The following is a 72,089-nucleotide window of genomic DNA, read 5'->3' as shown; positions in this document are numbered from 1 at the left end:
AGAATGCCCTTTGTCCCTTACATCACTCTTATTGTTCATTGTCTTCTCACCATAAAATAAAATTTGTTTATGTGCTTGAATATATAATTTCGTGGGCCAATCAGTGATAATGACGAGGCTTGTGTCTTGCTAGAATTTTTTACGACTTGTTAACCGATGTGAAGTTTTTCCTGACTATATGTTTAATTGGGGATATATGTCCTCCTCTCTTTTTTCTTATTGACTTTAATGTCGTATGTTTAAAGTTGCAGAATGTTGTTAGGTTAATCAATTTGGTATTGGATCTAACTGAGTAATTGTTTTATGTGGAGATGTTAGTTGGGTGAGTTTTGATTTTGAACTGAATTTTAACTAAAATTTTATGTCAAATTGATATAGGGTACAAACAGAGTCTACAATACAACGATTCTCGAGCACAGGAAGTCGTTGAATCGGTTGGTCGTTGATGAAGCCACCAATGATGACAAATTGACAATGCAATTGCAATTGTTTCTATGCTCCTGGTGCAACAGAAACGTTTCATAAAATACTTTTCTAATCAAGGTATAACTTTTATCATTGTTGTGTTTTTATTTAGTTATGTTGTTACAATTTCTGTTGTTTCTATTCTTACATTTTCTATTTGAGGTTCCAAGTTTGTTAGGGTTATAGGAATTTATGTCTATTGAAGAACATCATCTGTAACTTGTATTGTTATTTAATACTTCCTCCGCCTTTTAATACTCGCAACGTTTGGACTTTTGCCACTATTCATATAATCTACTTTGACTATTCGTAGTGTTTTTTATATAAGATAAAACATATTCATGTGGGATCTTGTTAGATTCGTCTCAATGTGTATTTTCAAAATATCTAACTTTTTATAATTTTTGCATAAAGAGAATTTAAGATATAAATAATCAAAGTTGTGCATTGGCATGCGTGAAACTAACAAACGTTGCGAGTATTAAAAGACGGAGGAAGTATTTCTTTGTAGTATATGTCCTGTACTGATTGCTTTTGTGTGCAGAAGTTTCATTCTTATGCAATATCCATGACTCCTTTGTTTTGTCTGTATGCATATTCCTGTTGAAGCATCCATAATGCATTATGGAAGAAGTCACTATGTCCCTGTTTTCATTTCAAATTCCAAAGCCTCTGCAAGAGAACTATGTCAGAAAGCGCCCTGCTCGTTTACCTATGCCGGATGGCTCTAAGTTTGGGATGTCACCAACCGATCAGACCATCATTTAATAATTTGGATGTTGTTTAATAATTTGGATGCCTATATTCAGATTCAGACCGTAATACCATATTTTCTAATCAAATGGAACTGAAAAAACTGCCTTAGCAAGCCTTCCAAAGATAATTTCTGAACATATTTGCTTTATGTATTTGAAAGGGGGAAAATGATAAATTGATACATGGAGAACAAATAATCTGATAATGATGCTTGATGCCTGTAAAATTTCTAGCAACAATCATAGTTAACATATTTGTCCATGATTACATTTATCAATATCGAATTGGATATTATGCTTCTGTAGTGTAGTAAATGTATATCTCTAATGAAAATTCCATGGATCCATTACCAACTTTAACCATTAAAGATAACGTTGGTATGCTAAGGAACTGCAAAGAAGATTACGTTATCTAAATGATAATATTGGGGCAAGCTGGAATATATTGCTTCTTATCTATTTGGGTTGCATTGTGTTTGTGGCAGTATTAACTGGAAGCTGTAAACTTTATTTACCCCCTTTTTTTAATCAAGGACTTTAAGCTCGTAGGTAATAGTCAAGAAATGGTTGATGAGGTCTAACTTGTCGTTATTATTACTCCAAACTAACATATACACATGTTGGTAACTGTTCCTAATTCCTATTTGAAACGTGTAAGAAACATCATTTTTTGCTTGTTGATATTGTTATGTTGGTATTCTGTATGTAGTCTTGTTTTATATGTTTCAACTGCTTCCTTGTAAATGACTTCCCAGAAAATAGTTGTTTTAATTAGACTAAAATAGTTGTTTTAATTAGGATCAATCCTATGGATATCACTGTCATGACTATGGATCAATCTTTGTATTTTGTAGATTGTATTTTATATTATTACGCCTTCCTCTAACTTTTTCCATTAGAATGCGACTCTTCTCTGTTGCAATCCATGTACATTGTCTGCTTATGTCTAGCTTTGTAGTGTGCTAAGAAGTTTAACATTGTTCGCCTATGAATTCTATTATGTCAAGATCAATTTTAGACTGATGTTAGCCTTTCTGTTTTGTTCGTTTTGATTATCAAACAAATATGCCTTCTGTCTCAAGTTACTTGCCCCATCTCACTTATTGATGTCTCAAAATATTTGCCCAACTTCCCTGTAATATATAACATTTTTCCAGCTTGGTCATTAACTTCTCAAGGACTATGCTAGGAATGTACATGTAGAATATTTGAGTGCTTAGCTTTAGTCGCTGATTTGATAAAAGAAGCAGTCATGATAAACTAATTATTCATTTGTTCAATTCAGCACAAACTAGATTGACTTTTGGTCTATATGCTAAACCGTAGAGTGTTTGGACTGAACAATACACCCAATATTCAGTTAATCTACAAAACTCTTTATCCAATTAGTCTATCAAATAACAACAGTTAGCTGTCAAAAAAAAAAAAAAAATTAGCAATAGTTATGGTATGCCATTGTGGGCTTTAGATCTGATAACAATATATATGCTCTAAAACATCTAAACATACCACATTTAAAGAATAGTTAAGATAAATAATTTAAACTTGTCTTATTTTATTTACATATGATCTGTTAATAATTGGTAAATATATCAAGTTTTTGAAATTATTGTGCCATTTAATGTTTCTTAGCTTTGATGGCTTCGATTTCTTCTTTAGGAGGAGAATTGCGCCATGACTCCAATCCTCCATAGTTGCGGGGTGAGGGAAACACTAGGGAAACTGTGCGAGCTTGAGGTTGAGAGTTCCATCCATGACTCTAATTCTCTCTATGCTCCAGATTACATAAATTTATAGTGAATATGTGCTCTTCTCTTTTGTCCCAATATTTCTATCCTCTATTTCCTTAATCATTTTGCCTCTTCTTTTAATTATTATTTTTGGGTGGTTTAATGATTTTTTATTCGATTGTGTTGATTGCAGTTCATAATTTAGTAGCTTTTGATGATCGGAGTTGTTGAGAACTTAAAAGGTTAGCTCGCTTCTCTTATATGTTAGGTCGATTGTTTGGCTACTTTTAGCTTCAAATTAAAGAGCAAAAAATAGTACTGTGTAATCAGTATGATATTATAACCACTTCATTAACGATTCAAATTAGTTATTTCTTTATGGAGGGGTCGGGGGTAAGAGAGATTGTTGGTTGGGGGTGGGGGGGGGGGGGGGGGGGGAGGAACTACCGGGTTTTGGATGGTAAGAGAGATAGAAGGGTGGGTTGTGGGAGGAGAAATTAATCACTTGCATATCATATCAATCTCCTTGGAGAGATTGCACTACTGCAACTATATATATCGAGGATGGATACACGTTCATAATTAGTCACTTGAATTGCAATATATATATATATATATATATATATATATATATATATATATATATATATATATATATATATATATTCCTGGATGAGTTGAATTGCCACTAATCTCACAACAAATGTGTTTTTAGTAGTTTAGTATGACTCCAATTCCATTTGATAGTTTGTCAGTTGTGAGTGTGACGTATTTCTTCAAGACTTGGCCTTTTACTTTCTGTTTTTGGCATTGGAGCATTTCTCCAGACTGGAGAAAAGATAGGGAAGAATGCAATTGTTGCAACATAACTCATTTATGCTCCTTTTAACTCAAAGGGAGATACAAAAATAACAGTTGTGAAGGGCAGTTGAGAAAAGTATGCTCCAATCGGCACGTACGTTGGAAAATAATTGAAATGTCTATTTCTGCTGGAAGGTTATCTTGGCAGCTATGGTTTTCTATACGTGAATCATCAAACAGAAAACAACCAGACATTTTTTTTTAATAATTTGTAATCTTTATTAATTCATAAGATTATAGAGGTCCAAGGGACAAAAGCCTCCAGAAAAAAACCAGACATTGACAGGAAATTCTAAATCTCATACTTCTCATTGTTGTATTATTTGGAAATTTTCTATAAGCAATGGAAGTATGAAACATAAGGAGTAAATCAGAAGCTTTGGAATTCCTCATAGACAGTAAAATTAATTAGCGATGGTCCCTTTTGCTTAATGACTTCCGATGATTGATTTTCTAGGTAAGAGCCTCCTTAGAGATACTGGTATTGTATTAGAGTTGTTAGTCCTTGTTACTTTCTATGATTGATTTTTTGCTACATGTATCAAATTTTGGATTACATGATCTGATTGTTGGATTATACAAATCTGTCATGAAGATTGATTCCATAAATGAGGGTTCATTTTGGATATATACAGGTTACCTGTACTAGCAAGTGCAGGAGGTGTTTTGGGAGCCTCATATTGTTCACCTTCTATTTCTGTTGACGGCTCTTATAATTCTCGGCTAACCGGAAAACCATCGGCCTTGCCTTCTCCGAGGTCTGTATTTTAATTCAAAACCTTATTGTTTATTTATAAAATTTACAATGTACTTTTGGGGGAAGGTATTGAATATAACATTAGATAACTATAGAAGCCAATTAGCCAAAGCAACTATGTTCAAGATGTCTGCACTTTTATACAGTTAAGGCTACTAGGACCGCGTTCAATTTTGTACACCTACTTTGCTACTTCACTGTAGGAAGAGTAGCTTGACTTGCAATATATTTTATATGTATTTATTTTTTAAAATGTTGATGCCTTTTGTTTGCCATTATTGTGGTGTTGTATTCTCTCTGTCTGTGCCAAGTGAAGAGTCATACTTTAGGAAAATTTAATTGCATTTTTTAAAGTGATTCTACTGAGTGTGCCGAATCCCAAAAAGTTGTATCAAGGATGTTAGATTAGAGTAAATCCTGCCATTTGTATATGTTCTGATCATAAGAAGTATATGCACAACTTTGACGATCATTTGTTGATAAGAAATTCAGTACTCCCAAGTCTGTTAGAAACTTAGTTTTGTATGAATAGCATTCATGCTCCAAGAATAGCTCATTTTGGCTGACTGTAGCGTTGTTGCCTTTCATAATAGTTATTGAACTATTTACACTCAACTATTTCCTACTATGGTGAAAAATGTTGATTTATCCCGGTGGGAGGAGGGGGGTAGATCATGTTAAAACCTATCTTCAAAGAATATTATGTGTTTCTAACTCAGCTTTGAAAATTATGTATACATGTAATGTTTGTGCGACAAATGATTTTTTGTTAATAAAAGTAGTTGAAATTGCAAGGAATGATTTGTAATATAAGCCTATGCTTCTTTGCTTGTTCTTTAGCATTAACTGGCCGCCTCAATTCAGAAGCTCAAATGTTAATGTTTGTCATATGGCATTGGCTTAGTGCTTAAGATTCTTCTTTGTTATGTACCAAAGATAATAATAATAATCTCAGTAAACCTGATAATGAACTAAAAGCTCCACCAAGATCTGGTAAAAATAAAACTATTATGGCCTTTAGATGGTTATTTCATCTTTATTTGATCTAATTCTGCTTGTCGATCTGCAAATTTAGCAAATGGGTTTAGTTAGAGACAAAATAAATCTTGCACTTGGATATAACTCTCTTTCTCCTGAAAAAAATTCTTGATATCTATTGTTTTTTCCTGTTATTTTCTTATTTATAGCTGTCACTTTTTCTGCATTGCAGATACACAAAGATGAATTTTATTCAGTGGGGTACATATTGAAGTTTCCTCCTGTTCAAATAAGAAATGGAAGTTTTTTCCTCAAAAGTGAAGATAGGTCATGATTGGCTTAAGAACTCGGGTTTATTCTCATCACGTGGCTCCCTTTTCTGACACCCTTCGTGTTCTCATGCTCTTGTGCTAGACCACATTCGACCTTCTATGTCTCAGATATATCTTAGGTAAGCAATTTTCCCAGTGATTGCCATAAAATTCTTGAAGTTTCATTTTACATACCTTGTTTACTTTCAAGGTTCAGCTGTGGCTATGGGAATTTTTGAGGCTCTCATTTGTCTTTAGTTGGCTTGCAGTTCATATGGTGTACATCTACTCAAGCTGTTTTCAGTTTAGAGAGATTATTGTCGTCAAACGGGTTGGTTTGGCGCTTTCTGACAGATAATGTGGTATGGATCATGGACCAAATTAATCTTTCATTGATTGGACTTGTTGCCTTGGCTGAAAGCAAAAATAAACGTGTTGGTGTTCTGTGCTTCTGTGGTTTTAGGTTTTCTGGTGGCTTGGTTTTCATGAAGCTCGTTCAATATGTATGGCTTTTTGGAGGAAGTGTATGCAGAAGACGTTCAAAAAGCCAGACCTGATGTGCAATATTATGCACGTATATAAGCGTGTAGATTTTTTTATTTTTGGTTTACTTGTGAATTGTCCTTCAGGTTGATCTTTATCCTCTAAAGACGAGGATTCCCGATTGTGAATTGGCACTCACGTGTAGATAATCAATGTTTTTTGAAGGACTTGCTTGGGTAAATGAGTGCTTCTATATCTTTATTTTATTCATGTATGGATGAACATTTGCCTAATTACGAGACCAGATCAAGCTTTCATTAATGTGAATGACCAAAGGGAAAATATGCTTTTTTGTCTAACATTACAATGGAAGTTGCATTTGAATTAACATTCAACCTAGCCTAGCCTTGCCTCCGACTATAATGTGTAATCTCAGTGAGGTCTTATGCTATATTACGACGACAATGTAAGGGCATTAGCCGTTTGTTTAGATTATGCAAGAATATGCTGACACTCATTTTCTACGTAATATTTTGCAAAATATGATTTTTATACCTTGGGGGACCGTGCGCGCTAGCGCACGGTCCAACAACTAGTATAGATAAAGCAACGAGTATTCGACAATAGAGGGTTATCGCGGTTGAGTAATAAATTATATTATAGATGCAAGTTATGTAGGAGAAGATCTAGGAGTTATTAGTGGTAAAATTTACTCGTACACACGGTAATTTTCATTTTCTATCAATTTAATTATCCGTTAGGAAATTTTTTTGGACTTGTTTACTCCCTCCGTCCCTTAATACTCGCATCGCTTTCCTTTTCGGGCCGTCCCTTAATACTTGCACCGCTTCTATAAATGGAATTTTTTACTATATCTACTACATTTTCGAGCAAATGCAACGGTATAAAAAGTCATTATGCAACGGTATCCTCAGTGTCGTTGCATTAGGTTGGGCTAATGCGACGGCTCTTACCCTAATATAACAGTTTCTTACCTAATGCAACGGTCTCACTTGTGTCTCGCGTTAGCGTATTATAGCGTTGCATTAGGTGAGCTAGTGCAACGGAAGATGAAATTATAAAGCACACGAAATACGTACCACTTCCCTTTTATTATTCCCCAAATTTTTAAAACCCTTTTCACTCGATTGCTCCCAAATTAAAACACCTTCTCATTTCATTTCAATTTGAAGAACAACAATGGAGACACTTCCAATCTCCCATCGATCTGGAAAAAGATGCAAATTACTCTTGGGATATAGTAATTAAAGCCCCCAATTTTATTAAAATGCATATCTGTTAAACCTTAATTTCTATTTCCAATCATCATCTCCTCCTTTCCTACCCATCTCTACACTAGATGATCCTACCTCCAGCCAACGTCGGGGACCCGACCACTATATCAGATCTAGTTCGTCAAAGACACTACAGGTATTTATTTTTTCTTATCTTACTTTTAAGAAAAATTTCAAAATCAATTGGTGTTGGGGGAAACGATCTACAATTGAATAGAACAAGATCTTCTAATGATCCTATTCTCTCACTATTTTTGTTATTGTTTTTGGCAAATTTTTATAGAATGGCATTAATTTGACTAGATTTCGAGGGAAACCAATTACCCTAACCTTCAATGCAGTGTCTGAAAATCTACGAAGGGGTCGCATCCAAGAGTCGGATTTGACATAAAAAGTTAAAATGTTAGTATCTAGAATCTTGTGATTAATTAGTTGAATTTTCCTAATCTTGCAAGTGTTTGACCCTTCTATTATAGGAGGTGATTATTTCTACATTTTGATTTTGGGATTAATTTATGATTAATGTTAAATATGCTTGGAATGTGGTTTTAGAGTGACAATACTATTGTTATATGTGTGGTGATGGTGTGACTATATCTTTGTGACATTTGTGGTGATATATTTGTTCGAAATATGGAATGGTTGTTTTAGACATCATACTTTTTTCTTGTTCATTGAGGTGATTATGTAGCTTGTTTGTATTCAAAGAAAGTGTTGAAGGTGAAAAACAATAAATTGTGCTCCATTTCTTACTGTGAAATACTCGGTGACGAAATTCCCTTGCATTTTAAGATAAAGGATCAAGTCCTCCATAATTGTAGGGATATTCGGCAAAGGGAAGTGGAATCAGTTAATCAAGGGCTTACGTTCAGCTTGATTCAAGCTTTGACTAATTTTGACAGTTAATTAAAAATTAAAAGCAGCTAAATTTGTCCAGTCTCATTAGGATCGAGTTAGCATGGCTTAGCCATATGCAAATATTGGTTTTATTCATGATATGTTATAATGATTTTGAAAGCATTATGTTAAATATACTAGAATGTAATGGTGAAACCAATGGAAGCTAAGGTAGAAGTCCGAGAAATAGTGTGATGGAATGAATAAATCGCGTAAATTAGGTACTCCTACGAAATAGTACGTTCTTGGTTTCGGTATAGTAATGTATATAGTGTGTAGTTACAGTGATTATGTCGATCTTTTTACTTGTTGTTAGATAGCTCATATGTGATACCTTCCTTTTCGTATTAGTGTTTGATAGAATATAAATAATGATCATGTGTGGCTCTCTTATTTGTTAGACTGGAAAAAACAATCTCTGCAACCCTTATAGGAAGAGTGTAAGACGTAATTCGAGATGGTTTTATAAGTTGCAGAATAAATTTTGAAGTATTTTGTGTTTGGTGGGTGCTGCAGTCAGTCTATGTCAGTCTATAAATTTCTCTGTGTCCGTAGGAAGTTTGTAGCTTCGTGTTTTTTTTTATTATTGCAGTAGGCCTCCAGGTGGTGTTTTTGCTGCGGAAGTAGTGGAACTGCTTTCTACTATAACTCAGTTGGATGGTGGGTGTAGTTTGATGGCTTCTTGCTGTGAAAGCAGTGTTCATTTGCATACTTGTTGTTGCACCGGGTTTATGGAGTGCTGTTGAGTAATATAGAATTTGTTATATTATTCTTTGAGGTCATTTTGATGTTGCAAGAACTTTTCTAATGTTAGAAGAAAGAAAGAGTTTGTTGAATTGACTAGTATAGTAGTAAGCTAGTAGTTGCTAGAAACAGAGAATAATGATAGCGGTTTATACAGAAGAACCGCTAACATTAGTAGAGGATAAACATATAGAAACGCTACTGTTGTTGATAACAAAGTGAGAATATTTTATGAGGGCTAAAAGAATTCATGTACTTCCTTCCAAATCTTATGAAACCATTAGATGTATCAAAATCTAGGAATCAGAAAGTTTGATGTGAAGGAAATAATGCCCTTGGTCCAAGTATGCATTCAATGCTAAGTCTAATAAATGCGGTTCAGTATTAATTAAAAATGCAAGTTAATAATTCAGTAAGATCAAGTGAACTGTATGCCTAATAAGAGGCCGCTTCGGTTCAAGTGGAATTAATAATAATCATCCACAGCTTACTCTTGACTGAACCCGTAGGGTCACACAAATAGTACGTGAACGGATCAAGTATTTAAGTGAATTAAATACTCCATTTGTGGATATTAGGAATCGACGGATCTCGGTTCCAGTGGGAGCTGAAATCGTCAAAAGGCAAATTATGAATACTCCGGAAACGATGATATTGCCGGAAACGGAAATATGGATCGTATCGGAAATATAAATATTATCCAAGTCGTAGATGTTGCCGGAAACGGAAACATGGTATGTATCGGAAAATATTAATGGAAATGGAAATATTGCCGGAATCGGAAATATTGCCGGAAACGGAAGTATTGTCGGAATCGAAAATATTATCGGAAATAAATATCGGAATCGGAAATACTAAAAATTTGTTCGAAACGGAAATTAATTCCGGAATCGGAAATATTAACGCGATATACTCTGCAAAATGTCAAACCGAATCTTTTTTACTCCGTTTCTCTTCCCCCTTCTTCTTACCTCAGCTTTCCCTCTGCCTCTCTACCGCTCTACCCTGCGTCGCCGCTGGTTCTATTGAGGCAAACACCGTCAATCTTCCTCGTCACCGGTGGTTTTATTGAGGCAAACACCGCACTCGCCTCCTCGGCCCTATCTTCCTTGCCACCGCACTCGCTCAATCTTCCTCGCCGCACTCGCTCAATCTCCCCTGACCTGCGTCGCCACCGCATTCGCATCTTGTTATCCATCATCCTCCTTGCTGCGGTCGGTCATCTTACCTGTCCCCTCTAATATGCTTGCCACATCCAGAGGGGAAAATTCGTGCGGGTCGTACACTATTTATAAGAGGCTCCCCGTTGTGTTTTTCGACCCCCTCACACAATGTTTATTATTTTGAAGTATCAAAACGTTTCTAAATATTGTATGTCCCTTGTGAAAAACATTAAACCAGAAGTAAGAAACTAAAAAAGTATCCAAAATTAAGTTATAGATTCATGAGAGTCTAAAATAGTGTGAACATATTGTCTACCTTCTCTAGCCCAAATAATCATAATCCGCGAATCTCGATATTCACATTGGCCACACAACATGGTTTGAGCATTCTGAAACATCGCAGCATAAGGATTTACAATGTCAAACATTTTTATAGTTCTTCTATTCAGGATTATGGGGTTTATCATATAAGATTCAGAACCATCTATCACATGCATGCGATTTTGTATTTCATTATCAATTTCATAAATGTATAATTACGCAAACTTTAGCAAGTTCCTTGACTATGGGATTAAAGACCCAATTTTATGATGATTACTACCACTTATGTGGAAGACATGGGGGCCTCTACCGTCATTAACAGTGTTGTGAATTATTCCGCCCATAGACGTGAATGCCAACTAAGAATTGAATGTTCAAGCTTCATCTCTTAAATGACGATCTGACAAAAGGGACTTGAATACCTTCATTTTATTTCTCATTACCTTTTACATTATTTGAATACCTTAATATCCTCACTTACCCACTTGTATTTTTATTTTAATAATCTTTAAACTATGTGCCGGTCAAGTGCACCATTTATTATATATGGATGGAGTATGTTATTTTTTCTAATCATATCAACCACACGTTATAATCATCCAAAGTAATGCAGATTTACTAATGTTTAGTTGGCTATGATATTAATGGTCATGTTTTAGTTAGGCTTAAATGTTTCTTCGAGAATAATGTAGCCATTTAACAAAATTAAAATTTGAAAAGGAAGTAGAGGCAAGAGATGTACGATAGTTAGGAGGCCATCCAGGTTTCAAAGGACTCAAGTGTGGTAGAAGTCTCTTCTTCGAAGGAAAATGACTTTACTCCTTTTATTGTTAGCGGTTCAACAGTAGATAGTCCGATTACCATTGTTGAAAAGGTGGAGAAATCACCAACAATTAATTCTCCCAAGTGCCTTAGTAGTGTTTCATCTTTTGGCTTGTATGACTAACCAGAATATTTCATGGCCTCAAGGTTTATGGGATATTTTATATAAGGGAGGTATGATCTTATCGTTATTTGCTTCGCCAGAAGAGAAGTTGGTTTTGTACCGAACCTACCTTAATGTTTTGTTAATATAATCGTCTTTTCACGTGTTAAAAAATCTATGGGGGATAGTGGTATACCAAGCTTAGTCAAAGGACAACTAACTCAAATTATTAAGCATAAGCTTCATTATTTCTCCTTTTTCTAAAATTTCTCTTTCAATCTTCAACAATCTATACACAATTAACCGTCCTTACGCCAACAAAATTAATAGGTTCGCTGACTTGTGTAATTGCGCATACTTTTATACTTGGTAAACTAAGAGTATTCCCTTGAAAAAAAAAAACTCTAAGGGTTTGTTTCAATTCTGCTTAGATGGTTGAAAAGGCGATTTGCTCTCGAAAAACGTTCTTTCTCTAGATTTAATGACTTCTCATATCTAGTTCCTCTTATTCTGTTTTCTTTAGTTGTAAATTTAATTTTAATTGATCTAATCCTCGGTTGATATATTTTTTTCTTTGTATTCTTCTGTGTTATTTTTTTCCTCTTTTTGTTGGAGTTTGCTGATTTAATTTGATTAGAATGACATGAGATTTGGTAGAATATAGATATGCATATTACAATAGTAGGGAAATTAAAATGAAGTGGAAAGTGGAAAATGCAGAACCATTGATGATATGTACAATTGTGCATTGTGGGATTAGAAGTAAATTTGTGTAATTTGATTTTCAATGTAATTCTGCCAAAGTTATGATATTTTTATTTTTATTTTTGTATTGTGTAACTATGTAGAAATCGATCTTCCATGGATAAAACATGTTAATTTTTCTTATATATATAGAAGCTAAAATATGTAACGTTTTCATTTTGTACCATGGATTTATCATGAAATTTGAAAGTAAATAATTGTTCTAAATTATTTCCTTATTCTTTCATGCACATTAATTACCCTTTATTATGGTTATTTCCAATTTAGTCTCCCTATTAATTGTGTGAGTGGTGATTTTGTTGATTTAATAATTATTTTATTTATTTACACTAATATAAACCTGGTCCACGCTAACTTAGCGTGGACCAGGACAACGGAGTAATTTGTATGGACAATATGTGTAACTGTACGTCACATGACAGTTATTTTGTGATTTTAAATAGTAACTATATAAGTATTACAGTAACTATGTGTTTTAAAGAGTTACTATGTGTTTGGTAGAGTTTCAATGCGATTTGTGTCTAACCCACTTTATATACGTTTTAAACTTTTTTAGTATTCTAAATTTCAGATCTGCATTATGTTCATTTCTCTTTCATTTCTCTCTCTTCATTTTCTCTCTATGCTTTTCAAAATTTAGCCCAAATATCTAAGTTTTGTTCGATTTTCTTCGTAATTATTTTATAAGTCTTATAATTAGATCTATTAGATGAGGAATAATTGGAGGAAGTAGTAGATCAAGAAGGAGGTTCGTTGTTGCTGAAACCGAATCAAAGAATTTGCTCTCATCTACAAATCTTCGCAAGAATTTTTAGAGATCACATCTCGGTTTGTTGTTTTTTAAAGAATTTTAAGTCTACATTTATTTAAAATTGAAAATACTTGTTGTTTTGGATAAATTAATGTTTGTGTTTTGCCGAAATAACGTTTTCACTTCGCGAATTCAATCAGTGACTTCACGATTTTAAATAGTAACTATATTAGTAATACAGTAACTATATGCTTTAAAGAGGTACTATGTAATTTTAATGGTTACTATATGTGTAAATAGTTACTATATTATTTTAATGGTTACTATATGTGTACAATAGTTACTATATGTGTTCAATAGTTATTATTTTGTTGAGTGATTTGAAATGTTTGTTATTTTGTTGAAATTAGGGTTAGTGTTTCACATAGTTAGTATATAAATGATATATTTACCTTTAATTTATGTTGCGAAATAGTCTTTTTAATAGTCAATGGAATGTTCGTTGTGTTTATGTTAGTAGTAGTTTTTAGAGTAACTATATTTTTTTAAAAGTTACTATAAATTTAAAACAGTAACTTAACTATGTGTTTAAAATAGTTACTATATTTTTTAGAAAGTTATTATAAGTTTAAAGCAGTAACTATGTGTTTAAGATAGTTATTATGTTATGAACAGTTTATAGTGACTTTTTGATAAATAATAATTACTATACGATTACATTATGTACTATATTATTTAGAGTATGTTTTTGTTCGCTTCTTAGATAATGGCTATATGATTATAATGGTTACTATATGTATACAATAGTTACTATATTATAATAATAGTCCCTATATGTTTATATAGTTACTATATGTTTTATATAGTTACTATATTTTTGAAATAGGTACTATGTTTATTTTATCATGATTTGTTACCAAATGTTTATTTTCTTCAATAGTTACTATATTGTTTATATAGTTCCTATATGTTTGAAATAGGTATTATGTTTATTTTATCATGATTAGTTATCATATGTTTATTTTCTTCAACAGTATTTGTATGTTTTATATAGTTACTATATGTTTGAAATAGTTACTATTTTAATTTATTATGTTCTGTGAATATTTTTGATGTTATTCTATATTTTTGGTGATAAAGTTACTATATTATTATTACACCAACTATGTCTGCAACTATGTGACTAAATGACCATCAATAATATTTATAGGTATTATATCTTGTATAATAGTAACTATATGTTTGACATAGTTATTATGTATATTAAAATGTTCTTTTTATGTTCTTTGTTGTCCTCTATGTTATTATTAATAAGAGTTACTATGTTATGATCACATTAACTATATGATCATAACGATAACTATATATGCAACTCTGCTAATATATGACTATCATTAATATTAGAATATACTATATCATGTACAATAATAACTATATGTTTTTAATAGTTACTATTGTTAGGTTATGATACATATGACAATACATAAATCATGCGGAAAAACCATACAGCCAGGAAAGCATATTATTTACACATAATCATTTAGCATAGTATAGATGCATACACTTTGTAGCGTGCCTTCCCTAGCTGCGCCCGAACCGAACAAGAACAAGTCTTTAGGACTCCAAGTGTCGTCCCTCCGTAGATAGTCCACAGTACGTCCGGATCCGCCTCAAGATTGACCAACTAGAATCGCCCTTAAGGCGCTTAGGAATTTTCGGCTATTATTGTGCAAGAGTGTGGCTGAATTTTCTTTCAAAACTTACCCTTTTGAATACTTCAATCGTATTTATAAATTATGACCCTAGGCCCTTATTTATAGAGGTTTGGAAAGGGAATTGAAATCCTAGTAGGATACGATTTAATTAAACTTAGAATCCTACAAGGACTCTAATTAATTAAATAATCCTAATAGGAATAGGAGTTTAATCATACACCAAATCCTAATAGATCTAGGAATTGTGCATGGACACAAACACACACGCACAGAGCCACAAGGGCGCCCGCACGCGTGCGCTCGGCCCACGCAGCCCACGCTGGGCAGCCTTGCCTTGGCGCGCTGGGCCTGCCTTGTGGTGGGCCTGGCGCTGCCTTGGGCTGGGCGTTGGCGCGCGTCCTTGCTTGCTGGGCGATGGCCTGGCTTCGTGCTGGGCCTTCGTCCGGCAGGCCTCGTCCGATGCTTATTCGTACGATACGCTTCCGATTAAATTCCCGGTTCCGGAATTCATTTCCGATACGAACAATATTTAATATTTCCGATTCCGGAATTAATTTCCGTTTCGAACAAATATTTAATATTTCCGTTTCCGGGACTTTTTTCCGATTCCAATAATATTTCCGATTCTGACAATATTTCCGTTTCCGGCAATATTTCCATTTCCGATAATATTTTCCGATACGTATCATGTTTCCGTTTCCGGCAACATCTATGACTTGGATAATATTTATATTTCCGATACGATCCATATTTCCGTTTCCGGCAATATCATCGTTTCCGGAGTATTCATTTCTTGCTTGTGATGATCTCAGCTCCCACTGAAACCAAGATCCGTCGATTCCGAATATCCATAGATAGAGTATTTAATGCCATTAAATACTTGATCCGTTTACGTACTATTTGTGTGACCCTACGGGTTCAGTCAAGAGTAAGCTGTGGATTAATATCATTAATTCCACTTGAACTGAAGCGGCCTCTAGCTAGGCATTCAGCTCACTTGATCTCACTGAATTATTAACTTGTTAATTAATACTGAACCGCATTTATTAGACTTAACATTGAATGCATACTTGGACCAAGGGCATTATTTCCTTCAGTCTCCCACTTGTCCCTAAGGACAAGTGTGCATTTCCTAATTCCTTTGTCGCTCGATGCTTGCTCTTGAACATAAGGTAAGAGTTGTCATCCTTATTATGTCCAGAGGTGTTTCTCGGTTTCAGAGTTCAACTGATCAAATAAGCAGATAATCATAGCCTATGATTCATCTGAGCACGGCCATGCATTTCAAAGTTTCTAGCTCTCCGAGTGGCCTTGTACAACTTTTAAGCATCTCATCCCATGGGAGGACAATCCCAATCTTGCGATCTTGAGATTAGACTTCGTTTGATAGGTGATTACCTGAGCGCTGCCTTTATAGCCTCCTTTTACGGTGCGACGGTTGGTCAACGTCAAAGCAACCAGTTCTCAAACAAGTAATCTCAAATCACTCAGGTATTGAGGATTTAGTGTCTAATAATTTTAATGAAATTTACTTATGACAGATTTTCATCTCTTACAGTAAAGTTTCATAGGTCTGTCCGATACTAGTCTTCCCAAAGTAAGTATCTATGCAAATGATTATGACATTTCCATGTCCACATAGTTCAAGAAACAGAACTACTAGTCATCTTGCATTCTAGTCGTCTAACGTTTTCTATGCGTCCAATTTTATAGAAAACTCCGACCAGGGACCATTTTCAAGTTTTGACATTCAAGTTCACTTGATAAACATTTCTTAGTCACAGGACTGGTCCTGACAGTCTATCTTGAATATATCGTCAAATTGAAGGGACTCATCATTTAATAAACCACAAATTAAATGGTAAAATGAATTCTATTCATTTATTGTGAATGATTAACCAATAATGTTTTACAAAGATTTAAACTCTAAAACTTTAAAACATTAAATAAGGACATCAAAGCCATTCTCCAATATGCTTGATTCCCATGGCTGCAGTGTGCGAGTTGTGCTTCGCCTGCGGCAGAGGTTTAGTCAATGGATCTAATATGTTGTCATCAGTTCCAATCTTGCTTATCTCGACTTCTTTTCTTTCAACGAACTCTCGTAGAAGGTGAAATCTACGAAGTACATGCTTGACTCTTTGGTGGTGTCTAGGCTCCTTTGCCTGTGCAATAGCTCCGTTATTATCACAATACAGGGCTATTGGTCCTTTAATGGAGGGGAATACACCTAGTTCACCTATGAACTTCGTTAGCCATATAGCTTCCTTTGCTGCTTCATGTGCAGCAATGTACTCCGCTTCAGTTGTAGAATCCACAATGGTGCTTTGCTTAGCACTTTTCCAGCTTACTGCACCTCCGTTGAGGCAGAAGACAAACCCAGACTGTGATCTGAAATCATCTTTGTCGGTTTGGAAACTTGCGTCCGTATAGCCTTTAACAATTAATTCATCATCTCCACCATAGACCAGGAAGTCATCTTTGTGCCTTTTCAGGTACTTCAGAATATTTTTGGCAGCAGTCCAATGTGCCTCTCCTGGGTCTGACTGGTATCTGCTCGTAGCACTGAGTGCGTACGCAACATCCGGGCGTGTACATATCATAGCGTACATTATTGAACCAATCAATGATGCATATGGAATCCCATTCATTCGTCTACGCTCATCAAGTGTTTTTGGGCACTGAGTCTTGCTTAGAGTTATTCCATGAGACATGGGTAGGTAGCCTCGCTTGGAGTCTGCCATCTTGAACCTATCAAGCACCTTATTGATATAAGTGCTTTGACTAAGTCCAATCATTTAGATCTATCTCTGTAAATCTTGATGCCCAATATGTACTGTGCTTCTCCTAGATCCTTCATCGAAAAACATTTCCCAAGCCAAATCTTGACAGAATTCAACATAGGAATGTCATTTCCGATAAGTAATATGTCGTCGACATATAATACTAGAAAAGAAATTTTGCTCTCACTGACCTTCTTGTATACACAAGATTCGTCTGCGTTCTTGATGAAACCAAAGTCACTGACTGCTTCATCAAAACGTATATTCCAGCTCCTTGATGCCTGCTTCAATCCGTAGATTGATTTCTTTAGATTTCATACCTTTTTAGCATTCTTTGGATCCTCAAAACCTTCAGGCTGTGTCATGAACACAGTTTCTGTTAAAACACCGTTTAAGAAAGCGTTTTTGACATCCATCTGCCATATTTCGCAATCATAATATGCAGCGATTGCTAACATTATCCGAATAGACTTTAGCATTGCAACTGGTGAAAAGGTTTCATCGTAATCCACACCGTGGACTTGCCTGTAACCTTTTGCAACCAATCTAGCTTTGAAAACTTCAAGTTTCCCATCCTTGTCCTTTTTCAGTTTGAAAACCCATTTGCTTCCAATGGCTTGGTAGCCATCTGGCAAATCGACCAAATCCCATACTTGGTTTTCAGACATGGAGTCTAATTCAGATTGCATGGCTTCTTGCCATTGCTTGGAGCTAGGGCTCGTCATAGCTTGTTTGTAAGTCGCAGGTTCATCACTTTCAAGTAATAGAACATCATATCTCTCGTTCGTCAAAATACCTAAGTACCTTTCCGGTTGAGATCTATATCTTTGCGATCTACGCGGGGTAACATTTCTAGACTGACCATGATTCTCACCAGATTCTTCTAAAGATCTCTGAGTTTTATCCTGAATGTCGTCTTGAGAATTCTCTAGAGTTTGTTGTTCGACTCGAATTTCTTCGAGGTCTACTTTTCTCCCACTTGTCATTTTGGAAATGTGATCCTTCTCCAAAAAGACAACATCTCGAGCAACAAACACCTTGTTCTCAGATGTATTGTAGAAGTAATACCCCTTTGTTTCCTTTGGATAGCCCACAAGGATACATTTTTCAGATTTCGGATGAAGTTTGTCTGAAATTAATCGTTTGACGTATACTTCACATCCCCAAATCTTAAGAAAAGACACATTTGGAGGCTTTCCAAACCATAACTCATATGTGGTCTTTTCGACAGCTTTAGACGGAGCTCTATTTATAGTGAGTGCAGCTGTATTTAGTGCATGTCCCCAAAATTCTATTGGAAGTACGGCCTGACCCATCATTGACCTGACCATGTCTAGCAAGGTTCTGTTCCTCCGTTCCGACACACCATTCCATTGTGGTGTTCCAGGAGGAGTCAATTCTGACAGGATTCCACATTCTTTCAGATGGTCATCAAATTCATAGCTCAGATATTCACCGCCTCTATCAGACCACAGTGCCTTAATCTTCTTGCCTAACTGATTCTCTAGTTCACTCTGAAATTCCTTGAATTTGTCAAAGGATTCAGACTTATGCTTCATTAGGTAGACATAACCATATCTACTGAAGTCATCAGTGAAAGTGATAAAGTAGCTGAAACCACCTCTAGCATTTGTACTCATTGGTCCACATACATCTGTATGGATTAAACCCAATAGTTCAGTTGCTCTTTCTCCAACATTAGAGAAAGGTTGCTTTGTCATTTTTCCAAGTAAACATGATTCGCAATTACCATAATCCTCTAAGTCAAATGGTTCTAGAATTCCTTCCTTTTGAAGTCTTTCTAAGCGTTTCAAGTTAATATGGCTTAATCGACAATGCCACAGATAGGTGAGATCTGAATCATCCTTTTTGGCCTTTTTGGTATTTATGTTATAAACTTGTTAGTCGTGATCTAATAAATAAAGTCCATTGACTAATCTAGCAGATCCATAAAACATCTCTTTAAAATAAAACGAACAACTATTGTCTTTTATTAAAAAGGAAAATCCCTTAGCATCTAAGCAAGAAACTGAAATGATGTTTTTAGTAAGACTTGGAACATGGAAACACTCTTCCAGTTCCAAAACTAGCCCAGAGGGCAACGACAAATAATAAGTTCCTACAGCTAATGCAGCAATCCGTGCTCCATTTCCCACTCGTAGGTCGACTTCACCCTTGCTTAACTTTCTACTTCTTCTTAGTCCCTGTGGATTGGAACATAAGTGTGAGCCACAACCTGTATCTAATACCCAAGAAGTTAAATTAGCAAGTATACAGTCTATAACGAAAATACCTGAAGATGGAACGACTGTTCCGTTCTTCTGATCTTCCTTTAGCTTCAAGCAATCTCTCTTCCAATGCCCCTTCTTCTTGCAGTAGAAGCATTCGGATTCAGAAGTGGGTTGACTGACCTTCCTCTTTTTAGACTTGGCGCCAGTTTGCTTAGTTGGGCTGGCCTTGTTGCCACCTTTCTTAGCATTCCTCTTCTTTCCAGATTTCTTGAACTTGCCCCCACGCACCATAAGCACATCTTGCTTATCACTTTTGAGCGTCTTTTCAGCGGTCTTCAGCATACCGTGAAGCTCAGTGAGCGTTTTGTCCAGACTATTCATACTGTAGTTCAGTTTGAACTGATCATACCCGTTATGAAGAGAATGGAGGATGGTGTCTACAGCCATTTCCTGAGAGAATTGCTGATCCAGCCGACTCATATTCTCAATGAGTCCAATCATTTTGAGAACATGTGGACTTACGGGCTCGCCTTTCTTAAGCTTGGTCTCAAGAATTTGCCTATGAGTCTCGAATCTTTCGACTCGAGCCAAATCTTGGAACATGTTCTTTAACTCACTGATGATCGTGAAAGCATTTAAGTTGATGAACGTTTTCTGCAGATCTGCACTCATGGTGGCGAGCATTAGACATTTCACATCCTTGTTGGCATCAATCCAACGATTGAGGGCTGCCTGAGTGACCCCGTCGCCTGCGGCTTCGGGCATCTCCTCTTCCAGGACATACTCCTTTTCTTCCTGCATAAGAACTATTTGCAAGTTCCTTTGCCAGTCAAGGAAGTTTTTCCCGCTCAACTTCTCCTTTTCGAGAATTGATCGAATGTTGAATGAATTGTTGTTTGCCATAATTAAAACTACAATTGAAAAGAATAAACAAATAAATAACCATTCACAGTTTCTTTAATAAACTTAAATTCTAGCATACATGCATAATTCAATGTTCATTAAGAATTTTATTCAAGTTATGTGTACCGGCAGGTGTGAATAAAATGATTCTAAGATCCTAAAATCCTAAAATCCATCGAAGAATTAAGCACAGTTTGTCGACTTAATCCTAAAACATCTTAGGTAAGCAAAAACCTTTTGCTAATAGTCTAGAAACTATTCTTGGTTGATAGGCACGTCTAAGAACTTATTAGGTAAACCTATCGATTTTGCCACGACATAAAAGGACTCCTTACTTATATCGTTGAGTTTCACCAAAACTAACATGTACTCACAATTATTTGTGTACCTTGCCCCTTTAGGACCAATAAGTAACACCTCGCTGAGCGAAAACTATTACTAGATTGATGTAAAGGATATCCAAGCAAGTGCATATTTTGGCATGGCACCTTTTAACTCAATTTTTAAGTTTGGAACTTAAGGCTCTTACTATGTTGGTTAGATTTTAAGTGAACTAAAATCCTTAATCATGCAACATAATCAAGCCACAATCTCATGCATAATTAAGACATATTTAAAGCAATAGATAACTTAAAGCATGCATAAGATAAATGTGATCTAGTATGGCCCGACTTCATCTTGAAGCTTCAACTTCAAAGTCCGTCTCGAAAATCTCCGTGGGAGGCACCATTTTCTTCAAATAGGATAAGCTATTATTAAACTAATTACAACTATTTGATGGTACGCAGACCATATTTGAATTGAAAAACAATTTTGGTACTTTAGACCAATTACATTCAAATTAATGGTACGCAGACCATATTTTCTATCCTATTTGGGCCATACTAGTCACTTCATAACCTGCAAAACAGTACATATACAATATATACCATTCACCCATTCATTATCATGAATGGCCCACATAGCTGGTTAGTAAAACACGTTATGCATCACATAAATATTTGCAGCAATTAATCAAGGGCACCAATAATCTACAAATTATTCAGTCCTTATTAATTCTAATCAAGTTGTTTTAACCTTAAGGATTTGTAGACCTAATCAAGAGTTTATGATTAAAAGGGCTCCCACTTAAACCAATAAATTCATATGCTTTACTAATTTTAAACATAAAAATGTATTTCTAGTCTAACCGGAAACATACAAATTTAATTAAAATTTAAAGCTCATATAAATTTATAATTGAATCCACAAATTTAATTTATTTTCAGTCGTATTTAAAATAATTCATGATTTTAATTTTAGTAAAATAATTAGAATAAATGAAATTTATTATAATTATAATATTCAAAATTAAAATCCAAGAAAATAATTTAAATTATTAATTTTAAAATTAATTAAAATTACGTAAACTGAAAATTTCAAATTAAATTTTTTAAAACGATCTAATCGTAAGTCAAGGCACGCACCATCACCACGCAACGCACAGCCATAGGCCACACGCACGCAGCCATCGCTGGCCATGTGGGCGCAGCCTATGTGCTGCGTCGCATCTGCTGCTGCTCACCATCGCAAGGCGCGCGCCAGCGCTCGTCGCAACACGCTCGCTGCTCACCATCGCTGGGCGTAGCGCTCGTCGCACGCGAGCTTGCGCTCGCTGCGCGCGAGGCTTCGCACGTTGCGCGCGGCAGTTGCTTCGTGGCGCAGCTCGCCTGCTGCCCACACGCGACTGTCGCTGCCTTGCTCTCGCCCTTGCCCACTCGCCCATCGCTCACAGCACACGACACAAGGCAGGGCTGCTGCCTTGTGCTCGTGCACCATAGCCTTGCTCATTGCATTCGTACCGCATGGGCGACGAGCTCCCTTGCTCGTCGTCGCATGCCCGCACTATACAACACCCCTTAAGGGTAACACGTAGCGTCCATTGCTTTGTGCGTGCAAGTTATATGAGCGAATCGCATTTAATTAAAAAATTTATTTTCAAAATTAATGACAAATTAATAAATCATATTAATTTCATAATTTTAGGGCGAAAAATCGAAAATTTATTAATTAATTGATTTCCGATTAACATGGATTCAAGTCTAGGTCATAAAATTTTAAAATTTAACACAAATTTACAATTTTTATGGTGGTTTTTAATCATAGGTATCTAATTAAATTATTAACTAATTATGAAAATCAAATTAATTCTAAATTATTCCAATTTTCAACAAATTAATCATAATTACAAATTAGATTACATAATTAACAAGGCTAGGCATTCAAACTTGTTAAACATATACAGTAGGTCAATCAAAAATTCAAGATTTATCAACAAGAATCGCAAATATTTAATTTAACATCTTAAATTTACGAAATTTTGCGTTCGAGAAACTAAAACCTCCGAAAAGTCATAGTTAGGCTTCGAATTTGAGAATTCTGGGTTCGGCTGAAAAATACTAATTTTGTCAAAAGTTTAGAATGCCTTTTACATGCGGAATTGACACAAAAATCACTCGATTTGGATGAGTAACGAAGAAACTGCCGAAAAACTGCGTACATATAATTAAATAAACGCAATTTGCAATTAATTAACAATTACGAAAATTAATCACCCCTTTTAATTCTTGCAAATTTGTAATATTTAACCATGTTTATGCAATTTAGATTATGAAAATAATAAGAGGCTCGTGATATCACTGTTAGGTTATGATACATATGACAATACATAAATCATGCGGAAAAACCATAAAGCCAGGAAAGCATATTATTTACACATAATCATTTAGCATAGTATAGATGCATACACTTTGTAGCGTGCCTTCCCTAGCTGCGCCCGAACCGAACAAGAACAAGTCTTTAGGACTCCAAGTGTCGTCCCTCCGTAGATAGTCCACAGTACGTCCGGATCCGCCTCATGATTGACCAACTAGAATCGCCCTTAAGGTGCTTAGGAATTTTCGGCTATTATTGTGCAAGAGTGTGGCTGAATTTTCTTTCAAAACTTACCCTTTTGAATACTTCAATCGTATTTATAAATTATGACCCTAGGCCCTTATTTATAGAGGTTTGGAAAGGGAATTGGAATCCTAGTAGGATACGATTTAATTAAACTTAGAATCCTACAAGGACTCTAATTAATTAAATAATCCTAATAGGAATAGGAGTTTAATCATACACCAAATCCTAATAGATTTAGGAATTGTGCATGGACACAAACACACACGCACGGAGCCACGAGGGCGCCCGCACGCGTGCGCTCGGCCCACGCAGCCTACGCTGGGCAGCCTTGCCTTGGCGCGCTGGGCCTGCCTTGCGGTGGGCCTGGCGCTGCCTTGGGCTGGGCGTTGGCGCGCGTCCTTGCTTGTGTTAGGTTATGATACATATGACAATTCATAAATCATGCGGAAAAATCATTTAGCCAGGAATACATATTATTTACACATAATCATATAGCATAGTTTAGATGCATACTCTTTGTTGCGTGCCTTCCCTAGCTGCGCCCGAACCGAACAAGAACAAGTCTTTAGGACTCCAAGTGTCGTCCCTCCGTAGATAGTCCACAGCACGTCCGGATCCGCCTTAAGATTGACCAACTAGAATCGCCCTTAAGGTACTAATAATTTCGGCACTTTTAGGCAAGGTATGTGACTGAATTTTTCTCTCAAAAACTCACTTTGAATACTTGAAAACTCGTTATAAATTGTGAACCCAGGCCACATATTTATAGGGGTATGGAAAGAGAATTGGAATCCTATTAGGATACGAATTAATTAAATTAGAATCCTAATGAAACTCTTATTTAATTAATTTATCAAATAGAATTAGGAATTTAATCATTAAACGAATCCTGTACGTTTTAGGTTTCGTATGTGAACACAAACACCCACGCACGCACAGCAGCCCACGAGGGGCGCCATGCGCGCGCGCGCACAGCCCGAGCATCGCAGCCCACGACTGCCGCAGCCTTGGGCGCGCGCTGGGCCCGCCTTGCGGTGGGCCTGGCGCAGCCTTGGGCTGGCGTGCTGTGGCGCGCGTTTCCCTTGCTGGACGTGGGCCTGGCTTCGTGCTGGGCCTTCGTCTAGCAAGCTCGTCCGATGCTAATTCGTACGACGCGCTTCCGATTAATTTTCCGATTCCGGAATTCATTTCCGATACGAACAATATTTAACATTTTCGATTCCGGAATTAATTTCCGTTTCGAACAAATATTTAATATTTCCGTTTCCGGAATTATTTTCCGATTCCGATAATATTTCCGATTCAGACAATATTTCCGTTTCCGGCAATATTTCCGATTCCGGCAATATTTCTATTTCCAATAATATTTCCCGATATGTACCATGTTTCCGTTTCCGGCAACATCTACGACTTGGATAATATTTATATTTCCGATACGATCCATATTTCCGTTTCCGGCAATATCATCGTTTCCGGAGTATTCATTTCTTGCCTGTGACGATCTCAGCTCCCACTGAAACCAAGATCCGTCGATTCCGAATATCCATAGATGGAGTATTTAATGCCATTAAATACTTGATCCGTTTACGTACTATTTGTGTGACCCTACGGGTTCAGTCAAGAGTAAGCTGTGGATTAATATCATTAATTCCACTTGAACTGAAGCGGCCTCTAGCTAGGCATTCAGCTCACTTGATCTCACTGAATTATTAACTTGTTAATTAATACTGAACCGCATTTATTAGACTTAACATTGAATGCATACTTGGACCAAGGGCATTATTTCCTTCAGCTTGCTGGGAGATGGCCTGGCTTTGTGTTGGGCCTTCGTCCGGCAGGCCTCGTCCGATGCTTATTCGTACGATACGCTTCCGATTAAATTCTCGGTTCCGAAATTCATTTCCGATACGAACAATATTTAATATTTCGATTCCGGAATTAATTTCCGTTTCGAACAAATATTTAATATTTACGTTTCCGCAACTTTTTTCCGATTCCGATAATATTTCCGATTCTGACAATATTTCCGTTTCCGGCAATATTTCCATTTCCGATAATATTTTTCGATACGTATCATGTTTCCGTTTCCGGCAACATCTACGACTTGGATAATATTTATATTTCCGATACGATCCATATTTCCGTTTCCGGCAATATCATCGTTTCCGGAGTATTCATTTCTTGCTTGTGACGATCTCAGCTCCCACTGAAACCAAGATCCGTCGATTCCGAATATCCATAGATAGAGTATTTAATGCCATTAAATACTTGATCCGTTTACGTACTATTTGTGTGATCCTACGGGTTCAATCAAGAGTAAGTTGTGGATTAATATCGTTAATTCCACTTGAACTGAAGCGGCCTCTAGCTAGGCATTCAGCTCACTTGATCTCACTGAATTATTAACTTGTTAATTAATACTGAACCGCATTTATTAGACTTAACATTGAATGCATACTTGCACCAAGGGCATTATTTCCTTCAACTATGTTATCATTTTGTTCTTTTTATGTTCTTTTTTTTTGTCTCTATGTTATTAGTAATAAGAGTAACTATATTATTATGACAATAACTATATGACTATAACAATAACTATATCTGCATTTCTGCAAATATCTTACCATCATTAATTCTAAGAGTTACTGTATGATGCATAATAGAAACTATGTGTTTTACATAGTTATTATGTCATTATTTCACACTTAAATATTAAATTATTAACTTAGTTTATATATTATTAATTCAGAAATACAAAGATGATTCATCTAGAATTGAAGTCGTGCAAGAATAACTTCTGCAAGGAAAACAAAAGCAGGAGAAGAAGAAGAAGAAGAAAATTTTGACCACAATGAAAACCAAGGACGTGGTAGAGAAAAGAGAGGACGCGGGCGTCGAAGGAGAGGGCGTGTTGGTGTAAACAAGGGACGTGGGTGTGGACGTGGGGAATTAGTACTTTTTTAGTTCAAAAACATTTGAGTTTAATGCGTCTTATTGAATAGATGTAAATAATTAGAATGTCGTAGCTAAAAACAACTAATCATGTAGTTAATATTTTCTTAATTATTGTTCAAGATTTATAATTACTCTTACTTTTGATATAGTCACTCTTTTTTTATTTTAGTAATTATATGAAATAGTAATAACTATAATCGAAAAAATTACTATATGACCTCTAAAGTATCTATATTATATTATTTATTTTAAAATATACTTCGTAGTAATTGTTCTACAGTTAAAATTACTTTTCTATATGATTTAGTTACTCTTTAGATAGAATAGTTATTCTTATCGAAATGGCTATATTATTATTTTTTTATAGTTACTATTATGAAGATATAGTTACTTTACAGAACATATAGTTACTTTTTGGATAAAATAGTTATTTTTATCGAAATGACTATATTTTTTCATAGTTACTATTATGAAGATATAGTTACTTTATAGAACATATAGTGTGAAATCCTCATGGTCCATTGCTGCTAATTTACGAAAACACCCTGGTCCATGCTAATTATATTGTAGACCAGGTCCATGCAAGTGGGATTGTATTTTATTTACTAAGTTTCCTTAAATAACAAAGCATGAGAGGTGAAGATTGGGGTTTTGGAGCCCTCACATTCCTCACCACTCTACTTTAATAATATAGATTTTCAACGGAAAAAATGACAAAGTTTAACAATTAATAAAAAGAAATTTATATAGTTCTTCCTTTTCTTAATTATCGCACCATTTTGATTTTCTTATGTACTACGAGTTTGACCATTTTTGTGATTCATACGTAAGAAAATAGTAGTCATGTTTGATCATTTTGGATCTGTATCGATATATATTTTCTATATATCGATTTTTTTAATTTTTAATTATATTTTACGATATTAAGAGTTAAAGTAGTGTATTGCAAAAATATAAGTCAATAATACAATATATATAAGGAAAGGAGGAAATATAAATAATCGAAGACGGCAATAGTTTTCTGACTTTGATCCGTTTAATAATGTAAGTAAATTTAGTAAAAAAGTGTATTATTTACCTCAAAAAATTAAATGAAAAGTTGATAGTCGGTGACTCGGGCATTCATCACATGGGTGTGGATTATTTTATAAACTTCATACAATTATTGATGGCTAAAGTTAAGATCGAGATCTTAAATCTAAACTAGATCATCAAATCTAGGAACAGTAAATTTTGGTTTCTTAATACAAAAACAATTTATTAGAATTTTGCTGAGGTTGTAGTAGCACGTAATAGCAAGTCCGGATCCTCTGGAGTTTTAATAAAACTCTACCAGGTAGAGTTGTATCTAAACCATACATTTTATAATCAATGGCTCATATTAATGGGAAGGGAAAATTATTGGGTGGATATTAATGAGAAAAAATAAGGGAAATTTTGAAAAGATAATATATGAGCTATTGATTTTTCATCCAACGGTCGATATTGCTCAAACTCTACCTTGTAGAGTTCTTTTATAACTCTAGAGGATCCAAAACCCGTAATAGCTATTAGCCAGCTTTGGGTGCATGTCTTGATCAATCGCTACTTGGTGGTTCGGCTGGCGGCAACGGCGAAGACGGAATGTTAAATGGAAATCCAGACCTTGAATTAACGTTTGGGCCCACATTTTTGTGTCCATAATCCATCAAATCCACGGCAACACGTCTTGTTGCTCGTGGACTTTCCTGAAAAAAGGCCGAAGATATATAAGTCATTTGTTAGTTGTACGATTTCAATTCCAATTAACAAAAGTCATTGAATAATCTAAGATAATTTATATTCACTTTTCTTTTGAGTTTTAGTTTCTAAAACCAAAGGTCAACCTCACCAACACACTCGAAATTTGATTTGGGATTTCCTCTTACATTATTGTATTACTAATCCCACGCTATGCGTACGAGATTATATAAAAACTAAAAAATGTTATGACAACTAATCGCAATAAGTAATATGCTAGAAAATTATTCAAAAAGTTCATAAGAAGAAATTATATATAATCTCTGGTTAAAAGCATTTACATAGTTAAACAATGTAATACACATATTATATGACGAAAAATCTAAATTGTAGTACTAAAGTAAAGAAAATTAACATACAATTAGTGTCTTGCTTAGAAAAATTGGAAAAATGGATTTCGGAAATTGATTGAATTTTTTCTTAGAGAAATTCGAAAAAAAGATTTCGGAAATTGGGTTTTGATTGCAAGCAGAGAAAGAATGTCGATGAGTTGATTATTTGGACTGCAGCGTTGAGCGCCGTTCCACCATCTGGGTTGCAACTGATTTTATTTTATTTTAAAAAAATTGAATTAAAATGGATAGAACTAAGGGGTTATGAATTAAAATGGAGAGAATTAAGGGGTTATGAGTTAAAATGAATAGAAATAAGGGATTATAAATTAAAATGGAGAGAAATAAGGGAATTTGTCATCTTTCCCGAGTTATTAGCAATTTAACATTAACAAACACACATTATGGAGGAGAAATGAAAGGGGTAATTGATTGAATTTTTGACTTTTTTTATTTCTTTTATTATTTTGTGTCATTACGGTGGGTTAGTTTGCTGTAATTAAGTATTTGGTAAAAAAAAAAAAAAAATCATTTTTTTAATTCCTGGCGTGATTGTGGTGGGTTAAGTTAGTTGTAATCAAGTACTCCGTATTTGGTAAAAAAAAAAACTTTTTTTTTAATATTGACTTCTTGCCCGTTGTTACTTGTTGTTTCATTAGTGACGTAATTTATGATTGGGCCTACGTAATCTTTACTGTGATTAAGTTATGTTTTACATTTTCCTTATTTGTTTTGACTTTTTCCCTTTATGACGTCATTTATTGTGGTATTGACTGATTTTCTTTTTTCTTTTTATTGTATTTAATATTTGTTAGTCCAACATATTAGTCTTTTCTATAGGGGGCACCAAAAGTGTATTTACCAAAATAACCTCATGTGTTCTGTTATAGAATAGAGATTAGTCAACAAAATATCTTACTACGTACGAAGTGAAGTACATTTTGTCGTACCATGAAAAGTAAATATTGATTTGATTATGAAATTTGAAAAGTATATAAGTTCAATACGACTATACGAGTTAGGATATTATTCTATACAAAACCTCATTTTAGTTTCTTTTACTCAATCAATGAAATCTAGATCTCTTGCATATCATTATTTACTCGTATAGGATTGGGTTTTATGTTAAAATCTTACTTTCACTAGCTCTAATATTCTTTTAACTAATAGAATTTGAAAAATATGAAAAGGAAGTATAATATATGATCTGACGAAATAAGAAAATTTCTTATTTAATATATATGAGCATCAAAGACTTCTGTAAATTAAAACACAAAAAATAAATAGAACACAATTTGGTTACCAATGGTTGATCAAAGGAAGGCATGAATGTACCAACATTATTTTCCAGTAAACTTCTTCCAAACCCTTAAACAACAGAAAAAACAAATGACATTAGACACATACAAAATGAAAACCACAAAAATTCAAAAAAAAAAAAAAAAGAAGTACCTTGAGCAAATGAGAGAACCAAAAGTGTGAAAATAAGAAGAAATGCTACAAATTGGGAGCGACCCATTATTTGTTATGCTATATTGTGAAAGGGGTTTCAAGTTTGAGTTTTATAAATCTAGTTTTTATGGAAAGTCTCTCAATTAAAGGTTTTGAGATCCAATGCACAAACTCTTTAATCTTTATTGGGAGATACAAATTATTAGTTGTATACAATAAATTAAGTGCCACAATTACCTTGAAAGTCGTAAGCCAGCATTGAGTTAAATAAGTAACATAACCATACATGTCTAAGACGGGTTTACAATAGTCTATTATGTTTGGGTGTGGCCTTACAAGTTGACTTTCTAGTGTATTTTAAATACTAATTGTACTTCTTTTCGTACTCTAACTAGTTTTAGGTTATGGACGAATGATGCCACGAGTTGTTGCGTCAATAATATTTTGTATTCTTGTTAGTGTATGCATAAATGTTACGATCACATCCTTTTTCTTTTACTAGTCGTTGGAACAGTACGTAGAAAACAAGGTCAAAGTTCATGGGAAATTAGCTGGAATAATAAAAACGAAAGGCTAATGGTTGTAAACTGGAGTACTTGTGCTTTTTTTGTATGCAAAACTCGTCTTTGTGCGGATATTCAAATGCTTTATTTATAGGTTACAGAAAACGAGAAGGTCCATTCGGTAAACAAATTTGTATGAATTAATTAAGACAACAACAATACACAAGCATAGATCATATTTCCTAATTAGTCATTTACAAGACAAAAGTGTGAATGACTTGTTAACCCGGAGGCACTGAATGCTCTGAGAGAGTCGTGTAAATGTCATTTATCGTCTTTGGTGTAGTTATACAACAACCGCCAAATAGAGAAGCCTTTGCCTTCTGCCATTTTTTCACAAAAGAAACTAAATCTTCATCTTGAACCCCTGTATTTTGCTGTAGCAAATACAATGTGTCAAAAGAGTGGAATTAGTGGCAAAAAATAAGCAAGCTTAATGCCTTGACACAATTCACAAGGTCGTGTTGTTTCTACTAAATCCGAGACATTTAATAATTTAAAAATCAATCAGGCAACATAAGTTCTAGTGGTAATAATATTAAGACAGATAGAACCAATTGCATAGAAATACTACAATAGATGGTTACAAAATAGTAATAGACAAAGAAAAACGACATATATAAGCTACAAATAAAACAACTACCTAAACAGGCACAAGAAGGTAGCTTGACAATCCACCATAATTAGAGTAAAAAAAATTATAGACTGATATTTGTAAAAAAAAATTGAGTTTTTGCACTCCCACGATCACCCCTAGTGTCGATAAGTTCAGAAATGGAGGGAATGTAATAAATCAAACCAAGAGCGCTTACTAATATACATGAATGGCAGCCGCTGACAACAACTATTTCATGCTATCCATGCTATCCAACAAAGGCAGACCAAATATTATCAATCATCAATAGCTTAGATGAATCATACAAGGGCCTGAAGATACCCTCATCGCAGGTGATACCCCAAGATATAAAAAAATCTTTTAGAAATAATTTCAAAATAATCAATTTAGAAAAATAAAACATTTTGAAATGTGTTCCAATGAATATGTAATGGATGAAAAAACGTCGTAATAGGAATAATTGCAAATGACAATGTAAAGTAAAGTCTTGGAAAGGTGCTAAAGATCTTTGCTAAAAACATGAAGGATCGTAGATTATCGTGTTGCTTTAAAAAGCCCCTAATACATTAGTCATCATTATATTACATAAGATTCTAGTCTACGCAATATTACCAAATGTTTGCCTATTCAGGTTCAACACTGGACAAAACATGCAACAAATGCTTAATAATAATCTACATGCAACAAATGCTTAATAATAATATGCCTTTTTAGTTCTGGAGTAGTAGAAATATGACAGTCAAATGCTTCAGCTCTCTCAGCAATTGCAACACCAATCCCAATCCAGCCCAAACCAATAATTCCGACCTTCTTGCCACTTAACTGGAAAGACAAAGCAAAAGGAGTAATTAGTGTTGAACTCTTACTCATGGACATAAGTTTATAAAAACTAAGTAGGTAGAAACTTGGCAATAGACTTAGTCAAATAGATTCCACAAGGCCAGTCCCTAATACAAGTATTAAACTGCAGCATGTTATGGACACCAATGACGCAATGAGTGATCCAATAAAGTTGCTGGATAGCATGAAATAATTGTTGTCAGCGGAATTTGAAAATGTTATAGACCTTATAGTGATTAAAAATTACCCGGAAAGCTAAAAAAAACAACTTTGCCAGAATCCATTCTCGCTATTTGTTCTTCTCCCCTTCTCACTCATCTCCTAGAAAGTCTTTTCCTTTTTTTATTCCCCTCTCTTCCCTTCTCCCACTCATCTTTTATGGTTTTCTGAATTTCACAATCTCTAGCTTGTAATATAACCTAAAAGCCTTAGGATTTCCGGGTGGAGAGTATACTAATCTTCTGGTGTAGCGAAAATTAATAATAAAACAATTAGCGTCAAGTAATGCCGCTCATTTACTCTCTTGTTTCAGTCCCATCTCCGTTTTTTAAAATTCTAGCTAGGGATGTACTAAATTGATTTTTTGTATGGTTTTTCAAACAACTTTCTTCTTCAAATTCTACTTTTTCAAATCCATATCATAGTGCAAAGATTGGAAGTATAAGTACAAAAAATGCAATTTTCAAAAATAGGAGGGAGAAAGTACAACGATGGCAATGTCGATAGCTTCTTTTTGCATGTTATCAGTCATGTCTGCACTCTTTAAAATGATGTGTTTACCAGCCGTAGCTCAAAAAAGTTTCGGATCATCGGTGGTAGTTTATCTGATGTCCATTGTTCTCTGTGAGGCGTCCATTCAGACTCATCAAAGATTTACAAAACCCACATTCTAAAAGTGGGAGCAGGCCAAAAATGATGCAATCAGGATCCGCAAAAAGAAAGTTTGTTATGCAGCTTTTACTTGACTAAAGAATTACAAAGGCGGAAGACATAAAACAAAAATCATCAGTTTCTCAAACTCTAGCACGGAGATAATATTAATTAAAAGTTTATCCCTTTTTTGACTAACATTTGCAAAACAAGATAACAGAACCTACACCTGAATTGGACAAACAACTGAGGTTATAACAAACTGAATGCTCTTGATTAATAGAGGAATAGTACACGTGTCGGTCCTAAGAATCCAACTCTTGACCACCAGGGATTACCGCCAGATATATCGTGGCAAAAGATTTTAAATGAGTGCAAATATTATGTACGACATCAAAAGCATACTCCTAAAAAAAACACTTGAACTGAGCATGTTGACTTCAAAATCCCAAAACCCAAATTAACAACATATTTTGTACCTAACATCTACTCTGCCTTGATCCCAACCATGGAAACCTATGAATATTGGAACTCAGAAAGTAAGTAGGCTCACAGCTCAGTTTGCTATTTTCATCAGGTTACGGGTCTCTTTATTACTCAATGGTGAATTTCTTTCCCCATAATGCCTCGATTCCTAAGAATTGAAGTGAAAATATGTGAAACGAAAAAAGAAACCCTCTATTTTACAACGCCATAAAAATTTTTGGGCATTCAAAACCAAATCCAATTCAATCAAGAACAACAAAACAAGGTTCTTGGTTCACTCCAATTAACATAAACACTACATTCTTCCTCAACAAACACCTAATATTTTAACAATAATTATAATTAATCGATCAAATGTAGGATAATCTCAAATGTATAAAACCCCAAAAAAATTAGATCAAAATCAACATAAACAGATGGAAACTAAACCCTAGAATGCGTTTTTTGAGGGAAATCATATAATGTGTTAAATTATCATGAATTGTGGAAAAAAAAATAAGATTGGAGAGCGATCAGATATACACCTCTGTGAAATGTGGATTACGGAGTGGCCACCCAGCAGAATGGGAAGAGAGAAAGAAAGCTCGAGGTTCTGCTCTAATACACACTTGGGTTCCAAAACCTTATTTTAAATCATGGGAACTAATCTACAAGAAACAAACCATACCAGCAATCACGCAAGAGTAGATTGAGACAATATGCTAGTTAATTACAGAAAAAAAAAATTACAGATTACCTGAAAAGCAAGCCACTTCTTCTCAATTAGGCTGAGAAAAGGCCTTGCACTGAGCCGATCATGGAGATTACGGAAGAAATGTTGCCTGAGCAGATAAGTCTCCATGTCTGTTTCCACTTTCCAGCCGAAACTGACCACCACCCAGTTCAATATCATCAAAATCAGAATTGCTCGCATATTCAGGAGGGAGGCGAAAAAAAGCTCAAAATGTACATTAACAGCCAGCAAGCAAGTTCAATCTAACAATCAAGAATATCTAGCACTCCAGCAAACAAAAAATATCTAACGTTGTAGCAGCACTCATAGATAACTATCTCAATTGTTCTCCATATAAATTGAGTATCTAAGGCAAGGCCATTATGAAATTATACCCAGTTTTAATCTTAATAAAACCCCCCAAATTTTCAATCCTGATAGATAATATGAAACACAAATATCATTGAGTATCTCTAGTTCAAAATCATTCAGATAGAAAGTAATTCATTTAAAATATATAAAAGTATCTTTGGAGTCCAGGCCTACTGCATTTTGACAGGTTAAATGGGTAACCCTTTGTAATTGGTTATCACTAAAAAAGAGGGAGGAAGAATAATTTAGAGAGGGAAGAAACCAAGTGAAAAAATAGACAAGGAACGAAATTATCAACCTACCTACAACTGAGAGAGTAAAATTTATCTTCTCCGCAATATAGATCCATCAAGCTGCAACAAATCAACAAGAATTTGATTTTTGGGTTATATATCAAGCTTCAGCCAACCACACATCCCCCTACTACATTTTTTTTATCAAATGCAACAACAATAAATTAGCTAATACAATGGTTAAACAAATGTCGTTGCAATAGAAGCGTCAGATGCAACGCTCCCGGTGAAACTAAGAAGACTGAAAAAATATAGACGACTACTACATGTTTTATCTTAATGTAGACGACTACTTTAATTAATGTAGATGACTACTACATTTTTTATCTTAAAATAAAAACTCCTTTTTAACCAACATAAACAGATAAGTTTGACATTCCACTGATATTTTACAGTCATGGCATTACAACTTCACAAGCTCACATCCCGCTGACTAAAGAAGTGAAGGCGGCTTGGTCATAAACACTCAAAAGCAATGTCATGACCTAAGAAATGCAGTTTCGAAATTTTAATTCACAAGCTAACATGCTGTGGCTTAAGAAGTGAAGGAGGCCTAATGATACACACATAAAAGTAATGGCATAGCCACAATGTATTTAGAGTTCATACCTCTAATGCCCGCAATGCACCATATACAGTATTGCCCTGCAAAGAAAGCAAGAAAAAGCAATCAACCCTCTTACTTTTACCAAAATTGTCATCAATTTCAGCGAAAATCCTCAACCATCAGAAGAAACAAAAGCAAAAGTGACCTCAATTGTGGCGAATCCAACAATGGAGTTATCATCTCTTCTAGAAATTCTCAAATTGTAACTCACCCCCACAAGTTGAAGGTAACACACATCAAAATTCAATCATGAAAAAAACCTAGAAAATTAGAGAAACGTAAAAAAACCTCTTCATTAGGAGAATGGACATTCATCTGAAGAACACTGATGTCAAAAACCGATAGAAATTAATACAATTAACGATCAAATCTCATGAAACTTCAATCAATTTAACAAATCAAAACAAATTAAAAAAAATTAATTAACAATTACCTTAGCAAACCCCTCACACCGATCTCTAAGCAAGAGGCGCATTCAACCGCTTCATCGCTTCTTCATTCACAGCAAAATCCCTCAAACTGACCCAGGAGAAGGGATACAATCAACGGAAGAGATTAATACAAAATAGCTGTTATGAAATCAAATTTTTCCAAAAAAATCGAATCAAAGCCTGATTCAAATTGAGATTGAAACTCACCTCATTCTAACCCGGGGAAGATGAGAAATGTAAAAATCAACAACACAAATTGAATAGTTAGGGAGTGTTAATGATGTTGGAGAGAGAGGAGAAGGGAAACACGAACAGGAAAACGAACAGGAATACAGAGGGGGAGGAGAGATGGAGCAGGCTCGAATGGAAGGGAGAAGAAAGTAAAGAAAAAGAAGCTAGGACTCTGGAGTCGAATGAACGGGGAGAAAATATCAGAAAAAGGAGAGAAGGTCAAAAGAAAAAGAAAAAGAAAAAGAAAAAAAAGGGAGAGGAGCTCAGTAGCTCATAGAGACCAGGGATTCAGGGAAGCATAAGAGCACGTGGCAGCCTAACACAAACGAGGCTAAAATTGTAATCACACTATTGTTAAGGAAAAGACAAAAAAAAACCATGAAGGATTGTGGGGGTATTTCAGTAATCTAACTATTGCGTGAATAGTAAACAAAGTTCATGGCTTTATAAGTGTTAGGATAAGAGAATGTATCCGTATGCCATCTAGATGACCATACTTTTCATAATTCTCGCGGGAAACGGGATCAGTCAAGGCCGGGTAAGCTTTTGAAATAAACTCCACAAAATACTTGATAACCTCTGCAAAGAAAACAAAATACACCAGCACATTAGGAATAGGTAGGCATATAAATCAACAAGAAAAAATAAAGTAGCATCTGCACAAACAACATCTACCAGGATCTGGGTTTTTGTCATGATGGTACAGAATAGAAAGTTTCCTATAAGCCTTTTTAATTTCTGAATCAGAAGCTCCAGGCTCCAAACCAAGAATGTTGTATGGCTCAAAACTTGAACCTGAATACCAAGAAAAAGACAATAAATTTAGGGGAAACCTGTTTCACGATAAAAAGTTCGGCACCAATAGGGAGATTTGTATTTTAGCCGAACAATCAATAGATTCCTCTTGCAAAATATACATACCTCAGCGCTCATATATTTTATGTAATAAATCAAGAAGGACATAATGACCCACAGCAACACAAGTATCATGTTACTACAAGTGGAGAAGTTTGACACCTGCACATCATGAACAAAATCAAGCAAATGATGTAATGAACTACAAGTAAAATCAAAAACTGAAATAGCAACAAAAATTATATTATGGACAAACACAATGATCACATAGACACAAACCCTTTTCAATAGTGATTTATGGTATTTTCCAGAGCGAGAGCATACGGCACATTGACAATGTAAGTTTTTCGCCTTCTTCTTCGCAAAACTATAAAGTTTTGAAATTGTATAAGGCACTAAAGGGAGTGCCATGACTGTCATCATAGTCAAAATAAATATAGGAAACAGTGAACTATTTCTCTTCCAAAGTTTCCATCTTTACTTGATAAGAGGAAACTTATATGAAACCCTTATCCCTGCAAAACCGGTTACAAATGAAAATCTGTCAGTATCATTCAGTTAAACTGAAGCACCAACAAGGAATCTCAATGACTACAACACCAAAAGACGGATCAAAAGTAACAAGCATGACTGCTGCCTCAATAGCTAATTTTGCAAACCAAAATGCTACCACAATGCCACTGCTGATTCTGGATCCGCCACTGGCCGTAATGAAGGTACTATATGAGCCTAACTCGGAAATAATGGTCAACATATGACTTGTATGATTGATTGAATACATCTAAAATTATGGGAGCCCAACTCCCGGCTTCAACTTCATGCAGTCTCCTCACTGGGTTTTGACCAGGACACTAATCTGTATTTGATTGAGGGGACAAACGATAATGATTCTAGTATCAATCAACATTCAATGCCAATAACAAGGGTTTTTCACAAACAACTAAAACAAGAGTTTTCAGCTAAAACAAGAGTTTATCATGAACAGTTAAAACAACAGTAACTCTTGAAGAGTTTATCATAATCAGCTAACATAATATCTCATCCTACCAAATAACTTTTAGTTGCATACAAATAATAGTACTACATACAATTGAATCACATCGTATTTGATAGCCTTTTATCTAATTTTCCAAACAAACCTAACAAATTGCAAGCGATTGCACCTTGAAATTTACCAGATATTCCAGTTTTCTTTTCCTAACTTTTCAAACAAGAGCATAACAAATTGCAAACTACTGCAATTTGGAATTAGCCAAGTATAAAGCTTAGACTAACAACTTAAACAATGGTGTTAGAAAAAAGGTCAATAAAATTAATAGATAATTCAAACAAAACAAAAATAACCTCATAAACCCTATAAATTCATTGACAAGCCCAGAAATAAAAAATAAAAAACTCCATTTACATAAACTAAAACATGGGTGTTGGTATTAATGTAAGAACAATTAACCTGTGTACCTTTTGGGCCACAGACGCATCGAAACGGGATATAATCTACGAATGGAGCTAATTGCTTCAATTTCTGCCAGAATCGACTTTTAATTTCACGAATCTCAGCACTAACGCCATAATCGTATTAGTCTCATTCATCTTTCTACATACACTATAGGAAAAAACCTCAAGTGCGGGCTCATTTTAAGGGGTTTAGTGCGGGCTTTTACATGTGCAGCACATGGCCTGCCCGCACTTGATGTTTCTCAGCACTTGATGTGATGCACTTGATATTGGCAACACTTGATGTTTCAAGTGCTGCCAATTTGGAAAATGAGCCCTCACTTGACATATTTTGTGCTGCCAATTTTAGAATATGAGCCCGCACTTGATATATTTGGTGCTGCCAATTTTGAAAATGAGCCCGCACTTGACATATTTGGTGCTGCCAAATTTGAAAATGAGCCCGCACTTGACATATTTGGTGCTGCCAAATTTGAAAATGAGCCCACACTTGACATAGAAATGGGAAGCACAAGCATAAAAATGAGCCGCACTTGATATATAAATGAGCCGCACTGGGCCTATAAATGAGCCGCACTTGATATAGATTTGTTGTATAACCGATTTCCCTGCTACATATTACAATTGGACTACGCCACTGATTAACCTCCATACGTCATATAAAAATTATCCAATTATATAGATAATTAAATTAAATAGTATATAATTGTAAATATAAAAGTCGATTACATTACAATCATACGAAAAACTAGCATCCATAATTTAAGATTCAGTACAAGAAAATATCAAAGACAATCACTGGTAATGAAGTTTGCCAACATTTCTCGAACTTCATCTATCTCCTCAAAGGTGAAAGGCCTCTCCCTCGGATTATTGAATACCTTAAAAAGATCGACCATCAAAAAATATATATATACTTTGGTTATATTATAAATATTGAATCGTACAATAAATTAAGACTTAATTTGTTCATAACAAGGAAATAATGAACCGTATAATAATAAAATTGGTTAATTTCGGTCCCAACTTTCATCTAATGAACTTAAATAAATATTTTAAAGTCCTTCCATGTTTAATGAACTTAGTGTTATGTTTCAAAGACTCATTCTCACCCATTTTGGTGAAGTTATGCCCATTTAAGCCTCGTTAGTTCATTATCTGTCACATTTTGACTAAAATTGCTAATTTCGGTCCCAACTAACAACTAATGAACTTAAATGAGTATTTTTAAGTCTTTTCATGTTTAATACACTTAGTTTTATGTTTCAAAGACTCATTCTCACCTATTTTGGTGAAGTTATGCACATTTAAGCCTCGTTAGTTCATTATCGGTCACATTTTGACTAAATTGGCTAATTTCGGTCCCAACTTTCAACTAATGAACTTAAATAAGTATTTTAAAGTCTTTCCATGTTTTATTCACCTATTTAAATGTTTTAAAACTCATTATCACCCATTTTGGTGAAGTTATGCACATTTAAGACTCGTTTGATCATTATCGGTCACATTTTGACTAAACTTATTTCGGTCACAACTTTCATCTAATGAACTTAAATGAGTATTTTAAAGTCTTTCCATGTTTAATACACTTAGTTTTATGTTTCAAAGACTCATTCTCACCCATTTTGGTGAAGTTATGCACATTTAAGACTCGTTAGTTCATTATCGGTCACATTTTTTACTAAAATGGCTAATTTCGGTCCCAACTTTCAACTAATGAAGTTAAATGAGCATTTTAAAGTCTTTCCATGCTTGATGCACTTAGTTTTATATTTCAAAGACTCATTCTCACCCATTTTGGTGATGTTATGCACATTTAAGACTCATTTAATCATTATAGGTCACATTTTGACTAAGTAAGAGAGTTACTCGATCAAAATCATAACAAGAAGTTAATTCAAAACGTATTTTCTAATTTTTCAAATAAATGTATTTCCTATGCATTCCATTATGTTTCAAATATATGTTGATTGCTCAAGCTTTACCAAAAGAGTGAATATACTTACTTGCAGAGATCGAGGCGTGGCCAAGTTATCTTAGAGCAGCTATCAGGCCACGACAATGTGTACAACATAGGCAATCGCATATCAGGCAACCTTACTGTGCGAGAACTGCTGAGTCCTGTCATGAGAGAGTTTAGTGGAAGAATATCAGAGACATTTAAGACAAATGGTATGATATCTTATGCTTTTTTATTTCATTACCAAGAATCAAACTAATTATAAATTCATTCTCCTTAGCTTTACACTACTACAAATATGGCTTTTAATAGCGTTTTTTTAATAGCGTTTTTGCCTCTATTGCTATCAAAAATATTAAAAATAACATATCATAGCGCTTATAAGAAAAACGCTGTCACATGTGCACATATTATAGCGATTTAACCGGGAGCGCCATTATTTTATAATCGTTATTATAGGGCTTTTTCAAAAACCTCTATTACAAGTATAAGAAAAAAAAGAAAAAAAATACAAAAACCAATAAAAAAGAATCGCCTAATTCCCTCACTTCTTCACTCTGCCAAACCAGAAACCTCAAATCTCAAGACTCTCAATAGACGCCGAAACCAGCACCACAATCCTTCACGCGGCGGCCATTAAGGGTGGTGGAGATTTAGATGGCGGCGATTAAGGTTGGTGGAGATTTAGGTGACGGCGTTTCCTTTGTCCGGCGTTGCTTATTCTGACAGAGAAATCGATTTTCAAGGTAATCTCCATAAAATTTGCGAAATTCTGTTAATTTATGTTGTTCTTAATTTTTGTATGAAATTTGGGATAATTGTTAATTAATTTTCTTGAATTGGTTTTGTTGGGAAGGAGGTTTGGATTCAATTATGGTTGGTTTAATTATGGGTTTTGGGGTTTAATGATGGGGTTTGGGGTTTTGCGGTTGCTAAACAACTCTTCCTCGCCCAGAATTGAAATTCATCCTCCAGCAAAATAACAAGAACTATTCACTGCTTTCCTGTTCAATGAAATCTCTCTTTCCACATACAAAAATAATCTATGGTCAGACAAAAGGTTTGTTTTCATTCGATTTTACTCAATCAAGGTAGAAGAGTGTTACAATCCTCAAAGGTTCTTTGCTTCTTGACATGTTTCCATGAGTATTTTGCTGTCATGGAATGCAAAACAAATGACTTGCTGAAATTGTGAAATAATATATCCATGTTTCATAACCTGCAAATTAAACAGTGATACCAGGTTACACAATCCATAATCAAGAAATTGGAGAGGTGGTGAGCTATGCCTAGTAAATTAAAAGGACAAGGAACATTTTAATAAATTAAAAGGGCAAGGTGGTGAGCTATGCCTAGTAAAGTTTACATATCTCGGTTAATTTCCCCCTAGTTCTTATTTCTAAGTACTCTGCAGAACTCTTGTAAGCTAAGCTGCAGGAGTTATCCATTCTGACTTTGAGAAAGGTTTTATCTGTGCTGTGACGGTAAGGATTATAACAGATTTTTTTATCTTATTTTCAGAAATATTAAAGGTTAGATCCCTCTCTAAAGAAACTAATTTGGGGAGGATGGTAGTACAACGCAGTGAACCTAGATTTGTATTCAGCTAAGCACGAAATCCTGTGGTAATAGCCATTGACTGTAGTTTTTTTATTGCAGGGGTGATTCTTCTGTTCTTGTTAATATTCTACTGTATATGACTTAGTCATGGTTAAATTTTTTTCTCCATTAATTTCTGAAATTGTGAAGTTAAAGCAAGTGGTGAATGTATTGATTAAAAGATCATTTTTGGAAAATAGAAGTGTTTTCTCAGTGAGTTCGTATTTGTCTCTTTCATTACTAAATATGTAGGGACTTAAACCACTCCAGTGGAAGTAGTTAATTTGGTGTCTTCGCTTTCACCTATGTCAAGAGTTGATTCATTTTTTCTTACATGCCTAGTCAAATCACTCAAATGCAATGTGTAAAAAAGCTCCAAGCCTAAAGCGGTAGGGGTCTTGCTTCGGTGCGCCTAGTTGAAGTGAGGCGCACTATATAACATTTTAAATCAACTGACTGATGTGCGCCTCATATGCTGCTTCGAACTGATCTACTGCAATGCTACTAATATGTTGCTTTGTGCTATGTGTAATGATCTCTTTTGGTTGTGTTGTTATGCTAGTTTATGCTAATTTGTTATGTTATGATTGTGTTGTTATACTTGTTTATGCTAATATGTCTGCTTGTTTATGCTAATTTATTCTGCTGTGATTGTTGTGTTCTGCTTTTTTATGCTAATTTATTCCACTAATATGCTGCTGTGAATACTGACTACCGATTTACTAATATGCTGTTGTGAATATTAATCTGCTGATCTACTGATATGCTGCTGTGAATACTGATCTGCTGATCTTGCATACTGATCAACTGATATGCTAATGTGAATATTGATCTGCTCTGAATGCTGATTAAATATTGATCTACTGATCTTGCTACAAATCAATCTGATGTACTGGTTTTCCACCGTTATTTGTTCCTTGAGTGAACTACTGTCGGATTCTGTCAAAATATTACCTGTGTTACTCTGATACGGGTGCTTACATACTTAAAACCTTCTTAATTGAACAAATCCATGCACTCGTTGATGGTAGTCAGTCGATTCTTGGTTCTGAATTGAGACTATTGTTCTTAATTCGACTGCAGTGATAATATGAAACTTGAAACAGATTGATGCTTCTGATGAGTCTGATACTTGAGGGTTAAGGGATTTAGTGGCAATATTGCCATGATTTAATATGTCTGAAATATCATGTCTTTTTAATACTGCATCAGCTTGTAATGAAATCACAAATCTGCCAAGAAAATTAACAAGTATGGGGAAAGATTGCTGCTTATATTAATGGAAGATTAAGCACACAAAATGGTGCGGTTACAAGTTAGCTTGAGGCTACAATTCTCCAAAATAGTGAGTTTAGGTCACAAGTCTCAATTGTTTACTCACACAAAAGACAACCAAAACTCATTGCTCTCTTCCCTTATTAATAGCTAAAACTCGTTGCACTACCATCCCACTTCCTTTTCTCCTCTATTGCATCTGCTGTCTTGTTTGCTACGGCTTTTTAAAGATGTTTGGATGATTCTGTTGCTGCCCCTTTTGTCCTCTTCTGTTGTAGGTGATACCATGATAGTTATTGGTGGGCATTGCCAAGTCATCACACAACTTTATTTTAATCCTTATAGTTTCATCTAGGTTAGAATTATAGAATTGTAGTAATAAGGGTTAGTGTACGAAAGCTACAGTACTAATGAAGAGCATCTATTATTCTTGTTATTATAATATTACTCTTGAATTTATAGGAACCGAAAAATGCATCCTTGGGGATTTACTTGAAATCATATCGTTAACACGTAAGTGAGCTTAATTAACAACCATTGCTTGACTTTAATTAAATTTTATACGATAATCAATTAATGTTCCAGTGGGGTACACCGTTATTCAGTGCAGGCAGTGTGTTTGGGATAATGGGTGCGACACTTGTTTCGTCAGCAGAGGTTTGATCACGTTCGCATAAAATTAATAACTTTGCTTGTGTTTTCATGATTTGAGTATTATGAATTTATAAAATCACTTTGTTGCTGAAAGCTCTTTTAGGTAAAATAGTGGACGAGCTCTATTTAAGTAGTAGGATATTGGCATGTTTTTGTGATCCATCTTTTCGAATGATTCGTTTTCTGGTGCAGACCACTGGAACATTTTATGCAGCTGCCCGCCTATCTGGTGCCACTCCTCCTCCCTGTCATACGTTGAGCAGAAGTATAGGGTGGCAGGTTTGGGCTGAGATTATATTAATAATTTGTTTGGCTATTCCGCTTGGAGTAATATGTGGTAAGGAAGGTTAACTGTTCTTTTGGCACGCAAGGTATAAGCATGCTTCTTGATGGTCTATTTGGTTCTATTGTTGGTTCAACTACTTCGGTGTAAGTGCCCTGTATATGCAGCGTTTCCAACCCATTTTTGTAAATTTAGGGAGCTATTATAGCAGATACTTTTTTTCTGAAATCACTTGGTTCAAGAATAATACATTGTGTTGTCGAGTAATTGGTTCCTCTTTAAAACCGTGTTTTAGTGTTCTAATAGAAGAGAAGTCCTACAAGAAAGAATAATGTAAATGAAGTTCCTTGTTGAAATTCTTCTTCTCTTGTGAGATAGTTTGTCCAGTTTCAGTTAAAACAGTAATAGGATAGTTATACTACTGCCTTAAGTTGAGTGGAAATTATTCCTTTTCCCGTCTATCTCAACTGTTGACAGTTAAGGGTAAGTACTACGTACATTTAGACCTCTCAAGAGTCAAGACCCTGCAACACACTTGGAGCTATGTAGGGTTATTGTTTAAGTGGGATAGCTTTTTAAGTTTTTATATATAATTTCTGCAATTTTAAGTTATTACTTTTGATAGGTTCAAGAAGTTGTCCCTAAGGTTTTTTTCAGCACCTTCTTATCTCAGTAAGCTGCTACATATCTCATACATTTAACTTTCACTTTTTCTTGCAGGGAGAATGTTGGGCTTCTTGGACTGACACATGTAGGAAGTAGGAGAGTTGTTCAAGTGTCTACATCTTTCATGATCCTTTTCTCCATATTTGGTGAGCAGTTCTGGAGTAACAGCTACAATCGAAGCTTTAATGAAATTAAGTATGCATGTATTTTCATCTTTGTAAGCTTAATTATCTTCTGTGAAATATCTGTTTCAGGAAAATTTGAATCCTTCTTTGCATCAATCCCTCTACCAATATTTGCTGCCATATATTGCGTTCTGTATGGAATAGTTGGTAAGTATATTATTATTTTTAATTACCTATTTGATGTTATGAATGCCTTGTAACTAGTCACTATCTTGCAGCTGCCAGTGGGATTTCCTTCATTCAATTTACGAACAATAATTCCATGAGGAATATGTACGTTTTGGGGCTGAGTCTTTTCCTTGGAATATCGATACCTTATTACTTTATGAGTTACACCATGACAGCAAATCATGGGCCTGTTAACACCGGTGGTGCATGGGTAAGTTGTTTTTATATCAAGTAATGTTCACATATTGTGTCCTTTCTTCATATTGGCTAATGGAGACCGATATGTATATTATATATTTTAAATCTAATAAGAAGTATTGGTTTTGTAATATAGAAATAAAAGACATACCAGGCCTCCAAAAAAAAGGTACATATATATGTAGTACATACTAAGGCCAACGTAGACAGGCAAAGATTGTGAGTCTGCACAGCTAACAGCCAATCCAACTATGGTTGCATTCAAACTATAGAAGACTTCATAATTTGGTACCTAGCATAAATATTACCTAAAAATGACCTTGATAATTACGTAGTAGTACACAAATAATTAGAATCACATCATAATCTATTCCTATAATGTAAGTTCAATTTGTTTTCTTCATGTATGGCACTTATTTTTTATGGTAATACTAATTCTTTCGATTTTTCCCCTTCTATATATGTATGAATTCTTAAACCCCATTGTTTCACATTACTTTTCAGATTCTCAGTTTCGAAGTTATGACAAAGAGCAGATTGACGAAGTAAAGAACCGAATGGGTGCGCCATGTTGTTCAACAATTGTATAATAGCTAGGTTATGTTGAAGGAACCAACAAACATTAGACTCTATTAATTAATGTATTTTACGTAGTTTAATGTTTAGAATTTTATTTTATATCTATGTAATCGGTTTTATTAGGGTGACAATTACATAACTTCTTTTAGTTGAGGTTTGGAAATTAAGTTTCAACTATATACTATTCTTCAATATATGGTGTTATTTTTGTTGCAAAAAAAAAAACAAATTTCAGGTATATTAGAAATATATATTTTTTAAAAAAATTAATAACTTTGACAGCGCTTTATATACATCCGCTATTAGAAAATAATTTAAAAGTTGGCGGTAAACCTTTAATAGCGTTTCTTTAATAGCGCTTATAAAGTGCTATGAAAGAAACATTTGAATTATCCTAATATTACATATGACAACGCTTTTGAAAAGCGCTATTAAATGTACCTTTTACTTTTAATAGCGGAGCCATCAACAGCGCTTCAAGAAGCGCTGTTAAAGGCCTTATTAAGCGCTATTAAAAGCATTTTCTGTCGTAGTGTTAGGATGTTGATAGTCCATGACACGTTATGGTCAAGCTTACTCCCAGACAAATAATAACTTTTTTCAAATAGTGCTTGACATAATAATGCAATAATTGGTCTATTATTAGCACTCTAAACACATGATCTTGTCAACTATGGCACTCAATATAATATGGAAGTACTATGTTACAACCAGGTCCACTTACAGTATTTTGTTTACCCGAGTACCAATAGAACCCATAGATCCAACAATAGATATAGGTTACAATTAAACAATAAGGGTTTTTAATCTACCAAAAAATCAAAAAAAATCAGCAAAGAATTTCATCCAAACCCCGAATAATCAAGAACTCATACAGAAAAAACCACCAAAATTATCAATTGAGAATCGTAGACAGGAGGAGGATGAATAAAAAGGGGAGAAATTCAAGGAAAATGGATAGATTACAGTGGCCAAAAAAAACAAACAAAAAACTAAAAATCAAAAACTAAAAGAAATTAACAATAATTACACAAAAAAGCACTAAAATCGAACTTTTTCAATGCAAAGCAACATATCAGAAACACGAATCGCAAAAAATAACCGATAAATCGAAGAAAAAACCTGAATTAGTTCCATCTGGAAGAAGGTAGAGCTCAGCGGTGGTGGGGGAAGGAGGCCGGAGCGACAGGCTGGGTTTTTGTTGGAGGATGCAGGGAAGGTGGTGGGTTTACAGGCTGCTTATTTCTGGTACGCTTGCTACAATGTTGCCTCAGTTCACACATTGGACGTTGCTGGTTTTGTTGGATTGGGGTTGCAGTTAGAACTCTGGGTTGGTTCCTGGTCAAACCGGGTCAACTTCATTTGGCGAAGTTGATTACTCCGGTCTCACTCAAGTCTGCCCCAGACTGATAGCGGTTGCCATGCAGTGGTGGTTCTGTTACTGCTATTTGGTTTAGCAGCTGTACAGATTGTTGGTGATTCTACAGCTGTCTCTCAAGTGATCGAATGCTCTCATAGTTTCTACACTGAAGCCTCCTGTGAACTGATCATACAAGGAGGAAAAAGTTCATTAAAACATCATTACGTAACTTTGTAACAGATTTAAGAGCTTTATTTTCTGTAAAAACAACCATAATAGCTAGTAAACCACAATGAGCTTTCTTTTATGTAAAAACAACCTTGCCAACCTACATGAAACTATAGTTACATTCATCATTTCAACCTTGTATGATTTCAGGACAAAACCAAAAACAATACTCCAGAAATTTCATCTCATGACATAAGAGGTAAGGTTGTGTATAAGTCTCTAGTCCAATCATAAAGCACGTTATAAATATTAAGGGCATAGAATGACATAGCACCATGATATGAATTGAAGCAAGCAAAAGAGAGAACAGAAACCTGGATCTTTCCCTTTCGCTTTTGAAGAATCTGAATTTGTCATGTGTCTCAATATCAAGCCACCATTAGTAGTCTTCTCCTTACGGAAAACCTCAATCCACATGTTAACCAACTGGCTTGCGATGCTGCGTATGTCACGGCTAGTATGAACGCAGACTTTCTCTTTGATAGTTTTTCAATACCTACATTTAAAACCATAGTATTTACATATGAGAAATCTACTGAAATTTGCCATACTTCTTATGCATGAAAACACACAAATCATCTTAATATCATTGTTCAAGCACAAAAACCTTATTTCTGCAAGGAACAGACAGGAGTTTAATTAAAGGAAAAGGAACAGTTGAAAGAGGATTGCAAACCAAATATAAGCACAAACCTAAGTCGAAAATGGTCGTAGAGGAGCATATCGAAAACTGCTGGTGAACAGTGTGCTGCACAGTCTGGGCATCCCGGAATTCTAGAGCAAGCTGCTGGTGAACAGCTCGTAGAAATGTCACCTTTGTGCACCTGGAGAAGCCAAGTTATATTCAGACTCTTCAGAGAATACAAAGGGAAGTACTGAACTACAGATGCTATAAATCATAAACTGGCTGAATTCTTTTTACTAGCCTGGATTACTATTAGGAACATCCACATATTCATCTTACTATAATTAGATAGTTAGTCAATACAAAAGATTGTCATAGATTTTTCAAACTCAATTTCGACATATTTATAAGTGAGGTCAATAGTTCACATTTGCATCCAAAAAATTTCCAATTCAAATTCGACATATTAGCAGCAACAGAATGCAGTCAGTACAGACAACACTGAACATATAAATCATATTTCATCACTTCTCCAGAATCGCCAGAATCCATCATTCAAATTTTAAAAAAAAATAATAAGAAACAATTATGTGTTTCTAACCAATATGATAGAATACAGAAAATTAGGTTCAACGAAACTTCAAAATCTACTAATCACAACAACAAAAAACCCCAAAACGATTCATTTTGATAAGCCACACCCTTCAATCGATAAGAACCCTATAATAATACACAAACAAAGAAAGAAAAATTGAAATCACATGGACATTAATTGCAATATTACCTCGGCATTACTGGATGTCCTCCTGAACTTCTTAGTGCATCTCCCTTTCCCGCTGAACTTCTTCGAACAAATTTAAGAAAGCTAATGATTGATGTACGGGGTGTCCTCCTGAAAATCCAATTCCAAAACAATCAACAGAAAGCCTAAATAAGAAATTACAACAGATTTGATCCTAATAGTTCCAATTTATCGGGAAGTAGCGACCTAATTCACGTAATTTCTCATAAATCTATTCCAAAATTAACAAAAATAAAAACCTAAATCTTTCAAATTAAACAAAAAACTAATTCAATATTACAGTAACAAGCTTATCGGAAACAAGTAATTAAATTTAAATTACAAACCTATAAGATACAAGGAGGAGCGACGCGGCGGTGTGGAACAGCAGGGACGCAGCGGTGGGGGAACAACAGCGGTGAGCAGTGGGGGAACATCTGCGGCGATGCGGCGGTGGGGGAACAACAGTGCGGTGTGTGCAGGAAGTTTGAATTTCGCGCCCAGAGAATAAATAGAGAGGGGAAGGAGAGAAACCAGAGAGGGGAAGAGAGAGAACCGGGAAAATGAAGTTAGGTTGAACCAGAGGAGAGGAAGGAGAGAGAAGGGGAAATGAAATTTTTTGGGAAATATTTTGTGCGGGCTAGTTTGTAAAATAGCCCGCACTTGAACTCAAGTGCTGCCAATTTTCTAAAATGAGCCCGCACTTGTGAAAATATATATTTTCTTTTTTTGGTTGTGCTCTCAAGTGCTGCCAATTTATCAAATGAGCCGCACTTGAAGGGAATCACATGACAATTTTTCCTCTAGTGATATCTTTTCAAAAATTCATCAACAATTAATACAAAAGGGAGGAACCCTAAATCAAATAAAGGATGAGAAAGAAGAGTTAGAGATAGAGGGAGACCTTATGGGAGAGGTCTTGATGCCGGAATCACGACGGAGGAGTAGAGGTCGACGAAACATTTTGATCGGATAAACAGAAATCGAGGAAACTGATGGGTGGTCATGACTCTTGACGCAAAGGGAGGAGGAGGAATGGAGGATCTCAAAGAAAGCAAAGAGAAAGAGGAAAAAAAAGTCAAAGGAACATGGAAACTGATTGGGGAAAAAGGGCTGAATGTAAAACTTAGAAAAATAAAGGGCATTATAGTCATCTCACTGTTACAGGAATAGTAAATCAAGTTCAAGCCTTTATATGTGTTAGGATTTACAACTTGTTTTGAAAGTCTAAGTATGTAATTGGATAAAGGCTGAAAGCTTAGTGATTAAGACGTTAGTCCTTAAACGTATCGCAAGTTTAACTTTATATACTTCCTCCGTTTCGAAAATATCGCACTATTGTTGATTTTTACTTTTTTAATCATTACTTTAACTCTTAATATATCGAATTATTTACAAGTAAAAATTATAAAAAATTAATATTTAGAAAATATGTATCATACGAATCTAACATGACCCCACATAACTAAAAGTTCTTTACGTACAAATCACAAAAAATGGCCAAAGTCGTAGTGTGAATAGTGTAAAAAACAAATGGTGCGATATTTCCGGAACGGAGGAAGTATACCATATACTTCTTCCGTTTCGTAAATATCGCACCATTTGATGTTTACACTATTCACACTACGATTTTGACCATTTTTTGTGATTCATACGTAAAAAAAGAGTTGTCATGTAGGGTCATCTTAGATTCGTATTCATGTGGCCTGGAAAATGGTAAACTCCATCTAGGACCTACCATGGGGCTGTTAGGTTATGATACATATGACATTACATAGATCATGCGGAAACAACCATTAACCCAGGACAACATATTATTTACACATAATCATATAGCATAATTTAGATGCATACTCTTTGTTGCGTGCCCTCCCTAGCTGCGCCCGAACCGAACAAGAACAAGTCTTTTAGGACTCCAAGTGTCGTCCCTCCGTAGATAGTCCACAGCACGTCCGGATCCGCCTTAAGATTGACCAACTAGAATCGCCCTTAAGGTACTAGAAAATTTCGGCACTTTTGAGCAAGATGTGTGTTTGATTTTCTCTCAAAAAACTCACTTTTGAATACTTTGAAACTTGTGTATAAATTATGACCCCTAGGCCTTTATTTATAGAGTTATGGAAAAGGAATCGTAATCCTAGTAGGATGCGAATTAATTGGAATTAGAATCCTACATGAATTCTATTTAATTAATTTATCCAATTAGGAATAGAAACTTAATCATACACTGACTCTTGTAGATTCAGGAATCACGCATGAGCACAAACTCACACACACACGGCAGCCACAAGGGCTGCCCATGCGCGTGCGAGCAGCAGCCCGCGCAGCACGGCCCACGCAGCCGTGGCCCTTGGCGCGCGCTGGGCTTGTGGCGCGCATGCTTGCTGGGCGATGGCCCCGGCTTCGTGCTGGGCCTTCGTCCGGCAAGCCTCGTCCGATGCTAATTCGTACGATACGCTTCCGATTAAATTTCCATTTCCGGAATCTATTTCCGATACGAACAATATTTAATATTTCCGATTCCGGAATTAATTTCCGTTTCGAACAAATATTTAATATTTCCGTTTCCGGAATTATTTTCCGATTCCGGTAATATTTCCGATTCTGTTAATATTTCCATTTCCAATAATATTTTCCGATACGTACCATGTTTCCGTTTCCGGCAACATCTACGACTTGGATAATATTCATATTTCCGATACGATCCATATTTCCGTTTCCGGCAATATCATCGTTTCCGGAGTATTCATTTCTTGCCTGTGACGATCTTAGCTCCCACTGAAACCAAGATCCGTCGGTTCCGAATATTCATAGATGGAGTATTTAATGCCATTAAATACTTGATCCGTTTACGTACTATTTGTGTGACCCTACGGGTTCAGTCAAGAGTAAGCTGTGGATTAATATCATTAATTCCACTTGAACTGAAGCGGCCTCTAGCTAGGCATTCAGCTCACTTGATCTCACTGAATTATTAACTTGTTAATTAATACTGAACCGCATTTATTAGACTTAACATAGAATGCATACTTGGACCAAGGGCATTATTTCCTTCAGTCTCCCACTTGTCCTTAGGGACAAGTGTGCATTTCCTAATTCCTTTGTCGCTCGATGCTTGCTCTTGAACATAAGGTAAGAGTTGTCATCCTTATTATGTCCAGAGGTGTTTCTCGGTTTCAGAGTTCAACTGATCAAATAAACAGATAATCATAGCCTATGATTCATCCGAGCACGGCCATGCATTTCACAGTTTCTAGCTCTCCGAGTGGCCTTGTACAACTTTTAAGCATCTCATCCCGATTTGTGGGAGGACAATCCCAATCTTGCGATCTTGAGATTAGACTTCGTTTGATAGGTGATTACCTGAGCGTTGCCTTTATAGCCTCCTTTTACGGTGCGACGGTTGGTCAACGTCAAAGCAACCAGTTCTCAGACAAGTAATCTCAAATCACTCAGGTATTGAGGATTTAGTGTCTAATAATTTAATGAAATTTACTTATGACAGACTTTCATCTCTTACAGTAAAGTTTCATAGGTCTTGTCCGATACTAGTCTTCCCAAAGTAAGTATCTATGCAAATGATTATGACATTGCCATGTCCACATAGTTCAAGAAACAGAACTACTAGTCATCTTGCACTCTAATCGTCTAACGTTTTCTATGCGTCCAATTTTATAGAAAACTCCAATTAGGGACCATTTTCAACCTTTGACATTCAAGTTCACTTGATAGACATTTCTTAGTCACAGGACTGGTCCTGACAGTCTATCTTGAATATATCGTCAAATTTGAAGGGACTCATCATTTAATACTAAACCAAGATTAAATGGAATATGAAAATACTTTTCATATATGATAAATGTTCAACCCCAATGTTTTATAACCATGGGCCTCAAACCCATCTTCTAAAACAATTCATGGAATTCAAAGCTATGCTTGATTTCCAGTGCTACAATGTGAGTGTTGTCTCTCACTTGTTGCATAGGTTTAGTTATCATGCTTTGCCAATCTTAATATCCTTTTCATCGAATGTTCTTCGAGATATGATGATAAGATCTTTTCGAGTTTGTTTATTATGTGATCTAGTCTTTCTCGCTACAATGGTGGTTCTACGCATTTCTCAATGAAGAACCATCAAGTTAGCAGACGTTTTTCTTGCTTCAAGAGTGGTTCTACGCATTTTTCAATGAAGAACCATCAAGCCAGCAGATAGGTGATCTACCCAAGTTCAGTGAAGAACTTTAAACAACCCTGTTTTATTGCTTCTTAGGCAATAATTACTTTTACTTCAACTGTATAGGTTGCTAGTGATGCTTTGTTTGGATTTACCTATCCAAGCAGTTCATAGATATGTGGAAGACTCTCCAACTATATCTTAGAACATAGAAATTAATATTTTAATTTCCCACGCAACAACTCATGGTCTCCAATCCATGTTGCCATTTCAAAACACGATGCTCTATAGCTCGTCCTTATCAATGGTTAACTCCAAAGGGTCTTGCTTGATCCTTTGCCAGTGTTTATGCGTGTAGCATCAATATTTAGCGTAGCTTTATTTCCTTGAATCAAGAACTATTCCTATGTACCTTTTCAAGTACCATAAGTATTCTTGATCTCAATCTAGTTGATCTTCACTTAGATCAATAGAGATTGGTATATGTTCGTCATGCCTAAAGTCATACGATACGTTTTTGGCGATCCTCATATTATATCATACATGATAAATTCTTTTGCAGAATAATTCCCAATTGAATTCTATTCATGTAACTTTAGCTCATTCAATTTTAGTAGATACTGAATCCAGCTAAATTCTTTGACATATAATATAGGTTAAGAATCTCATTTAGACTCTTTGATGTTTAACTTAGTAAATGCTTATACATAGTTCAAACATTCTTTACTTAGATTTATCCACATGGGTCGAATATCTCCAATGGAGACTTTCGTGTTTGATTTAGTAAATGCCATTACTTAATCTAAAACAATATTATAAGATCTTTGTAAATAGATCTTAATACCCAGTATGTACTAAGTTTCGCCATGGTCCATCATTGATGAATAATTTCAAATCTAAGTCATTAGCATTTGAATGTTATTTCACAATAGAGAGATATGTGTGTGATACACATAGGACCAAATAAGTTTTTATGTACTCCCACTAAACTTCTTATATATCTATAAGAATCATGTATATTTTATGAAACTAAAATACTTATTAGTTTCACTAAAATACAGTTCCAATTCCCAATTGCTTGCTTAAATCTGTACTTAGATTTTATAAGCTAGCTTTCCTTTTCAAGCATTTATTTGGATCCACAAACTCTATGATATACCATGTACATATTGTATTCCATCATTTGATTGAGGAATACGTTTTGTCATCCAATTGCCATATGTACCAATATGCAATCATTGCTTGAATTATAGACTTAAGCATTACGATTTTTCATGAGGTTTCAACACAATCCATGCCATGAATTTGCTTGTAACCTTTAGCAACTAATCTAGCTTTGTGTGTGAACATAATTCCATGTTTGATGGTTTTTATCCTTAAAACAAACTTGCAACCAATAGGTGTGAAACTATTCTTGCAAATCAACAAAATTTCAATTTTGTCATCAAAACATTGAGTATGTTTTATGGCCTTTAACCAATTAAACATATAGTCTATATATGGCCTCTAACCATTTTAGGGAATCTGGGTTTCGTCATAGCTTTCTTACAAGTCACAAACTCATTAATCTACATGATAATAGTTTGACTGCAAGTTGTAGGTTTCTTCACTATTTAATAGAAGAATCTCATAGTTTCATTGACCTGATCTCTATGTTTCTTCACTATCTAATAGAAGAATCTCATAGTTTCAGTGACTTGAATTCTATGCCTACTTGGGTATAGAACATCAAACAATAGAATATCAATAGCCACTTGAAAGTCCTTTGAATATTCTGTTCTCCTTGAAGCACTTGTAAAGTCTTCTAGGAGATATCTATTCTTTAAAGCCACTTCTAAAGTCCTTAAAGAATAAGTTCGGATTTTCTGAAGCACTTCGAAAAGCCTCCGGAATGTCCGTTTATGTTTGTTGTTCGCCTCGAAGACTTTCGAGGTCTATTTTCTCCCACTTGTCATTTTGGAAACGAATCTCCAAAAGGACATTATTTCGAGCAAACAAACATTATGTTCTCAAAAAATTCGTGGTAGAAACAATACCCTTGTGTTTCATTTGAATAAATCACAATGAAACATATATCTATGCTTGGGCCTTAGTTTGTTGAATAACAAACACTAAGCTCCCACTGAGTTTAGGAACTCTCTAGATATATTTTATGAAAAGTTATTCTGAAATTACTTTTCAATAGCTTTGACGAATTTGGTTTGGTTTGGTGGTAGTTGAGCATTTTGTTTTAGAAATTATAGGAAAAGTCTTTATGATTCATCATTGATCGAATCAAGTACTAATTGACTTCGATCATTCCAACGTAGATATGCCATATCTTATGGAGCTAGATTGTGAAATTACAACACACAATCATCGATGATCATATTTGGTCTCAAGTAATCATCAACATGATCTAACCTAGATCTTTATGATTTCTTGCCGAGTGGATTTTATACTTCTGAATCTTTGAACTAGCCAAACAGATTCAACTTATATCACATTTGAGTAAATAAACCTATATTCACTCAAATCCATGTGAAATAATAAAGTCATAAAACCTTTCTTTAGCTTTGAACTCTATCGTCTAGGCGTTCTAACAATAGTTCATATTCTTTGTTACTTTCAACAAGTAAGACTAGCTTGTCTTAAGTTGATCTAGAAATCAACCAACTTTCAAAAGTCCATCAAAATAGAGCTTATGAATGTTAACTTGTTGATATGGTCTAAGCAACAATGCCAAAGATTTAATGGAACTCAAATCAAGGGTTTGATTTGAACCTAGTAAAGTTCTTTAAAGAGTTGTTTGTTTTAATCAAGCATATTGACTCAACCAGTAATTGACCATTTCATTCAAATAAACAAACAAACAAGCATTGTTTTTGTTCTTCTGAATGTGAGTCTTTCTGTGTTTGAAGCAGAAATTTAGGTATGCTGATTATGGAACAAAATAGCCATTAAGTTCCAGCCTTTGAAAGGACTTAAAACAAACTAGATGACCCTACAACTAATGTAGCATTGCCATGCTTCATTTCCCACTTGTAGGTCATTAGTGTATCCTAGCTTCCATTATTTGAGTTATTACCGAAGTAAGAACCTCAAGCGGTATATGATACCAAGGAAGTTTGATTGCTAGGTCACTTCTCTTTAAACATAAATTTATAGGTAGAAACGGAATCGTAAATTCCTTTCATTTGTTCCTCGTTTTCCTATTTCTTGTACCCTTTCTTATAGTCTTAAGAATTGAATTCTTTAGTGTTGACTTTTATACTTTGTTTAGACATGTCCAATGTCACTACAACAAAGTTCTTACCATTTTAATTTATGTTGAACATTATATTTCAACTGGATGATCTTACCAGAAGCTTCTAAAGTTCTATAAGCATCGATCTATTCGAATGTCTAGTAACTAGACTCATTCGAGAATTAAATGGACAAAGATATTAGGTTGTTAACCATTGGTAAAGCTGAGCGTTTAAGCTCAATGCTTTATGATCTCAAAACTACAGTGTATTTTGAATTCACAAGCACCAATTGGTTTGCCATTCGATTTTGATATTCGAAAACAACCATAAAAGTCGCTATAAGAAACGTACATTTTAAATTGCTCATTTTCTCTCTTTTCCGTGAATCGTTCTTGGATTCACTACCAATCGAGGAAATTTACTGTTACCTTTCTAAAAGGATTTATTGCAGTGCAAGATATTTAATTATAAACAATAATTAAAACATACATTGAAGCATGCAAAGTCTAAACATTTATCATGAATAATAACTTGAAATTAAAGCAACCATGCAATTCAAACAAGTTATTAGCATTTTATTCGATTTTATTGTTCCGGCAGGTGTGAATAAAATGATTCCAAGATCCTAAAATCATTGAAGAACTAAGCACAGTTTGTCGACTTAATCCTAGAACATCTTAGGTAAGCAAAAGCCTTTTGCTAATAGTCTAGAAACTATTCTTGGTTGATAGGTACGTCTAAGAACTTATTAGGTAAACCTATCGAATTTGCCACGACATAAAAGGACTCCTTACTTATATCGTTGAGTTTCACCAAAACTAACATGTACTCACAATTATTTGTGTACCTTGCCCCTTTAGGACCAATAAGTAACACCTCGCTGAGCGAAAACTATTACTAGATTGATGTAAAGGATATCCAAGCAAGTGTATATTTTGGCATGGCACCTTATAACTCAATTTTTAAGTTTGGAACTTAAGGCTCTTACTATGTTGGTTAGATTTTAAGTGAACTAAAATCCTTAATCATGCAACATAATCAAGCTTTTGATCTCATGCATTTTAAGACATATTTAAAGCAATAAATAACTTAAAACATGCATAAGATATTTGTGATCTAGTATGGCCCGACTTCATCTTGAAGCTTTGACTTCAAAGTCCGTCTTGAAAATCTCCGTGGGAGGCACCATTTTCTTCAAATAGGATAAGCTATAACTAATTACAACTATTTGATGGTACGCAGACCATTTTGAATTGAAAAATAACTTTGGTGCTTTAGACCAATTACATTCAAATTAATGGTACGCAGACAATATTTTCTATCCTATTTGGGCCATACTAGTCACTTCATAACCTGCAAAACAGTACATATACAATATATACCATTCACCCATTCATTATCATGAATGGCCCACATAGCTGGTTAGTAAAACACATTATGCATCACGTAAACATTTGCAGCAATTAATCAAGGGCACCAATAATCTACCAATTATTCAGTCCTTATTAATTCTAATCGAGTTGTTTTAACCTTAAGGATTTGTAGACCTAATCAAGAGTTTATGACTAAAAAGCGCTCCCACTCAAACCAATAAATTCATATGCTTTACTAATTTTAAACATAAAATTGTATTTCTAGTCTAACCGGAAACATACAAATTTAATTAAAATTTAAAGCTCATATAAATTTATAATTGAATCCAAAAATTTAATTTAATTTCAGTCGCATTTAAATTAATTCATGATTTTAATTTTAGTAAAATAATTAGAATAAATTCCATTTATTATAATTATAATATTCAAAATTAAAATCCAAGAAATTAATTCAAATTATTAATTTTAAAATTAATTAAAATTACGTGAACTGAAATTTTCAAATTAAACATTCAAAACGATCTAATCGTAACGCAAACACCCTACGCGTTGCACGCCCATGGGCCGTACGCACACAGCCATTGCTGGCCATGTGCGCGCAGCCCATGCGCTCGTCGCATAGCTGCTGCTGTCTCATCGCAAGCCTCCGCACAGCGCCCTATCGCACGCGAGCTATCGCTCGCAGTGCGCGCGCGAGATCGCTCGCTGGGCGCGCTGGCTCGCTCGCTGTGCGCGCGAGCCATCGCTCGCTGGGGCGCGACATCGCTCGCTGGGCGAGCGACATCGCGCGCTGCGCACGCGAGCCATCGCTCGCTGGTGCGCGACATCGCTCGCTGGGCGAGCGACATCGCGCGCTGCGCGCGCGAGCCATCGCTCGCTGGTGCGCGACATCGCTCGCTGGGCGAGCGACATCGCGCGCTGCGCGCGCGAGCAGTGCTGGGCGCAGCGCTCGTGGCACGCGAGCTTGCGCTCGCTGCGCGCGAGGCTGCGCGCACTTGTGCGAGGCAGCGCGCGTTGTGGCGCAGCTCGCTTGCTGCCCACACGCGACTGCCTTGGCTCGCCCTTCGCCCATGCCCATTCGTTCATTGCTCGTGGCACACGACACAAGGCAGGGCTGCTGCCTTGTGCTCGTGCACTACGCCCTTGCTCATTGCATTCGTGCCGCACGGGCGACGAGCTCCCTTGCTCGTCGTCGCATGCCCGCATTATACAACACCCCTTAAGGGTAACACGAAGCGTCCATTGCTTCGTGCGTGCAAGTTATTTGAACGAATCGCATAAAAATTTAAAATTTATATTTAAAATTAATGACAAATTAATAAATATTATTAATTTCATAATTTTAGGGCGAAAAATCGAAAATTTATTATCCAATTGATTTCCGATTGATATGGATTCAAGTCTAGGTCATAAAAATTTAAAATTTATCATAAATTTACAATTTTTATGGTGGTTTTTAATCATAGGTTTCTAATTAAATTACAATTAATTATGAAAATCAAATTAATTCTAAATTATTCTAATTTTCAACAAATTAATCATAATTACAAATTAGATTGCATAATTAACAAGACTAGGCATTCAAACTTGTTAAACATATGCAGTAGGTCAATCAAAAATTCAAGATTTATCAACAGGAATCGCAAATATTTAATTTAACATCTTAAATTTACGAAATTTTGCATTCGAAAAACTAAAACCTTCGAAAAGTCATAGTTAGGCTTCGAATTTGAGAATTCTGGGTTCGGCAGAAAAATACTTTTTTTGTCAAAATTTTAGAATGCCTTTTACATGCGGAATTGACACAAAAATCACTCAATTCGGATGAGTAATGAAGAAACTGCCGAAAAACTGCGTACATATAATTAAATAAACGCAATTTGCAATTAATTAACAATTACGAAAATTAATCACCCCTTTTAATTCTTGCAAATTTGTAATATTTAACCATGTTCATGCAATTTAGATTATGAAAATAATAAGGGGCTCGTGATACCACTGTTAGGTTATGATACATATGACATTACATAGATCATGCGGAAACAACCATTAACCCAGGACAACATATTATTTACACATAATCATATAGCATAATTTAGATGCATACTCTTTGTTGCGTGCCCTCCCTAGCTGCGCCCGAACCGAACAAGAACAAGTCTTTTAGGACTCCAAGTGTCGTCCCTCCGTAGATAGTCCACAGCACGTCCGGATCCGCCTTAAGATTGACCAACTAGAATCGCCCTTAAGGTACTAGAAAATTTCGGCACTTTTGAGCAAGATGTGTGTTTGATTTTCTCTCAAAAAACTCACTTTTGAATACTTTGAAACTTTTGTATAAATTATGACCCCTAGGCCTTTATTTATAGAGTTATGGAAAAGGAATCGTAATCCTAGTAGGATGCGAATTAATTGGAATTAGAATCCTACATGAATTCTATTTAATTAATTTATCCAATTAGGAATAGAAACTTAATCATACACTGACTCTTGTAGATTCAGGAATCACGCATGAGCACAAACTCACACACACACGGCAGCCACAAGGGCTGCCCATGCGCGTGCGAGCAGCAGCCCGCGCAGCACGGCCCACGCAGCCGTGGCCCTTGGCGCGCGCTGGGCTTGTGGCGCGCATGCTTGCTGGGCGATGGCCCCGGCTTCGTGCTGGGCCTTCGTCCGGCAAGCCTCGTCCGATGCTAATTCGTACGATACGCTTCCGATTAAATTTCCATTTCCGGAATCTATTTCCGATACGAACAATATTTAATATTTCCGATTCCGGAATTAATTTCCGTTTCGAACAAATATTTAATATTTCCGTTTCCGGAATTATTTTCCGATTCCGGTAATATTTCCGATTCTGGTAATATTTCCATTTCCAATAATATTTTCCGATACGTACCATGTTTCCGTTTCCGGCAACATCTACGACTTGGATAATATTCATATTTCCGATACGATCCATATTTCCGTTTCCGGCAATATCATCGTTTCCGGAGTATTCATTTCTTGCCTGTGACGATCTTAGCTCCCACTGAAACCAAGATCCGTCGGTTCCGAATATTCATAGATGGAGTATTTAATGCCATTAAATACTTGATCCGTTTACGTACTATTTGTGTGACCCTACGGGTTCAGTCAAGAGTAAGCTGTGGATTAATATCATTAATTCCACTTGAACTGAAGCGGCCTCTAGCTAGGCATTCAGCTCACTTGATCTCACTGAATTATTAACTTGTTAATTAATACTGAACCGCATTTATTAGACTTAACATAGAATGCATACTTGGACCAAGGGCATTATTTCCTTCAGGGGCAACACGTGGCCCATGCATGCTGGGCAGATGTACATATTTGGCAAAATCATCTATAAAGGCAAAACACAAAAGGCCCAAATTGCTTGGAAAGACCCATACACCAAAAGGGCCCTTTAAAGCCTCTTTGTTCTATGTATCAGATGAGGACACATGTCCCTATCTCTGAGGTCAGTAAATCATATGGCTAGGGTTTTTGGGACACTTCCCAAAATCCTAGTCTTATAAATAGTTCAAATCCCAAGGTAAAAAGACAATAATTTTATTCCTACCTACCTTAAACTATTCTGCTCTGCCTTCTCTCTAAGAATTACTTCTCTCTCTAGCCAATACTTACTTAGGCATAGGAGGGAATATTCCATTCTTACGAGAATATTCTTGTTTTGCAGGTTGCAGGGAGATCGTGCCAACGCAAACTTGATACCTCCGAGGAAAGGGTGACACATCATCATCAACAAAGTTCCCACCTTCCTCGAGTTTATCGTGAGTGTTCATACTTTCCATAAAATTTTTCCAAACAGGATATTTCCTGTATTTTTGTGATATCCGGCTCTAATACCAATTGATAGTTCAGTAGGAACACTTGACAAGAGGGGGAGGGGTGAATTTTTTCTTGGGAAATATAGAAATAGTGATCAATAACGAAGAAAGATATGAAATTGAGGAACCTTCCTTAACACTAATCAAGAAGGAAACCTCTCAACTCTTTTGTATTAATGTAATACCTCTATTACAAATACACTATTTGACTTGAGTTACTCTCGAACACGAGTTCCTCACAACAATCCCCGTTGATTACTGTGCTCCTCTTTCTCACTCTTTCTCTCTCTAACTTAACTCTAAGTCACTCAAGGATCACTCAACCCTTAAACCCAAAATACAATTTTGATAATAAACTCTAGTACGTAATAAAGCTTATAGCAATAAGGAACTCAAAGAACACTCTTTTTGTAAACCGACTTTATTAAAACGTTTAAGCTCTTTTAGAATGTTATTTGCAAAAATCAGTTGTGTGTTTGAAATAGTGAAAACTCTTTTCCTTTTATAGAGGAGTTTTACCTAGGGTTAGATACCTATGTTTCCCTCAATTCTCACTAACTGTTACTGCTCAGTAACTTGGGCATAGTTGGAGAGAAACAGGGGAGACAAATTTCAACACTACTTGCACGTTTAATTGGAAAATACTAGGGAGAGTTTTAAGGATCATGGGAAAATCTTTTTGCTTGGAAAACAAGGAAAATATAAATTAGAATCCTATGTTTGAATCATTTTATTTATTTTCAAAGATTTTCTTATTAAAACTCTTTTATATTTACAGTTAATATTTTCAATGAAAAACGTACCAAAATACTTATGTTCCTTTCGTTCCAAATTACGTATAAACAATATTAAATACTTACATAAATCCTAAACATAATATCATATGTTATAGTTTTCATGCTTACACCTTTAGGAAGCTTCACTCGAAGTCTTTAAAATTTGTTCCTTCTCTGGAACATCGAGAATCCACATAATATATGAGGATCTCGCCTCAGGAACTCGCCTAAGGATCTCAACTTTCTAAACTTGATAGATGATTAATTTTTTAACGTAGTGTCTGACATGGATAAATTGACTTGCATATATTCCACTTTGCTTATTTTATCCAACTCAGGATCTCCCTAAAATAGCATTATCCTTCAAAGGATCTCGAGACCTAATTTGCAACATAACTTAACCAATAGTCAGGAGTTTGCTTTGTCATAATCATTTTTTTACCATTCATTTAAGTGGTCCCTTTACTTTTTCTATTTCATTTCATTTATTATTTTGGGTGGTTATGACAAAATTTAATACAACAATGACAATATTTATACAACAAAACGTTGACAATATATAGCAAGTCAACAACAGTTTTACCCTTCATTTAAGTGTGGCCCACCCTTTTCCAATTTTTTTCTTTTACCTTTTTTCATTGGGTGGGTATGGGCTTAAAAAGCCGCTGGGAGCCAGCGGCTTATCACACCTCTAGATAAGAGGGGGGTGGGAAAACAAACCAAATGGAAAAAAAATGAAAAGTGATGAGTGAGAAAGTGGGCAGAGAGAGAGACGGATGGAAACTTTTTTTTACACATGGTTAACAATGGTCTAAAGGTTTGATTATCGAATCACTTCATATTTCCTAATAGTAATTTTTGGGTTCATTTAGCGTAATGGTCCCCCCTAGACCACCCGTATCCTAACCCCTAACTGTTGTACCCGGGTATTGCCAGCTCTGGCTGTACCCCACAAAAAACGACGTGTCTGTATTGTTTGTTCTTTCTTGTTGTACTGTTTGTTCTTTCATGTTGTTTTTTAAATTCATCATAAAATTGTTAATAATTGTTATATTGTTTGTTCTTTCTTCTGGAATTTATGTTCTTTTTTATATTGTTTGTTCTTTTTTGTTGAATTATTTGTTCTTTCTTGTTTATTTGTTTGTTCATAATAATCCTCTGGTTAATGTTCATAATTAAATTAAGCTCTTCATTGATCTTTTATGTTTTTACAAGCACCTGTATTGTTTGTTCTTTTTTTTTGTATTGTTTGTTCTTTCTTGTTATAATGTTTGTTCTTTCGTTGTTTTTCTAAATTCATCATAAAATTGTTCATAATTGTTTTATTGTTTGTTCTTTCTTGTGGAATTTTATGTTATATTTTATATTGTTTGTCCTTTTTTGCTGAATTTTTTGTTCTTTCTTGTTTATTTGTTTGTTCATAATAATCATTTGGTTAATGTTCATAATGAATTATTCATACTTTTTGTTTTATTTGTTTATACCTTTGATTCTTTGTTCTTTCTTGTTCTATTAATTAGCATCTTTTAAACGCTTTTTCTTTCTTTTTAACCTATTTGTTTTCAAATCAGTAAATGTTCATTTTTAAATTAGTTGTGATCATCATATCAAATTACTTACTATTTTCATTTTTGGCCTACAACAATGAGGAAATTGAAACCGTGAAAGTAAAATATAATGGGTTATTTATCAAAAGGGATTACAAGGTTTTTCTTAACGGAACAAACTTATTATAGACAATGTATTACATAGGGCATCCCATCAAGTCTCACGACTTAACAATTAATACTAGCACTTGTGGATAATATAAGCTACACTGCACTATTTTTTGTTGCTTGTAATAACTTTATTAATCCCCTTCTCAAATTATTATTCCGATAAAGAAAGTGAATGAGACAATGCAGGTTATGCTACTTGTGACCATAGAAGATGTTTACATGTTCGAACCAAAATCATATATGAAGTACGGAGTATTATTTTGGTTAGAAACTGTGAAAGTCAAATATTGTTTTCAAATCACACTTCATACATACATTCAAAAGTATAAGAACTCGAGAACACGTCAAAAACAAGATTCAAGATTGAAGATATAGAAAAATAAGTGGATGATTTCTATCAATATCTTGTAATTCAAGTATAATTTTACATAAGCAATGCCTAAAATGTTTATTTTTTTTGGTAAAATATGTTATGTGACATGTTTTAATTGCTCAATGTATGCAAATATATGTTCAAAGTAATAACATAGTAATGCAATAACTAAGTTCATTTTAATTATTAGGAAATTTGGTGAAACACTACCTTTAAGTTTGGTGGTTTTGTGAATTGCTACCTTTTAAAAAGGAAATTATATTTTACTACCTTATAAGTTTGGTTTGTTTGACTAACACTACCATTTGCCCTTTTTTGTTAATGTTTTACGTCTTTGGACTCCATTACAACGGTTATTTAATATGGCAAATGCACAAAATGACAAATGAACAGAGATATTTAAAAGAATAGAAGAAATACAAAACGAAAAACATTAACGAAAAACGTCAAATGGTAGTGTTAGTCAAACAAACCAAACTTATAAGGTAGTTAAATTAAAAAAAGTTTTTTATAAGGTAGCAATTCACAAAACCACCAAACTTAAAGGTAGTGTTTCACAAAAATTCCTAATTATTAAATACCAATTTCACAATCAGTAATAAATTATCATTTCTAAATTGGTTGAATAAATGAGGATTGCCAAATATTTAGATAAACATTCATATTCGAATCAGTAGATAAATGTTCATTTCCAAATAAATAAATAAATGTTCTTTTCCAAACTAGTAAATGCTCATTTTCGAAATAGTAATGTTCATTTCCAAACAAATAAATAAATGTTCATTTCAGAAATAGTAAATGTTCATTTTGGATGGAGGTACATTCATATTTTGATGTACACGGGTTCAGCAAAAATTTTGCACCCGTATCCCACACGTGAATCGTACTACTTCCTCCGTATTTATTTAAGGGATACACTTGTCTTTTCCGACCGTATTTATTTAAGAGATACACTTGACTTTTTTAGTAACTTATCAACCCCACCATCTAATTAAATAATCTATCTAATATATCTTACGTCCCGCCACTCTATTAAATAAATAATTTCATAACAACACCCCACCCCTCTCCACCTAAAATAACATGGTCCCCACTTGTTTTACATATTAAAATATCTTTCTAACCCTACTTGCTTTATTACTTTATTTCATTCAATTCTTTTTCTTAATATCCGTGCCTGACCAAGGGTATCCCTTAAATAATTAGAGAGGGAGTAATTAATATGAGTGTGTTATTTACTTATTTTGTTAAATGATGAAGAGAACCAAGAGAAAACAGGCCAAAATTTTGGGCCCTAACATACATCCGGCCTCATGCGGATCTCCTATGAATTGGGGATATCTTCAGCAATCTAAAACCTTCCTCGTAGTGTCGAGTTGTATTAAACTGACGTTTTCAGTACACTATAGATTCCGATCGGACATGCATTCCAGCTAGTTATTTACGTACATCTGGAATCATGCCGATAAAACTACGTCACTCTCAGTTATTCATCTATATGTACAATGAATGAAATGTCAAGAAACAATCCGCACAAAATCAAAACAGCACCAACTTATACTATTACAGGCAGAAGCAATTAGATCATCTTCAATCTCAGCAAGCGTAATGGTTCAGTGTGAGACTGTGAGGTGAGCCAGTCTGGGAAAAGGAAGTAAATGGCTCACCTCTTCTCCAAGTGAAGGCTGTCAAGTGTCAACAACTTCTTCGACCATTAGGTCTAGGCCACTGGTTGAATGTTGTTTTCCATCAAAACAGACAGAAATGACTTGATGCATATTGGATCATCATGAATTTTCTTGGAAATTCTGTGACCTAGATAAGGCTGCTGGATTTGCTTCCAGTACAGCAGAGGTCTCCATGTGAGGATTCCTCTCATCATGCTTTGACTGGAATGCCTTGAAAAGTCCAGAACCTCGCCCTATAGAATCTGATTTCTCTCCATTTTTAATCCCAAGGGTTGTCCAAATTGAGCTCTTTGCAGCTTCTCCTGGATCATCAATCCTCAAAGTTTTAGGGATCCAGAGAGATCTCTCTGAATTGTTCTCTTCCAACTCTTTCTCCTCAGAATTGTCTCTTGAATGCTTTCCCAAAGGAGAGTTTGGATTTAAATGACTTAGAGGAGAAGGTTGGGCCATCCAGGGAATATTCCACGTTCCAGGTATATTGCAGCCCCAGTAAGGAGGTGCGGGATAAAAAGGCATGGCAAAGCCATTTGGACAGAAGGCTGGAGCTGCTACTGGTGGACTCCATTGTGCCGAGTTCCACGGAAAAGGCCAAGGTGCCCCGGGATAGCATGGAATTTGAGGAGGGAAGGCTGTTGCCTCTTTCAGAGCAGATTTGCTTGTATGCTCATTTGTATTTGATCCATCGACGTGGTTACCTCCATTTTCCAGGCCTCCAAATGAAGTGGAAATTTTCAACTCCTCTGGCTTTTGAAATCCATTAGGTGGGAATTTCCTCACTGTCTTCTCAGCTAGGTTTAAGACTGATGCCATAGACTCACAGAGGGGTGTATCTGAGCTGAAAGTAAGGACTGTGCCATTAGTTGTGAGTACAGGATGGTGGATCCCATTAGGAATATCAGACCGGGGATTATGGAGTGCTTCGGGAATGCTGACATGACGGTAGTGAGAGGCTGAGTTCTTGTTCTTGCGGCGCCCAGCACCAACAGGCACATTCCTCATTGTACCGCCAGCTGTCCAATATCTTTGACAGTTTTTGCAGAAGTGACGGGGTTGGTTAACGTTGTAATTGTTGTAGTAACAGAACTTCGTGTCCATACTATTACATCGTGGGCAAGGGATCATCTTATCAGGTTTCTTTGGAGCCTTCTCTTCAGAAACACTCGTGTCACTTTTTTCTTCTTCTGGCTTTGACGATTCCCCTACAGCCTTTTCATCAACACCTGATATTGCCTCAAGATTATCAGTGAATCCTAATGACGCATCTTGAATCTTATCTGAAACTTCAGGTGAGATTCCAACTTGTTTTGTTTCAAATGTCTTCCCATCTTGGTCAATCTGATTTAATAAAACGGATAACAAAAACAAACATTGGAATTCAACATAAAAATAAATAAATTCCCATATTAGTTTCTCCAATCATGCAAGTGATTCTTCCTGTTGGGGGAGGGGGATAACCTGGTGACAAAACCAATTTTGATAACGTACATTTGTGAAGCTACTTTAACAATTACGTATATCCTATTTTCTTGCAGCCCTTTTCAAGTGTGTTACAATAAAAGTCAACCAACTTACCTTTCAAATTAAGGAAGAAATCCTCCTCATTTCTGAAATCAAAGCACAGATTAAAACAGTATTTTGCAACATCGGAAAGAGTCCTTGGACCTAGACACAGGGTTGTTTCAGATTATATCAGCTTGTACAAAAATCTGAAGTTTAGCTTTTCATCTCACAGTTGATATAATATAAATGCTTCAAAAAGCCATTCGAAATAAGAAAACTAATTTCAGATATGTGGTAGTACGTCAAATAATTCAGACAGACACATAAAAGGTAATCGCTGACACGGTACATTGGTACGCATAAAGAAAGAACTTGCTGGTAGGCATGAAACTAAGAAGTGACACATTTTGATAACATTTTTTTTTAAGGGACACATTTTGATAACTTGAGAATAATTCAATTAAGAAATCTAACAAAATGGCATGATCATTGTGTATACTTTGTTCCAATAGACCAACTTCCGATAACGAAATTATCTTGTTACCAAAACTCAACAGACTTTCATTTCCTACATTTGAGCATGAAAGACACCAAGTAGATGAAGCAACGAACTCCAACAATTACTATTCATTTACCAGTCAAAATGGCCAGCACAGGATTCAGGAAATATTTTTCTAAGTCTATTTACCATCTTCTAAAACTCAACTTAAATAACAAATGAACCCATTGATATATAATTTTTTACGAACAAGAAGTTGAATGGGTTTGGAAAAGTGTAAAAATATAGCAGCTACCCGTTTCCAGGACTTCCCTATGACAACTTACCCCTTTCTTAACCCACCCAACGTTATCACCAACATAATTGTACGTTCCTCGGTCATGTTTTTAATAAGCAGATAATAATCAAAACATATCTGGTGTTTCCGTAATATAACCAGGAAGCATTCTTACAAAACATGCATGCAACCATTTTACAGCATAAACTAGCTTGACTCACCAGAACACCAGAATGCTAAACGGGTGGAATTAGCTGAGAAAACCCTTGAAAACTCGTGAACGAAAATACCAATTATTAGAACCCCAAATCCAAGGAACAATTGTTGCAGGAAGAATCAGATCAACGCATAAAACAATCAACAACAACTATCTGTGGACTCACATGATATGATCAATGATCATCAATTCTTTCCACAATTTTAACAGCTTGTTATTCCACTCCTGCTTTATCTCTGTTTTATGTATATCCTTTTACACTATGCTTCTCTCATTAGGATAATTATACTATATGTGCTGAAAATTCTTGGTGCCAAATACCGTAAAATCATATTCTACAAAAAATATCAACACATACATTGATAACGACTAAGACAACAAAAACTATAGAAAAATGAATCCATTACTGAGAAGGCTAATACTACTCACTTACTCAGAGCCCTAACAACACCCAAACTGACACACTTTATGCCCACTTGGTACAAGGATGGAAAGAGTCCTTGGACCTAGAGACAGGGTTGTTTGATTATATCTTATACCAAAATTTGAGATGATTCTAATTCATCATCCACACTTTACACCCTTGAAAATGATATCCAACTATCATGCACTAGATACTTGACTTCTAAAACAAAAAAAAGTAAAACCTCCCTCTATACATGATTACATGACCTTATAACATAAAACCCACGAATGAAACATGGTGTAGACGGAATTCGATCTCAGGTTATAGCTACCAGCCTACCACCCCATGACTTTAAACAACTAAAAGTTAGTTGACATCCGAACATAAAACATACCATTAGTCCATTACCATTTAGTTGCTGCACTTCTCAAATAGCATTTGCCTCCACCACACCAGTGACTGATCAAATTGTTCAAAAAAATCATGTTAAATAGTCGGGATCATCTTATGAACTAGCAACCGTTTTACTCGTGGCGGAATCCTCCTAATCCCACCCACAAGCCACAAGGAAATCAATCAATAAACGCTTCCAAGTTGAAGCCCCGAGTAATTCCAACGCTACTTCAGATCTCACAACATAGACAAAAGTCATGAATTCTCGTCAGATTCGCTTAGCTTTCATTAAGGAATCTTAATACTTACAAGCCAATTTCACAGTTTATACCACTCGATTCATAAACCAATTTAACCAAAGACAAAACTAACAAGTCTATTCCAAAATATATATATATATATATATATATATATATATATATATATATATATATTGACTAAAACCTTATCCACCCTGATCAATTAAATAAATAAAGATTCTTTAATCAAATAAGAAATTAGAAACTCGAAATACCGAAATCTACAAATATTTTATAAATGAATCGTAACAAATAAATAAATAGATAAAACAGGGGAATTTCAGTAATTTACCTTATTAGTTTTTCTCTCCTCTGGAACAGTATCATCCTGCATACTCTCTGTATTATTATTACTTTTTATACAAGAACCATCATCGTCATAATCAACCACATCATGAACATCAACATCTTGAACATGAACATCGTGAACATGAGCTGGTTTGGTGAAGCAGCAGTCATCTTTCGGGGAATCCGAGGGAATCTCCTGCAACGGAATGGTCTTTCCAAACAGCTTTATCGCAGGGTCTTTTGCTTCCGCCATTAATAATGATATTCAAACTATTATAATAACTATTAAATATAATTTTTTATTTATTTAATTATTCTCTGAAATTCTGCGATTCAGGAAAGAAAGGTGGGGGGATAAAAGAGGAGAGAGAGAAGAAGAAGTAGAAAAAGGGGGGAAAAGTGAAAAGAATCAGAAATGCATAGAAATCGGAAGCGAAGAGATCTGACACCCAACCCTTTTTTGGTGTGTGCGGGCGGAAGGGTGTGTTTATCCGACAAGGAGAGAGAAGGAAGAAAAGACAAGAATGAGGTGTGGAATGGAGGAAAGTGTCATGTTTTGGGAAAATGTTTTGCATTTTAATTTTTAATTTTTATTTATCTTTTAGTATTTGAACTAAGTATGATTTTATTATTGGAAATAGTTTGGGATAATGTTGTTTTGTTTTTTTCACCTTGTTGTGGGATCTTTTTACGGTGATGACGTGTCTCGGAGGTATCAAGTATGAGCTGGCACGAACTTCTGCCAACCTGCAAAACAAGAATATTCCTTCCGATGCCTAAGTAAGTATGGGCTAGAGAGAGAAGTAATTTTAGAGAGAAGACAGAGCAGAAATAGTTTTAAGATAGGTGAGAATGAATTGATTGTCCATTTTACCTAGGGATCTGCACTATTTATAGTGCTAGGGTTCCTTGGGAATTGATCCCTAAATGTTGGATGCATGATTGGATGCTTTATAAGATCGGGACACGTGTCCGATAGTAGGAAGCTTGATCACTCCTGTTGGACCTTTTGAATATTGGGCTGGCCTGCAAGCTTTGGGCTTTTAGACATAATGGATCAGGATCCTTTTAAGCAAATAGGTCTCATAGCCTAAGCGATGGGTCTTGGATCTGGATGCGGGCATTGGCTATGCATGGATTCGAGGCATGCCTGCTGGTGGGCCTTTGAGCCTCCTTTCTGGGCTATCATAGTACAGTCATGTGGCACTCTTTAGTTTAGGTCACATCATTTGCCCCTCAAGTAGGGTGCCCCTTGCCCGTGTGGGGTAGGCTTCTTGACATCGTGGAGTGCCACGTGTGGTTGCTTTTCAGAGCCTGGTTTCTCCTTTAAAACCTGCAGAAATCGCTTATTTTCTCTCATTTTCCTTTTGTTATTTCGAAGTGATTTTTTTAGAGAGAGAAAGTGAATTCTTTGTCGAAGATCTTCTTGTGTTTGCATTGGGTGTTCTTGGATTTTTCGTTCAGTGTTCTTGGAGCTTGGACGATTTTGCTTAAATCATTTCATCAGTTAGATCACTCTTTGGTTAGTATTTTCAATAACTTCTTGTTTATGTATGCTTATGAAATTTTCTTTGCTTTTGATGTTTTAATCTCTTGGGGAGGCGTCCTGTTAGTTGTCGCGCTCTTTTTTTCTTTTTTCTAAAGTCAAACGTCCTGTTCCCTATGTAGGACGGCATGACTCGTATTAGGCAGACAGCCAACGTGGGTGCATGGGAAACGCCGCAAGAGAAGGACAACAGAATTCCTTTTTCGAGCCCGTCCCAAGGAAATAGGGGTGGAGTTAGCTCCTCCCATCATTCAGGAGACAGGGATTTAAGGGCGGCACGTTCTTCAAGAAGAAGAAAGAGTGT

At 35.3% G+C, this 72,089-nt stretch overlaps 2 protein-coding genes and 1 long non-coding RNA gene across 7 annotated transcripts; 1 reads left to right on the top strand and 2 right to left on the bottom strand.

Moving 5' to 3' along the window:
- Positions 1-30,968: 30,968 nt before the first annotated feature.
- Positions 30,969-36,579, bottom strand: LOC110796488 (uncharacterized). 3 transcript variants are annotated; one of them, XR_002535601.2, is made up of 7 exons: positions 36,286-36,579; positions 36,081-36,166; positions 35,650-35,685; positions 35,050-35,100; positions 34,400-34,529; positions 34,188-34,310; positions 30,969-32,289 (listed from the first exon to the last, which is right to left on the bottom strand). It is a non-coding gene; the product is annotated as an uncharacterized lncRNA (long non-coding RNA). The 3 variants fall into 3 exon arrangements; XR_008927820.1 differs by having other exon boundaries at positions 34,188-34,305; positions 36,286-36,545; XR_002535603.2 differs by lacking the exon at positions 34,188-34,310 and having other exon boundaries at positions 36,286-36,539.
- A 1,118-nt stretch (positions 36,580-37,697) lies between these two features.
- On the top strand, positions 37,698-46,251 carry LOC130467409 (nucleobase-ascorbate transporter 3-like). Its single transcript, XM_056835912.1, has 7 exons — positions 37,698-37,880; positions 44,300-44,386; positions 45,016-45,062; positions 45,111-45,202; positions 45,311-45,388; positions 45,460-45,620; positions 46,112-46,251. The coding sequence occupies exons 1-7, from the start codon at positions 37,698-37,700 to the stop codon at positions 46,154-46,156; spliced, it is 693 nt and encodes a 230-aa protein (XP_056691890.1). The 3' UTR covers positions 46,157-46,251.
- Positions 46,252-66,012: 19,761 nt separating this feature from the next.
- On the bottom strand, positions 66,013-70,780 carry LOC110796487 (cyclic dof factor 2). Of its 3 annotated transcripts, none has more exons than XM_022001548.2 (2): positions 70,244-70,780; positions 66,013-67,695 (listed from the first exon to the last, which is right to left on the bottom strand). In XM_022001548.2, exons 1-2 carry the CDS (start codon positions 70,490-70,492, stop codon positions 66,460-66,462), a joined length of 1,485 nt encoding a protein of 494 aa, XP_021857240.1. In that variant the 5' UTR covers positions 70,493-70,780; the 3' UTR covers positions 66,013-66,459. The 3 variants fall into 3 exon arrangements, with proteins under 3 accessions (XP_021857240.1, XP_056692772.1, XP_056692773.1); XM_056836794.1 differs by lacking the exon at positions 70,244-70,780 and adding an exon at positions 69,654-70,060; XM_056836795.1 differs by lacking the exon at positions 70,244-70,780 and adding an exon at positions 69,668-70,060.
- Between the last annotated feature and the right edge of the window lie 1,309 nt (positions 70,781-72,089).

Source organism: Spinacia oleracea, chromosome 2 (assembly GCF_020520425.1).
Source record: "Spinacia oleracea cultivar Varoflay chromosome 2, BTI_SOV_V1, whole genome shotgun sequence".
NCBI lineage: Eukaryota > Viridiplantae > Streptophyta > Magnoliopsida > Caryophyllales > Amaranthaceae > Spinacia > Spinacia oleracea.
This window is presented reverse-complemented; position numbering and strand designations above follow the sequence as displayed.

What these genes read in the sequence shown, in the direction of transcription:
- LOC110796487 (XM_022001548.2), bottom strand. Translation starts at nt 70,492, where the DNA reads ATGGCGGAAGCAAAAGACCCTGCGATAAAGCTGTTTGGAAAGACCATT. An exon ending in AGGAGAGAAAAACTAATAAG is followed by an intron (nt 67,696 to 70,243) that starts GTAAATTACTGA and finishes TTATTAAATCAG; the next exon opens with ATTGACCAAGATGGGAAGAC.
- LOC130467409 (XM_056835912.1), top strand. Translation starts at nt 37,698, where the DNA reads ATGAAAATCTGTCAGTATCATTCAGTTAAACTGAAGCACCAACAAGGA. An exon ending in CGCCACTGGCCGTAATGAAG is followed by an intron (nt 37,881 to 44,299) that starts GTACTATATGAG and finishes TTTCTGGTGCAG; the next exon opens with ACCACTGGAACATTTTATGC. An exon ending in CGTTCTGTATGGAATAGTTG is followed by an intron (nt 45,389 to 45,459) that starts GTAAGTATATTA and finishes ACTATCTTGCAG; the next exon opens with CTGCCAGTGGGATTTCCTTC.